The sequence below is a fragment of the Tachyglossus aculeatus genome, chromosome X3 (assembly GCF_015852505.1).
Source record: "Tachyglossus aculeatus isolate mTacAcu1 chromosome X3, mTacAcu1.pri, whole genome shotgun sequence".
Lineage (NCBI taxonomy): Eukaryota > Metazoa > Chordata > Mammalia > Monotremata > Tachyglossidae > Tachyglossus > Tachyglossus aculeatus.
In genome coordinates this window covers 5218917-5289331 of record NC_052099.1, presented here as the reverse complement: position 1 = coordinate 5289331, position 70415 = coordinate 5218917, and the positions used below count along the sequence as shown (strand labels likewise).

Genomic DNA, 70415 nt, shown 5'->3' with positions numbered 1-70415 from the left:
GTGGGTGACTGATGCAGCTAGGATGTTTGCAGAGACTATGTTTCCAATTCCACTTTGATTTTTGGGAAAGTGCCTGAGGGAGCAGAAGGAGGAGAGGGGAAGAGGAAAAGGAAAAGAAGAGGAGAGGAACAGAAGGTGGTGAGGGAGAGAAAGAAGAGTAAAGGAAGTAAAGTAAAGGAAGAGGAGACTGCCAAAAAACCCTAGGAGAGCTAGAAGCACAAGCTGGAAAGAGTAGGATTCAAGCTTTGAGTGGATTCCTAGATGCTTGTGGAAAGTTTTAATTACACTGTAGCTTTTCAATCTTTTTTTAAATTTTTATGGCACTTAAGGACCTACTGTGTGCCAAACACTGAACTAAACTCTGGGGTAGACACGTCCCTGCCCATATCCGGTTCACCGTCTAAGTAGGAGGGAGAACAGATTTTGAATCCCCATTTTACAGATGAGGAAACTGAGGTCCGCAGAAGTGAAGTGATTTGCCCAAGCTCACCCAGCAGACAAATGGCAGAGCTGGGATTAGAACTCCACAAGGTCACACTGCTTCCCAATTCTCTTTTTCATTTGCAGGGCTGAAGTGGGTATGGGATATTTTGACTTTAGGAAGGAGTCAGTTGTTAAACTCTTAGTACTTAATTACAAGGCAACCAAGAAAACATTTGTGTGGAAAAACAGAACTGTATCCTCTCATAACATTGTACTAAAATCATCGCGAACAAACACCTTGGTTTACTCTCTGGACTGTAAATTCATTATGGGCAGGGAATGTCTGCTAATTCAGCGGCATCGTACTCTCCCAAGAGTTTAGGACAGTGCTCTGAACTTAGTAAGCAACCTATAAGTTGATGAGCGATTGATTAATTTAGGACGAATTAATACTGAGCAATGGGAACCTCGTCCCTTCTCTGGGCTGTAAGTTGGTTGTAGGCAGAGAATGTGCCTGTTTTTTTGTTGTACTGTTCTCTCCCAAGTACTTAGTACTGTAATCGGCCTTCAGTAAAGCGCTCAATAAATATAATTGATCGACTGACTCAACCAGGCCAAGGTCCGCCCATCCCCACCTTCCAGTAAGAAAATTAGGATGGAATCCAACTCCACTTCTGCTATAAACAGTGGTCACTGTTGAAACTAGGGAAGCATGACCCCTCTACCCCCAATTATTCTCTAAAACGTTCTGGAGAGGAAATGATGCAGGGGTAGATGGCCATTACCTGGAACAGAGTTTAAAGTTATGCATTCTGTTGTACTTTCCCTAGCACTCAGTACAGTGCTGCGCACACAGTAAGTGCTCAGGAAATACTATGGATCCATTGATGTATGTATGTGTTAACGGGGTGAATACCCACTTGCTTAGGGGAAAGAAAAGGGTTGAAGTAGCGGTAGGGGAGACGGGGTAGCGGGGATGAGGGTTTAATCACAGAGGATCCTGTCACTGAAGCCGAGGCTAGGCATGTTTTGGAACCAATTTGATAATGGTCTGCAGACAGAACCACCAGATTACACCGTTCAGGAAGAACTTCTGGACTGTAAACCCGGTGTGGGCAGGGATTGTCTCTCTTTATTGCTGAACTGTACTTTCCAAGTGCTTAGTAAAGTGCTCTGCACACATAAGTGCTCAATAAATTTGATTGGATGAATGAATCGACAGGAATTAGGAGCTGTACCCCAAAACAGGCTGAATTGGGCCGAGTTAAGCTACGCCTTGGGGTGCAGAGAGGTCAATGATGGGAAAGAAGACAAAGCACAAAGTCCCACGTGTCACTGTAACATTCAGGCCACATAAGGAGCATGAGAAGCAGTGTTGCCTAGTGGATAGAGCACTGGCCTGGAGACCGAAGAACCTGGGTTCTAATCCCAGCTCCTCCACTTCTCTGCTGTGTGACCTTGCCGGGTCACTTCACTTCTCGGTGCCTTGGTTACCTCATTTATAAAATGAGGATTAAGACTGTCAGCCCTCGGTGGGATATGGACTGTGTCAAACCTGATTAGCTTGTATCTATTCCAGCTCTTAGGAGCCATTCCCAGGGACTCACTCCTTTGGAGTGAAGGAGGCTATCTCCTCCCCGGGGTGGGCATTGAAGGTTAGTTTTGCCCCCAGCCGTCTCTTTCTGCCCCAACCGTCGGAGCCAGAGGAGGAGTCAAGATGGTGGCACTTCCTTTGCCCTTGCTGACCTGGGAAGGAAAAAGAGGATGCCACTTCCATCTTCACTTCTTAGGACAGTGCTCTGCACATAGTAAGCGCTGAATAAATACGATTGATGATGACTTCCTAGCAGTAGGGCATGGAAGGGTGCCCCCATACCATCCCAGGGCACCAGGGCAGCTCAGAGTGTCGGAGTGGCACAACTGGGCAGCCCCAGCTGCAGACCAGAGCCCTGGCCCAGAGTTAGCATGGCCAAACTGTGCCCGCGTAATCCGGTGGGGAGCACACGACTGAGGACAGCCGAACGTGGCCCTCGGCCCCTTGGATTTCTGCGTTGTCTGAGGAATGGGAGAGGTTAGTGCCCGGACTCTTCCTGTGGGAATCTGAGGTGAAGGTACTTTTTAGCCATGTCCACTGACCACGGCTTATAGGGTATTCTGTGGTGCACTGTTAGCACCACCCTCTGCCCCTTTTCTGAGGCAAATGAGCCCCCCGCCGGGTGTGAGGAGAGCCCCAGATGCCGTGGAGAGGGCTCAACTTCTCCCGTGCTGCCCTCCTCCACTTCCCGATCTTCTTCCTCCCCATCCCTCCTTTCCCATTTTCTCCCCCATCTTTTCCTCCCGTTCCCCTCCTTTGTGTCATCATCATCATCATCATCAATCGTATTTATTGAGCGCTTACTATGTGCAGAGCGCTGTACTAAGCGCTTGGGAAGTACAAATTGGCAACATATAGAGACAGTCCCTACCCGACAGTGGGCTCACAGTCTAAAAGGGGGAGACAGAGAACAAAACCAAACATACTAACAAAATAAAATAAATAGGATAGATATGTACAAGTAAAATAAATAAATAAATAAATAAATAGAGTAATAAATATGTACAACCATATATACATATATACAGGTGCTGTGGGGAAGGGAAGGAGGTAAGATGGGGGGATGGAGAGGGGGACGAGGGGGAGAGGAAGGAAGGGGCTCAGTCTGGGAAGGCCTCCTGGAGGAGGTGAGCTCTCAGCAGGGCCTTCTCAAAGCCCTATCCCCTATCAATCAATCAATCAATCAATGGAGTGCTCTCTGTGTCCACAGCATTGAACTAAGTGCAAAGGAGAATACAATATAATAATAATAATAATAATGGCATTTATTAAGTGCTTACTATGTGCAAAGCACTGTTCTAAGCACTGGGGAGGTTACAAAGTGATCAGGTTGTCCCTCGTGGGGCTCACAGTCTTAATCCCCATTTTACAGATGAGGTAACTGAGGCCCAGAGAAGCGAAGTGACTTGCCCAAAGTCACCCAGCTGACAATTGGCGGAGCCGGGATTTGAACCCATGACCTCTGACTCCAAAGCCCGGGCTCTTTCCACTGAGCCACGCTGCTTCTCTGTTGCTTCTCACTTCTCAGTTCTGCTTCTCAGTTCTCAAGTCTACCCAGTTGATAGACTTGCTTCCTGCCCACAGGGAGCTTACAGTCTAAAGAAATTAGTCAATGGATCAATGGTATCGATGGATCAAATGGTTAGCACAGTACTTTGCACAGTAGCGGTAAGCCCTCAGTAAATACGATTGAATGAGCATGTTCCCTGCCCACAAGGAACTTACAGTCTAAAGGGAAACTAATGCCCAATCCCCTCAACACACCTCCCCCATCACCTCCTCAAGATGGCTCCTTGAATACTGTATCATCCACCTTGCTGACCTCCCTCCCTTCTGTCTCTCCCCGCTCCAGTCCGTGTTTCATCAATCGTATTTATTGAGCACTTACTATGTGCAGAGCACTGTACTAAGCGCTGGGGAAGTACAAATTGGCAACATATAGAGACAGTCCCTACCCAACAGTGGGCTCACAGTCGAAAAGGGGGAGACAGAGAACAAAACCAAACATACTAATAAAATAAATAGAATAGATATGTACAAATAAAATAAATAGAGTAATAAATATGTACAAACATATATGCATATATACAGGTGCTGTGGGGAAGGGAAGGAGGTAAGATGGGGGGGATGGAGAGGGGGATGAGGGGGAGAGGAAGGAAGGGGCTCAGTCTGGGAAGGCCTCCTGGAGGAGGTGAGCTCTCAGCAGGGCCTTGAAGGGAGGAAGAGAGCTAGCTTGGCGGATGGGCAGAGGGAGGGCATTCCAGGCCCGGGGGATGACGTGGGCCGGGGGTCGATGGCGGGACAGGTGAGAGCGAGGTACGGTGAGGAGATTAGCGGCGGAGGAGCGGAGGGTGCGGGCTGGGCTGGAGGAGAGAAGGGAGGTGAGGTAGGAGGGGGCGAGGGGATGGACAGCCTTGAAGCCCAGGGTGAGGAGTTTCTGCCTGATGCGCAGATTGATTGGTAGCCACTGGAGATTTTTGAGGAGGGGAGTAATATGCCCAGAGCGTTTCTGGACAAAGATAATCCGGGCAGCAGCGTGAAGTATGGATTGAAGTGGAGAGAGACACGAGGATGGGAGGTCAGAGAGAAGGCTTCACTCTACTGCCCGTGTCATTCTTCTACAAAAACGTTCAGGCCATGTTTCTCCACTCCTCAAGAAACTCCAGTGGTTGCCCAGGCACCTCCGCATCAAACAGAAACTCCTTGCCATCAGCTTTTAGAACTCAATCACCTTGCCCCCGCCTATCTCACCTCACTGCTTTCCTACTACCTCCTATTCTTACCTCCTACCTCCTACCTCCTTCCCTTCCCCACAGCACCTGTATATATGTATATATGGTTGTACATATTTATTACTCTATTTATTTATTTATTTATTTATTTTACTTGTACATTTCTATCCTACTTATTTTATTTTGTTGGTATGTTTGGTTCTGTTCTCTGTCTCCCCCTTTTAGACTGTGAGCCCACTGTTGGGTAGGGACTGTCTCTATGTGATGCCAATTTGTACTTCCCAAGCGCTTAGTACAGTGCTCTGCACATAGTAAGCACTCAATAAATACGATTGATTGATTGATTGATTGATTACTACAATCCAGCCCTCACACTTCACTCCTCTAATTCCAACCTCCTTGCCGTACCTCGATCTCATCTCTCATACTGGCGACGCCTCCGGTCTGGAATGCCCTTCCTCCTCATATCCTAGAGACAATTATTCTCCCCACTTTAGAAGTGGGAAGCAGCGTAGCTCAGGGAAAAGAGCCGGGGCTTGGGAGTCAGAGGTCATGGGTTCTAATCCTGGCTCCGCCACTCGTCAGCTGCGTGACTTTGGGCAAGTCACTTAACTTCTCTGGGCCCCATCATCATCAATCGTATTTATTGAGCGCTTACTGTGTGCAGAGCACTGTACTAAGCGCTTGGGAAGTACAAGTTGGCTACATATAGAGACAGTCCCTACCCAACAGTGGGCTCCCAGTCTAAAAGGGGGAGTCAGAGAACAAAACCAAACATACTAACAAAATAAAATAAATAGAATAGATATGTACAAGTAAAATAAATAGAGTAATAAATATGTACAAACATATATACATATATACAGGTGCTGTGGGGAAGGGAAGGAGGTAAGATGGGGGGGGTTGGAGAGGGGGCCTCAGTTACCTCATCTGTAAAATGGGGATTAAGACCGTGAGCTCCACGTGGGACAACCTGATCACCTTGTAGTCCCCAGCGCTTAGAACGGTGCTTTGCACATAGGAAGCACTTATTATTATCATTATTATTATTTATTGAAGGCACATCTCCTCCAAGAGGCCTTCCCTGACTAAACCCTAATTTCCTCTTTTCCTACTCCCTTCTTTGTCACCCTTGTGCTTGGATTTGTTCCTTCTCTTTACCCCTCCCTCAGCCCCACAGCACTTGTGCACGTACCCATAATTTATTTATACTGATGTCTGTCTCCCCCTCTAGACTATAAGCTCATTGTGGGCAGGGGACGTGACTACCAACTCTTTTATATTATATTGCACTCTCCCGGCGCTTTGAACAGTGCTTTGCACATAATAAGCACTTAATAAATGCCATCATTACTATTATTATTAATTAATTCAGTAAGCACTCAAGCAATTGATTGATTGACCCAATTCTCATAAGGTCCAATTCACTTCCCATATTGAAATTAGCACCAGGCTCAGGCCCCCCAGTTTTCAGTGACAACTCTGATATGATTATTCCCCTGTTACACATTCTCTCTCATCCCACTCAGATTCTCTGGGAAGTGACTGACCTCTGGGGGAAAATGCAGCTCTCTTCCCCTTTGACCAAGGTGGGATCCTGGATAAAACAGATCACCTCCGCTGTGTCACTGCCCTTGACCGTGAGAGATATTTCTGTCCGGAACAGGCCGTCCTCATCTTTCTTGATCGACTCCGGGGGAGACGGTAACTTGTTTCCACTGGAGTTTCTCCCTTCCACCTTGGGCTCTGGGTACCATCCAGATGACCGGCAAATCTGCTCCGTCTGGTCCTCTGCCTGCTCTTCCCGGGCAATGAGGGGCTCCGAGCTCAGAGCTGTGGACGTGGAAAAACTGCTTGAATCCTCAGTTCAGCACGAGGTTTCACCCTGTTACGTTAAGCTCAAGAAACTGGGGATCTCCTGACGCCCAAAAATGTCCGGGAATATCTGCCTTCATACCCACCCCCCGCAATTTCCTGAATGGTACATTTGGAAACCGAAAACATCCCTGTCCCAAGTGAGCCTAGATCACAGGGAAGTAGTGTGGCCTAATGGATAGAGCGTTGGCTTGGAAGTCAGAAGGACTTGGGTCCTAGTACTGGCTGTGCAAATTGTCTGCTGGGTGACCCTGGGAAAGCCACTTAAATTATCCGTGCCTCATCTATGAAATGGGGATTAAATCCTACTCCCTCCTACTTGGACTGTGAGCCCCATGTGGGATTGGGACTGTGTCCAACCTGTTATATTGTATCTACCCCAGCACTATACAGTGCTTAGCTCATAGTAGTAAGTGCTTAGCAACTACAAGAGGCTGGGAGTCAGAGGACCTGGGTTCTAATCCTGACCACCGATTGCTTGCTGTGTGACCTTCAGCAACTCAGTGCCTCGATTGCCTCAGCTGTAAAATGGGGATTGCATATCTGCTCTCCCTCCTACTTGGGCTGTGAGCCCCATGTGGGACAGGGACCGTGTCCCCTCTGACTGACTTGTATCTTGCCCCAGTGCTAAAATCAATCAATCAATCAATCAATCGTATTTATTGAGCGCTTACTGTGTGCAGAGCACTGTACTAAGCGCTTGGGAAGTCCAAGTTGGCAACATATAGAGACAGTCCCTACCCAACAGTGGGCTCACAGTCTAAAAGGGGGAGACAGAGAACAAAACCAAACATACTAACAAAATAAAATAAATGGAACAGATATGCACAAGTAAAATAGAGTAATAAATATGCACAAACATACACACATACATAAACGAGTGCTTGACACATAATAGGCACTGAAAAGATGGCATAAAAAGCTAGCAATAGTAATAATCATAAGATTTTTATACTGGGATGTAGGAATCTAGACCTGTCCAAAGATAGCTGGGGGCCACGTAGGTCAATTCCAAGGAAGCAAACTCAAGTCCTAAAATTAATTGGATTTTATGCAAGTGTACAAATTGCAATTAGAACACTCGGGATGGGGCTGGCACTGAATTTGTAAAGCCTACTGAGGCTTAGGGATATTAACTGTCACTTCCCTCCGGAGGAAAGTGAATCAGGATTCACCAAATAATGTATTATCATTAGTATTATTAATCATTATCCTCATTATTATTATTATCATTATATGAGCATCTGTGTCGCCCTCCAGCTCACTGTGGGCAGGGAACATGTCTACCATCCCTGTACTGTTCCAAGTGCTTCGCACAGTGCTCCGTACACAGGAGCCACTCAATAAATATTGATTATTGTTATTCTTGTAATTACTATTATTATTGTATTTGTTAAGCTCTTCCTATGTGCCAAACACTATTCTAAGCAAAGGAGTAGATAAAAAGTAATCAGGTGGGACAGTGTCCCTAACCCACAGGGGCCTCACAGTCTACACGGAAGGGGATACAGATATTTATATGATCTAACTACCTGCAAATGAACCTGTGATGTGCTCAATTCCATGTTTTATTCCCTGCTCCCTGCCCACGGCTACAATCCCTCCTGGATCCTTCCGGATTCTGCCCTCTCTCAAAGGATCCCCTCTCAACAGTTCTGACGCCAACACTTCTGAGAAATGTTCTGAAATTCCATTCAACTTTCTTCATAATAATAATAATAATAATAATTGTATTAACTGCTTATGCTGTGCTAAGCCCCACAAGGAGCTTACAGCGTAGAGAAATTAGTCAATCAGTCAGTTGTATTTATTCATCATCATCATCATCATCAATCGTATTTATTGAGCGCTTACTGTGTGCAGAGCACTGTACTAAGCACTTGGGAAGTCCAAGTTGGCAACATATAGAGACAGTCCCTACCCAACAGTGGGCTCACAGCCTAAAAGGGGGAGACAGAGAACAAAACCAAACATGCTAACAAAATAAAATAAATAGAATAGATATGTACAAGTAAAATAAATAAATAAATAAATAGAGTAACAAATATGTACAAACGTGGGGAAGGGAAGGAGGTAAGATGGGGGGATGGAGAGGGGGACGAGGGGGAGCGTCTACTGTGTGAAGAGCACTGTACTAAGTGCGTGGGAAAGTACAACACAACAAATTTGGTAGGCGTGTTCCCTGCCCACAAGGAGCTTCTACTGTAGGGGAATTAGTCAATTGATCAGTGGTATTTTTTGAGCGCTTACGGTGTGCAGAGCACTGTATTAAGTGCTTAGGGAAACCCGATACAACAAATTCCCTGCCCCTAGGGATCTTATAGTCTAGAGAGTCAAACAGACCCTGAAAGGTATGTAACATGGAAGGGCATAAACACAAAGAGATGCTACAGCTCAATAGTTAAGATAAGCACTTAGTGCAGTGCTCTGCACACCGTAAGCGCTCAATAAATACGATTGAATGAAGGAATAATGGATATAGCAGGGACCCGGGGGTCAGAAAGAACTTGGTTCTAATCCTGGCTCTGCCACCTGTCTGCTGTGTGACCTTGGCTAAGTCACTTGACTTCTCTGGTCCTCAATTCCCTCATCTGTAAAATGGGGTTTGACAATGAGCCCCATATGGGGTATGGACTGTGTCCAACTCAATTAGCTTGTATTTCCTAGCTTGTAATACAATGTGAACAGTATGTTTGGTTTTGTTCTCTGTCTCCCCCTTTTAGACTGTGAGCCCACTGTTGGGTAGGGACCGTCTCTATATGTTGCCAACTTGGACTTCCCAAGCGCTTAGTACAGTGCTCTGCACACAGTAAGCGCTCAATAAATACGATTGATGATGATGACAGGGAATGAATCTGCTCAATAATAGTAATAATAATAATGGTATTTGTTAAGTACTTACTATGTGCGAAGCACTGTTCTGAGCACTGGGGGACACGAGGGGATCAGGTTGCCCCACATGGGGCTCACAGTCTTAACCCCCATTTTCCAGATGAGGGAACTGAGGCCCAGAGAAGTGAAGTGACTTGCCCAGAGTCACACAACCGACGAGTGGCGGAGCCGGGATTAGAACCCACGACCTCCGACTCCCAAGGCCGGGCTCTTTCCACTGAGCCACCCTGCTGTTGTGTTGTAGTCTTCCAAGCGCTTAGTGGTGATGATGATAGCATTTGTTAAGCGCTTACTATGTGCAAAGCACTGTTCTAAGCGCTGGGGGGATCCAAGGTGATCAGGTGGGGCTCACAGTCTCAGTCCCCGTGCTGTGCACACAGTTAGCGCTCCATAAATACGACTGAATGAGTGGAATGAATGCCTGCCACGTAGCACTCAGAAAAAGGACATTAATTTAAAAATAAAAATAAAAACTAAGGCTCAGAGGGTGTTTGTGGGAAGAGGCGGCCCTCTAGCGCCCGAACCCTGTACTGCACTCTCCCCGTTTTAATAATAATAATGTTGGTATTTGTTAAGCGCTTACTATAATAATAATAATGATGGCATTTGTTAAGCGCTTACTATGATAATAATAATGATGGCATTTGTTAAGCGCTTACTATGATAATAATAATGATGGCATTTGTTAAGCACTTACTGTGATAATAATAATGATGGCATTTGTGAAGCGCTTACTATGATAATAATAATGATGGCATTTGTTAAGCGCTTACTATGATAATAATATTGATGGCATTTGTTAAGCGCTTACTATGATAATAATAATGATGGCATTTGTGAAGCGCTTACTATGATAATAATAATGATGGCATTTGTTAAGCGCTTACTATAATAATAATAACGATGGCATTTGTGAAGCGCTTACTATGATAATAATAATGATGGCATTTGTTAAGCGCTTACTATAGTAATAATAATGATGGCATTTGCTAAGCGCTTACTATGATAATAATGATGGCATTTGTTAAGCGCTTACTATTATAATAATAATGATGGCATTTGTTAAGCGCTTACTATAATAATAATAATGATGGCATTTGTGAAGCGCTTACTATAATAATAATAATGATGGCATTTGTGAAGCGCTTACTATGATAATAATAATGATGGCATTTGTTAAGCGCTTACTATAGTAATAATAATGATGGCATTTGCTAAGCGCTTACTATGATAATAATGATGGCATTTGTTAAGCGCTTACTATGATAATAATAATGATGGCATTTGTTAAGCGCATACTATGATAATAATAATGATGGCATTTGTTAAGCGCTTACTATGATAATAATAATGATGGCATTTGTTAAGCGCTTACTATGATAATAATAATGATGGCGTTTGTTAAGCGCTTACTATAATAATAATAATGATGGCGTTTGTTAAGCGCTTACTATAATAATAATAATGATGGCATTTGTTAAGCGCTTACTATGATAATAATAATGATGGCATTTGTTAAGCGCTTACTATGATAATAATAATGATGGCGTTTGTTAAGCGCTTACTATGATCATAATAATGATGGCATTTGTTAAGCGCTTACTATAATAATAATAATGATGGCATTTGTTAAGCGCTTACTATAATTGTAATAATGATGGCATTTGTTAAGTGCTTACTATAATAATAATAATGATGGTATTTGTTAAGCGTTTACTATCATAATAATAATGATGGCATTTGTTAAGCGCTTACTATGTGCAAAGCACTGTTCTAAGCGCTTGGGGGGACAAAATGTGATCAAGTTGTCCCACTTGGGGCTCACCGTCTTCATCCCCATTTTTACAGATGAGGTAACTGGGGCTCAGAGAAGTGAAGTGGCTTGCCCAAGGTCACACAGCAGACTTGGGGTGGAGTTGGGATTCGAACCCATGACCTCTGACTCCAAAGCCCGTGCCCTTTCCACTGAGCCATGCTGCTTCTCTGTGCGAAGCACTGTTCTAAGCGCCGGGGGAGATACCAGGTGATCAGGTTGGCCCTCGTGGGGCTCACAGTCTTCATCCTCGTTTTCCAGATGAGGGAACTGAGGCCCAGAGAAGTGAAGTGGCTTGCCCAGAGTCACACAACTGACAAGTGGCGGAGTGGAATTCGAACCCATGACCTCTGACTCCCAAGCCCTGGCTCTTTCCACTGAGCCATGCTGTTTTCATTCATTCATTCATTCAATTGTATCTATTGAGCGCTTACTGTGTGAAGAGCACTGTACTAAGCGCTAGGGAAGTACAAATTGGCAACATATAGAGACGGTCCCTACCCAACAGCAGGCTCACGGTCTAGGAAAGTCTTCCCACATTAATCTATCAATCAGTGGTATTTATTGAACCCTTACTTTAGGCAGAGCTCCTTACTCAGCATATGACAGTGTAACAGACACATTCCCTGCCCACAAAGAGCTTATAGTCTGGAGAGGGAGAAGCAGTGTGGCCCAGTGGGTAGAGCACGGCTTGGGAGTCAGAAGGACCCGTGTTCTAATCCCGACTCCACCACTTGTCTTCTGGCGAGCTTGGGCAAGACACTTCACTTCTCTTTGCCTCAGTTACCTCATCTGTAAAATGGGGATTAAGAATATGAGCCCCATGAGGGACAGGAACTGTTCATTTCTCCCAGTCCAGAGGGGCTGAGACAGAGAGGAAATCAGGGGAGGGGGAAGAAAGGAGGATGAGGGGGACTTGGAGCCATTGGGTCTGACATGAGAGAGGAGTAAGGAGGATACATCTCCTCTCCCCCTCGTCCCCCTCTCCATCCCCCCATCTTATCTCCCTCCCTTCCCCACAGCACCTGTATATATGTATATATGTTTGTACATATTTTTTACTCTATTTATTTATTTAATTTATTTGTACATATCTATTCTATTTATTTTATTTTGTTAGTATGTTTGGTTTTGTTCTCTGTCTCCCCCTTTTAGACTGTGAGCCCACTGTTGGGTAGGGACTGTCTCTATATGTTGCCAATTTGTACTTCCCAAGCGCTTAGTACAGTGCTCTGCACATAGTAAGTGCTCAATAAATACGATTGATGATGATGATGATACAGGTAGGAGCCATTGCCTGGGGTGGCCGGGTGACAGTTCTTGGAAGAGAGGGAGAGGATCTGAGAAATGATCCACAAAATGAGGAGGGGAAGCTACAGTGACATCAGTAGAGACAGTGTGAAGATGAGGTCACAGGGTCAGAATAGGCAGGACTTCAGGGTTTAGTCCTGGGTTTGGGTCACTAAGTTGTTGAGAAGTCTGCATTTCTGTGCCTTAAATGGTCATAGCAGCCGTTCATGAACAGATTCAGGAAAAGACTGCTTTCAGTTTCTGTCCTCAGACAATGAACAACTGATCTCACTCCCCAACCCTTCCTGCCCACTCCTGCTGCTGAGGGGGGAAAGGGTGTGGAACCGGTTTGGAAAACAAACTCTTTCTGAAGACGGATTTCCTACAGATTTCCCCTTCATTTCTTGTTGATAGGATAAATAGATAATTTCTTAGGCGTAGATCTCCCACTTGCTTAATAAATCTATCTTCTGCTTGCACCTCCAACACACACCCCCCACCCCCAACCCTCTTCTTTATGGTATTCAAGTCCTTACTATGTGCCAGGCAGTGTTCTAAGCACTGGGATAAACATACACTAGGCAGGTTGGATACAGTCCCTGTCCCACGTGGGACTCCCAGTCTAAGTAAAAGGAAGAAGGATTGAATCCCCATTTTACAGCTGAGGAACTGAGACACGGAATAAAATGAGGTGACGGGTGTGAAAGGTTTTGGAAAATTAATTGTGCTTCGCAAATCCAGTATTACCCCACCAGGGTCCCTCCAGCAGCAGGTAATTGGAAATATCAGAGAAGCAGACACTAAGAATCTTGGTGCAGGCAGCAGTGAACTAGCCCCGAGGACCCTTCCCTTTCACTCCCATCCCCGGCTGCCCTCTCCTCAGTTTTCTAGGATTTGTTGCTTTACGCAGAGGGAACCTGAAGCCACAGGCTCCCAACAGCTACTCTGTGGCGAGTGGCACCGACTGCAATACAAACTAGGGCTTTTATTTATTCATTCATTCATTCAATCGTATTTATTGAGCGCTTACTGTGTGCAGAGCACTGGACTAAGCGCTTGCAAAGTACAACTGGACAACAGAGACAGTCCCTACCCAGCAATGGGCTCACAGTCTAGAAGGGGGAGACAGACAACAGAACAAAACAAATAGGTGCCAGTACCATTGGTGGGGTTGGGAGAAGGAGAGAGGGGTCACAGAAGCCCCAGGGGTCATGGGGTGAAAATGTTTTCTCCCCATATTCATTCATTCATTCAATCATATTTATTGAGCCCTTACTGTGTGCAGAGCACTGTACTAAGCGCTTGGGAAGTACAAGTTGGCAACATATAGAGACGGTCCCTACCCAACAACAGGCACCAGGGTTCACCTCTTCATCTCCCTTCCCCTCCTCCCCCAGAGCAGTAGAGGCATAAAGTTGTGTCATAAATCCTAGATTGCTGGCCTGAAGCCGAAAGTCTACTTTCACTTTCAGTCTTCTAAAATAGCAATGACAGGGAGGAGGAAGAAAAGACATCCCGCTTAGACCACTCAGTGTAGTTTATCGGAGCTTCATGGGGTCTCCCCACAGGACACCGCTGAGCCGCCCTGCAGTCCCACCCCGCTTCTCAGCCCTCCAGGACCAAGGTGGGTGACCCCCGGACGGGCCGGTGGAAGGGGCCATGGCTGCAGCAGGAAGAGGACAGGTCTAAACGGGTGGCGGAGAGGGGATCCAGAGGAAAAGAAAGCTCACGGAGGGGCCTGAACACAGGGGTGCAGTGTGAATGGAGCAGATCTATTTCTGGGGGAACCTTAGACCACCTAGATCCCAGAGTGAGGTCCTGGGCCAGAGAGTGATCGAGACAACGGGTGTTTGTGGAGTGACCCCGGTCTCACAGCCCTGAGCAGCCACGTTAGAGAACAAATACAGCCCTGAGCATTAGAGAAGAGATGCAGCCCCCAGCTGTTTTCAGGCCGAGGGATGGGGACCACCACCACAGGGGAGGGGGCAAGCAGGATGTTTCTAGAAAGATTCCAGTTCATGTCTCCAAGTCCAAAGGGGCTGAGCCAGAGAGGAAATTAAGGAAGGGAGGGTAAACACCCTGTGGAGAAGGAATGTTTCTACCAACTCTGCTATATCGTGCTCTTCTGAGAGATTAGTATAGTGCTCTGCACCCAGTGAGTTTTCAAAAAATACAATTGATTGACTATGCTCGAGCCCGCCTTCTAGACTGTGAGCCTACTGTTGGGTAGGGACCGTCTCTCTATGTCTTAGTCTCTCTAAGCGCTTAGTACAGTGCTCTGCACACAGTAAGCACTCAAAAAATACGATTGACTGATTGATGTTGCCAACTTGCACTTCCCAAGTGCTTACTACAGTGCTCTACACACAGTAAGCGCTCAGTAAATGCGATTGAATGAATGATTAATTGATTGAAAGGAAGGAGGGTGATTGTGTGAGGGGACTGTGATCAGATGACCCTTAAATGAGAGGAGAAGTCAGGCAGAGGACTAGGAGGAAGAAGCAATCAGAAGAGGGGGAGGGAAAGAGAGATCGTAAAGTGGTGTTTTAAACTGGAGGAATCGGAAAAACATGAAATGACTGGAAAACTTTTTTTTTTCAGGTTTCCTCACTTTCCAAGCTGCCCCTTTGCCATGATCCTGAAGAGGTAGGAGGATGAGGGGCACTGTGAGCTGCTGGACCTGCAATGAGAGAAGTCAGAGGGAGGAATAAGGAGGATAAAGACTGGAAGGGTTACTTGGGGTGGCCAGGTGAAGGGTCTTGAAACAGAGGGAGAGGATCTAGGTTCTGATCCACAGCAGGGGGAGAAGCCACTGTGAAATATTTAGAGACAGGGGGAAAAGAGTTCACAGGGTCAGAGTAGGCAGGCCTCCAGGGTGTAGTCCTGGGTTTGGCTCACTAAGCTGGGGGGAAATCTGAATTTCTGGGCCTCCATTTTTCCTTAGGTGGAGTCATAGCTGCCTTTCTCAAACAGATGCAGGAAGAGGCTGCTTTCAGTTTCTGTCCTAGAGCAGTGAATGACTGATCTCATTCACTCATTCATTCATTCAATCATATTGAATGCTCTGTGCAGAGCACTGTACTAAGTGCTTGGAAAGTACAGTTCAGCAATAAAGAGAGACAGTCCTTGCCCACACCAGGCTTACAGTCTAGAAGCAGGGAGATAGACTTCAAAACAAGTAAACAGGCATCAGTATAAATAAACAGAATTATAGATATGTACACGTATAACACAAGTGCTGTGGAGCCGGGAGAGGTGGGTAGATCTCACTTCCAAACCCTCCCTGTCCACTCCTGCTGCTGAGGGGGAAAGGGTGGGGAACTGGTTTGAAAAACACACTCTTCCCGAAAGTGGATTTCCCACACATTTTCCCTTCACTTGTTGTTGATGGGAGAAAAAGATAATTCCTCAGGCGTCGATCTCCCACTAACTCAATAAATGTAACTTCTACCTGCACCCTCCCTCCCCCACCCAGCCCATCTCTGGTATTTGTTAAGCACTTACTATGTGACAGGCATTGTTTTAAGTGCTGAAGGAGACACAAGTTAATCAGGTTGGACACTGTTCCTGTCCCACATGGGGCTCACAGTCTAAGAAGGAGGGAGTAGGATTGAATCCCGATTTTTTTAGTTGAGAAAACTGAGGCACAGAGAAGTTAAGTAACTTGGCCAAGGTCACCCAGCAAGCAATTGGCAGAGCTGTGATTAGAATCCAGGTCTTCTGACTCAGGCCCGTGCTCTTTCCGCTAGGCCTTGCTACCTCCATTCTCCCCTATTCTAAATAAAGCCTTCTACAGCTCCCACAGCTCCTTCCAGCTAGCACCTCATCTCTCTGCTCCCATTCCTGTCCAAACTCCTTGAATCCGATCTCTACGCCTGAGTTTTCCCTTCTTCTCCGAAAACTCTCTTCTTGCTCTTATTCTCTCAGCTGGACTGGGGAGGCAAAATTGTAAGTCATGTATGTTTTCATCTTCCCTATTAGTATTTTAATCTCCTTATATCCAGTAAATGTGTGTTTTCATTTTGCTGTACTTTACCACGCACTTGGAAGCACTCGGTCGGTGCTTCTTATATTCCATGGACTGATTGATTGATCGGTTGTAAATTAAGGCAGGTCTGTGGAGCTGGGATGATCTTCAGTGAAATGGGAAGGTTTGGGGCCTCTTTACTGCCCTTGAGTTCCTATCTGTCTTCTCATTTTGTCTCCTTATGTTAGTTTTCTTAGTGGTAATGGCTGTCTCACCATCCTCTCTGGTCTTGTGGGCCCTGCCCCTCCTCATCCTCTTCCAGATGTCCTCTAGGAGCTCAGGTAAGGAATCTGACCTCTCATCTGCCCCCCAAAACCACCTCCTCCAGGAGGCCTTCCCAGACTGAGCCCCTTCCTTCCTCTCCCCCACGTCCCCCTCTCCCTCCCCACATCTTACCTCCTTCCCTTCCTCACAGCACCTGTATATATGTTTGTACATATTTATTACTCTATTTATTTATTTATTTATTTTACTTGTACATATCTATTCTATTTTATTTTGTTAGTATGTTTGGTTTTGTTCTCTGTCTCCCCCTTTTAGACTGTGAGCCCACTGTTGAGTAGGGACTGTCTCTATATGTTACCAATTTGTACTACCCAAGCGCTTAGTACAGTGCTCTGCACATAGTAAGTGCTCAATAAATATGATTGATGATGATGATGATGGATGATGGGGACCTGAAGTCTGATTAGCCTGCACTGCATTTGCAATGAACCTTGCATTTGGTTTCGGTGATGCAACGTATTCGTAACGTGAGAGAATTGAGACAGAATGGTCATCTCCTCTATACTCAGTATAGCCCATATCTCCCCACTCCTTGAAAATCTCCAAAGGTTGTCTGTCCCCTTCCACATCAAATAGAAACTCTTTTCCGTTGGCTTTAAGACACTCGTTCAGCTCTCCGCCTCCTATCTTACCTCACTTCCCTTCTACTGCAAACCAACCCACACGTTCTGCTCTTCCAACACCAGCCTGCTCCCTGTACTTGGATCTCTTCTAGCTCCCCATCGACCCCTTGGCCACGTTCTCCCTCTGGCCTGCAACTCCCTCCCCCTTCATATGCAACACACCACCAATCACCCCAATTTCAAAGCCCTCTTAAAATCACCTCCTCCAAGAGACCTTCTCCAACGAAACCCTCATTTGCCCAACTTCTTCTCCTTTCTGCATCCTCCGTGCACTTGATATTCGCCCCATCCTCAGCCGCACAGCATTTACGTATATTATAATAATAATAATGGCATTTATTAAGCGCTTACTATGTGCAAAGCACTGTTCTAAGCGCTGGGGAGGTTACAAGGTGATCAAGTTGTCCCACGGGGGGGCTCACAGTCTTAATCCCCATTTTACAGATGAGGTAACTGAGGCCCAGAGAAGTGAAGTGGCTTGCCCAAAGTCACACAGCTGACAAATGGTGGAGCCGGGCTTTGAACTCATGACCTCTGACTCCAAAGCCCGTGCTCTTTCCACTGAGCCATGCTGCTTCTCATATACATATACATATGTATGTACATAACCTTATATCCTGCCATTTCCCTTATCTGTGTTTGTGTCGATGTCTGTCTTTCCCTGTAAACTGCTTGCTCCTGAGAGTGGGGAATCATGTCTGTTAACTCTAATTAATTGTACTTTCCCAAGTGCTTAGTACAGTGCTCTTCATACAGCAAATAGTAGATATCATTGATTGATTGATTGATTGAAGCAGATTGGGCTGGAGGATAGGGCTCGTCCTTCAACTAGGTAAGTAGGCATCACTGATAGTCTGCCATGATCCATCGTGTATTGTGCAGCTCATTTCACTGTGAAAGGACCGGATGAGCCCATGGTTGTCATGGTCGGGGAAGATGTTGAGTTACCCTGTCACCTGGACCCCCAGATGAAGGCCGAACACATGGAAGTGAGATGGTTCAGGAACATCATCTCCAACGTGGTTCATCTCTACCGTGATGGAAAGGATCTGGATGAGGACCAAATGCCACAGTATTGGGGAAGAACAGAACTACTGACAGATGACATAAACGTCGGACGGGTGGTTTTAAGACTGTATAAAGTCAGAATCTCAGACGATGGAGAATTCCGGTGTTATTTTCATGATGGTGGCTTCTATGAGGAAGCTGTGATTCTCCTGAGGGTAACAGGTGAGCCTGTAGGCCAGATACACTGGCATTTTCTCGGAGCGGTGCTTAAGGGCTAATTCCTCAGGACATCATTCAACACTGTTCATTAGCCAGCATTCCTTGCGTTCACTCACTGCCCACCCTGCAATCCAATAATAATGATTGTGATTGTTAGCTGAAGCAACAACTCCTCCTGTTCCCAATTGGCATGTGACCCCGGTGGTTTTTCAACACCGGTGCATTTTGCGTTATGACACGTCAGTCAGACGAAACCCTTCAACACGAGTGGGGGGACGTAGGACTTTCTATGGCCACCCCCCCTCCACCTCAGCCCCTCTCTCAGAGGCCTCTCTGTCCCCCTCTCAGGCGGGACAGCCAAGGAACAGATAGGGCGCGTGTCCGTTTTCCTCCCTGCTTCTTTGTCTCTTACCCAAGCAGGGAAGTGCCAATTTCTGAGCCTTTGAGGTACTTACTGAGCTAGAAGAAAAATTCCCATGCAGTAGGGAGCTTTACAGTAGTAAATTCCCATGCAGCAGTAGCATCTATCACACCGCTGACCCCTTGCCCACGTCCTGGAATTCCCTCTCCCTTCATATCTAACAGACCACCACTTTCCATTCCTTCGAAACCCTCCTACATCTCCTCTACGAGGCCTTCCCCGACTTAGCTTTTATTTCCCCTCCTCACTCTCCCCTCTGCACTTTGCACTTGGCTGTGAACGCTTTAAGTACTTTGATCCACAGCACTGCTGTAAATACCCTTATACTCTACCATTTCCCTTATCTGTAATCTCTTGGAATATCTCCCTCTCCCTGTAGATCCTTGTGGGCAAGGATCACCTCTGCCAATTTTGTCACGTGGCATTTTTTTTTAGTACTTACTATTTGCCGGGCGTTGTACTAAATGCTAGGGTAGATACAAGGTAATCAGGTTGGACGCAGTCCATATCCCCGATGAGGCTTAGACTCTTAGTCCCCGTTTTACAGATGAGGTAACTGAGGCACAGAGAAGTGAAGTGACTTGCCCAAGGTCACACAGAAGACAAGTGGGTTTAGAACCCGGTTCCTTATGACTCCGAGGCCCGTGCTCTTTCTACTAGCCATGCTGCTGTAGACTCAATACAGTGATCTGCATACAGTAAGCACTTAATAAATACCATCGAGTCACTGATTGATAAATGGCATAACGGCAGCTATTAAGGAATTACGATGTGCCAAGCACTGAGATAGATAAAGATAATCAAATCTGACAAAGTCCCTCTCCCTCATAAGTTTCACAGTCTCGGGGAGAGGGAGAATGGGTATGGAATTCCCATTGGAATTCAGGCAGAAACTCCTCACCCTGGGCTTCAAGGCTGTCCATCCATCACCTCGCCCCCTCCTACCTCACCTCCCTTCTCTCCTTCTACTGCCCAGCCCGCACCCTCCGCTCCTCCACCGCTAATCTCCTCACTGTACCTCATTCTCGCCTGTCCCGCCGTCGACCCCCGGCCCACGTCATCCCCCGGGCCTGGAATGCCCTCCCTCTGCCCCTCCGCCGAGCTAGCTCTCTTCCTCCCTTCAAGGCCCTGCTGAGAGCTCACCTCCTCCAGGAGGCCTTCCCAGACTGAGCCCCTTCCTTCCTCTCCCCCTCGTCCCCCTCTCCATCCCCCCATCTTACCGCCTTCCCTTCCCCACAGCACCTGTATATATGTATATATGGTTGTACATATTTATTACTCTATTTATTTATTTATTTATTTATTGTACTTGTACATTTCTATCCTATTTATTTTATTTTGTTGGTATGTTTGGTTCTGTTCTCTGTCTCCCCCTTTTAGACTGTGAGCCCACTGTTGGGTAGGGACTGTCTCTATGTGTTGCCAATTTGTACTTCCCAAGCGCTTAGTACAGTGCTCTGCACATAGTAAGCGCTCAATAAATACGATTGATTGATTGATTGATTGATTTTACAGATAAGGCAACTGAGGCACAGAGAAGTTAAGTGACTAACTAAAGCAACACAGCAGGAAAGTTCTCCATCTAAACCCACTCCCTTGGGTTTCTTGTGTTTGTGCAGCCGTGGGCTCTCAGCCTCAGATCCGCATGGCCGGGCAGGAAGGCGGCGGGATCCGGCTCGTGTGCAGCTCCTCTGGTTGGTTCCCCAAGCCCCGGCTGCGGTGGACGGACCCCCGGGGTCAGGAGCGTCCCCTGATGACGGAGTCACAGTCTCAGGATGGAGCCGGCCTGTTCCGAACAGAAGGGTCTCTGGTGGTCGCGGACAGCTCAACCTCAGCCGTTTCCTGTTCTGTCCGGGACCCCATCTTTGGCCGGGAGAAGGCGACAGAAGTTTCCATAGCAGGTTAGTTGGCCTTTAACCCCACAGTGAGAGCCTTAACTGATTGGGCCAAATCCTATCTTGACTCGTATTGAGTATTTATGATCTTTGGGGAGCAGTCAGGCTGTGGGGACAGATGGGGCTGATTGATTCTCTGAAGGCAGCCACTGACAATCTCTTCGGAAAGTGAAGAACAGTTGGGGTGTTAGTGGGTTGGGGGGGAGAATTTCTCCCCATTTCTGATCCCCATCTCCCCCTCGTCCCCCTCTCCATCCCCCTCATCTTACCTCCTTCCCTTCCCCACAGCACCTGTATATATGTTTGTACATATTTATTACTCTATTTTACTTGTACAGATCTATTCTATTTATTTAATTTTGTTAGTCTGTTTGGTTTTGTTCTCTGTCTCCCCCTTTTAGACTGTGAGCCCACTGTTGGGTAGGGACTGTCTCTCTATGTTGCCAACTTGTACTTCCCAAGCGCTTAGTACAGTGCTCTGCACACAGTAAGCGCTCAATAAATACGATTGATTGATTGATTGATTGATCCCCTAACCAAAGCCTGAACCGCAGCCCAGCTTTGGGTGAAGAATGGATTTCTCCCCCTTGGTCCGGCTCTTGGGCCCTAACTGCACCTGCCCGTTTCAGAGTCCTTTTTCCCGAGGGTTTCTCCTGTGCTGGTGGCTCTGGCTGTGATCCTTCCCCTTCTGGTCCTTCTCCTCATTGGAACTGCCTGCGTCATCTGGGCCCAACGTCGGGAAAAAGGTAAGAAATGAAGGGAAATGTGTGGGCCAGCATTGAGACCGCACAAAGTTGGGGATTGTGATTGCTGCAACACAAAGGGCCTGGTGATATCTCTGCAAGTAACTGGGGTGAGGAGGGAGCGTGGCCCCCTCCTTGGAAGGCCAAAGACCACAGTGTCTGCCATTTTGTTGTCACCTTTTATGAGTCTGAAACTTCATTCTACTATAATATTTATCATATTTATTGACCGCTTACTGTGTGCAGAGCAGTGTACTAAGCGCTTGGAAAGTACAGTTCGGCAACAGAGACAGTCCCTACCCAACAATGGGCTCACAGTTATTCATTCATTCATTGTCATATTTATTGAGCGCTTACTGTATGCAGAGCACTGTACGAAGCGCTTGGGAAGTACAAGTTGGCAACAAGTTTTCAAAGTTAATGAGGAAGTAGTTGAAGTGGGTACAATGTAATGAACCAGACTTGTTCATTCCATGGAGAGAAAGTGTTTTGTGTTTATTCCTCTAGACTGTAAACTCACTGTGTAAGCTCACCATGGGTAATGTGTCTGTCAATCCCATTGTATTCTGCTCTCCCAAGCGCTTAGTACACTGCTCTGAGATAATCAGGTTGCATGAAGTCCGTTTCCCACGTGGGATTCACGGTCGTTCTTATTTCATTCCACTAATATCCATATCCCTTTCCAACAACCTCTGGACAAATGAAAGTCGTGCTTGATAAAGAGGGCGTGCACTTCCTATTTCTTCAACATTCCTTGGTGATTGATATGTAAGAACAGATGTCTATTGCAGGGCCAGGCTTTGATGGCTGTTAAAATTCCCTGATCAGGGCATCCCAGGACCCAGGGGCTAACATCAACAGAGCCCTCCCCTATGGCTAAAACTTCTCCTAATTTACTCCCAAAATTCCCAGCGAGGTCACTGATAATCTGACAGGTGAAAAAGGAACAATTATGACTGATGGTCATATTTTTTAACCCATGTGGAGAAGCAGTGAGGTCCTGTGGAAAGAGCACAGGCTTGGGAGTCAGAGGACCTGCTGTGTGACCTTGGGCAAGCCACCCAACTTCTCTGCGCCTCAGTTCCCTACCCTGCAGAATGGGGACTCAATACGTGTTTGTCCTTCTACTTAGATTGTGAGCCCTATGCAGGACCTGATTATCTTGTATCTATCCCAGTGTCTAGTATAATGCTTGAAACATAGTAAACACTTAAGAAATAGTACGGTTATTACCTTTATTATCATTATTATTATGTTCACAACAATTTGAGAACTACGAACAGGCCAAGCTCTCCCTCTCCCTTCTTCCCTCTCTCATGAGAATAAAATGTCATTTCTCATTTTAAAGACTCAGTCAGTATTACAGGGTGAGGCTCAATGATCTACAGAGTTCAACTTGTTGGAACAAATTCCTAGCTAGATTCCTAGCTAACATTTGAACCTTCATCAAAAAGAGACTAGGATTGGAGTTTTGGAGTCCTTCAGAAGAGGGGGTAGAGAGGTCAAGTGTGGGATGTGCTCTCTTCTGGTTCACTAATCATCATCATCATCATAATAATAACAATAGTGTCATTTGTTAGGCACTTACTATGTGCGATGTAGAGATTGAAATAGTTGATAATTTTTCTCTCCAGTCCCCACACTCAATTCTGCATTTGTTTCTGTTTGTGTTGTAGCTAAACTGAAGAGGATGAATGGTAAGTGCTGTTTTTCCTCCTACCCCCGGCTTGGGCTCCTAGTAGACAAGAACCACATGTGTCATAGTGAGGGCTCCATTCATTCATTCAATTGTATTTTGCCATTCTTTCATTCATTCAATCATATTTATTGACCGCTTACTGTGTGCAGAGCACTGTACTAAGCGCTTGGAAAGTACAATTCGGCAACAGAGACAGTCCCTACCGAACAGTGGGCTCACAGTTATTGAGTGCGTACTGGGTGCAGAGCTCTGTACTAAGCACTTAGAGAGTGCAATTCAGTTCCAGTGCCCCTATGGCCCCCTCTCCAGGAGACACTTCCTTCCGAAATCCTTCCGCATTGCCCCCACCCTGTACAGAGAACCCCCAAATTTGGCCAGTTGGGGGACAGGTTAATGCTGTATTGGGAATTGCCATAAAGAGGGACCGTCTGAAGGTTCCTGACCTGAGCTGGGTGTTCCCCATCAGAGACCCCACACTCAATTCTGCCTTTGTTTCTGTTTCTTTTGTAGAGACACTGAAAGGGGAGAATAGTAAGTGCTGTCTTTGCTCAAACTCTTTTAGAGGTAAAGCTGTCCTCTCCCCTCACTGACTCACATCTCCTGGCCCTGTCTCGGGACCCTGGTGAAGAACAGCAGGTGTCAAAATGAGGGCTCCCCTGCTCCCACGGTTCCCCTCTCCAGGAGACATTTTCTGTCCTTCAGAAACCCTTCCACAATGCCCTCACCCCAGAACATCGAAACCCAGTCTCTGACCAGCTGGGGGACAGGTTAATATTGGACTGGGAAACCCCGGGGATTGGGGCTGGTCTAGAGGGTCCTTACCTGAGCTGGGTGTTCCCCATTAGCGGCCCCATACTCAATTCTGCCTTTGTTTCTGTTTCTCTTGTAGTGGAACTCGAGAGCACCTGTAGTAAGTGCTGTTTTTTGCTCAAACTCTTGGATGTAACTGTGTCCCCTGTCCACGCTGACTCACATCTCCTGTCCCTCTCTCGACCTCCTGTTGGAGAAGAGCCCCAGGTGTCACAGCGAGGGCTGCACTGTTCCCATGGTTCTCCTAGACAGGAGACAATTCCTGTCCTTCAGAAACCCTTGCCCGCTGTCCCAACCCTCCCCCATTGCCCCCACTCTGGAAACTAACCCCATCTGTGACTAGTTGGGGGACAGGGTTAATACTGGACTGGGAAACCCGAAGGACTGGGACTGGTCTGGAGGGTCCTGACTTGGGCTGAGTGTTCTCCATCAGAGACCCACACTCAATTTTACGTTTGTTTCTGTTTTTGCTTTAGGTACCCTGAACAAGGAGAATAGTAAGTGCTGTTTTTTGCTCAAACCTCTGGCTGTAACTGTTTTCCCTGCCCACACTGACTCACATCTCCCGTCCCTGTCTTGGGCTCCTAATGGAGAATAATTGCTGTGGTATTTGTTAAGTGCTTACTCCGTACCAAGCACCGTTCTAAGTACTGGGGTTGATACAAGGTAATCAGGTTGGACACAGTCCCTGTCCCACATGGGGCTCACAATCTTGATCCCCATTTTACAGATGAGGTAACTGAGGCACAGAGCAGTATGTAAATTGATCTGGTCCCACAGCAGACATGTGGCAGAACTGGGATTAGAACCCACCTCCTCCGACACCCGAGCCCGTGCTCTTCCCACTGGGCCGTGCTGCAGTCAGAGTGAGGAGCTGGTCTGGAGGCCCCTGATCTGGGCTGGGTGTTCCCTATCAGAGACCCCACACTCAATTCTGCCTTTGTTTCGGTTTGTTTTGTACTTCAAGTGAAGAGGGAGAATCGTAAGTGCTGTGTTTGACTCAAACCATTGTATGTCACTGTGTCCCCCGCCCAAGCTGACACGCATCTCCTGTCCTCTTCTCGGGCTCTTGTTGGAGAAGAGCCCCAGGTGTCACAGCAAGGGCTCCACTGCTCCCCTGTTCCACCTCTCCAGGAGACATTTCCTGTCCTTCAGAAGCCCTTCCGCAGTGCCCCCACCCAAAACACAGAAACCCTATCTCTGACCAGCTGGGGGGACAGGGTTAATACTGGACTAGGGAAACCCCTAGTCTTGAGGGCCCCAAACTTGGCTGGGTGTTCCCCATCAGAGGCCCTCACTCAATTCTGCCTTTGTTTCTGTTTTTGTTGTAGATATACTGAGGAGTAGTTATAGTAAGTGCCGTGTTTTGCTCAAACCCTTGGTTGTATCTGTTTTCCCTGTCAGCAGTAACTCACATCTCCCGTCCCTGTCTCGGGCTCCTAATGGAGAATAATTGCTGTGGTATTTGTTAAGTGCTCACCATGTGCCAAGCACTGTTCTAAGTCCTGGGGTAGATACAAGGTAATCAGGTTGGACACAGTCCCTGTCCCATATGGGGCTCACGGTCTTGATCCCCATTTTACAGATGAAGTAACCGAGGCAAAGAGAAGCTATGGGACTTTCTCAAGCTCCCACAGCAGACTTGTGGCAGAGGTGGGATTAGAACCCACTTCCTCTGACACCCAGGGCCATGCTCTTCCCACTAGGCCATGCTGCAGTCGTAGTGAGGGCTCCGTGCTCTCGTGGTCCCCCTCTCCAGGAGACGCTTCCTGTCCTCCTGTGAAGCCCTTCCACAATGCCCCCACCCAGAACACAGAAACCCTGACTGTGACCTGCGGGGGAACAGGTTTATATTGGACTGGGAGTGTCCTGACCTGGGCTGGACGTTCCCCATCCGAGACCCCATACTCAATTCCGCCTTTCTTTCTTTTTCTTTTGTAGAGAAACTGGAAAGAAACTTGGGTAAGTACTGTGATTGATTGTAACTGCGTCCCCTGCACACACTGACTCACATCTCCTGTTCCTGTCTCGGGCTCCAGATGGAGAAGAGCCCCAGGTGTCATAGCAGGGCTCCCCTGTTCCCGTGGTTCCCCTCTCCAGGAGACACTTCGTGTCCTTCTGAAGCCCTTCCACGGTGCCCCCACCCTGAACACGGAAACCCTGTCTCTGACCAGCCGGAGGACAGGTTAATATTGGAATAGGGAACCCCAGTTTCTTGGAAACTGGAACTGATCTGAAGGGTCCTGAGCGTTCCCCATCAGAGACCCCCATACTCAATTGTGCATTCGTTTCTGTTTGTGTTGTTGATGAACTGCGGAGGGAGATTAGTAAGGGCAGTGTTTTGCTCAAACCCTTAGAGGTAACTGTGTCCCCTGCCCACACCAACATCGCATCTCTTTCCCTGTCTCAAACTCCTGGTGGAGAAGAGCCCCAGGTGTCATAGTGAGGGCTCTACTGTTCCCGTGGTCCCCTTCTCCAGGAGACATTTCCTGTCCTTAAGAAACTCTCCCCTACTTCTCCCACCCTGGACACAGAATGCCCGTCTCTAGCCAGTTGGGGGATAGGTTAATTTTGGACTGGGAAACCGTAGGGCCTGGGGCTCGTCTGGAGGGTCCTGACCTGGGCTGGGTGTTCCCCGTCAGAGACCCCACACTAAAATCTGCCTTTGTTTCTCTTTTTGTTGTAGGGACACTGAGAACTGAGAATAGTAAGTGCTATGTGTTGCTCAAAACCTTGAATGTAACTCTATCCCCTGCCCACACTGACTCAAATCTCCTGTCACTATCTTGGGCTCCTGGTGGAGAAACGCCCCGGGTGCCATAGCGAGTGAGGGCTCCGCTGTGCCCATGGTCCCCCTTTCCAGGAGACACTTCCTGACCTTCAGAAACCCTCCTGCACTGCACTGTACCCTGTACCCTGTGTGCACCCTGTACACAGAACCCCTGTCCCTGACCAGTTTGGGTCAGGTTAATTTTGGACTGGGAAACCCCAGGGATTGGGGCTGGTCTGGAGGGTCTTCACCTGGTCTGGGTGTTCCCCATACTCAATTCTGCCTTCGTTTCTGTTGGTATCGCCAATGGGAAGTGCGTGTTTTGCTCAAACCCTTGAGTGTAACTGTGTACGTGCCCACACTGACTCATGTCTCCTGTCCCTGTCTTGGGCTCCTGGTGGAGAAGTATCCCGGGTGTCCTAGCAAGGGCCCCATTCATTCATTCATTCATTCATTCATTCATTCATTCATTCAATCGTATTTATCGAGCGCTTACTGTGTGCAGAGCACTGTACTAAGCGCTTGGGAAGTACAAGTTGGCAACATCTAGAGACGGTCCCCACCCAACAGTGGGCTCACAGCCTAGAAGGGGGCGACAGAGAACAAAACATATTAACAAAATAAAATAAATAGAATAAATATGTACAAATAAAATAAATATTTATTTTATTTCCTCCCTTCAAGGCCCTGCTGAGAGCTCACCTCCTCCAGGAGGCCTTCCCAGACTGAGCCCCTTCCTTCCTCTCCCCCTCGTCCCCCTCTCCATCCCCCCATCTTACCTCCTTCCCTTCCCCACAGCACCTGTATATATGTATATATGGTTGTACATATTTATTACTCTATTTATTTATTTATTTATTGTACTTGTACATTTCTATCCTATTTATTTTATTTTGTTGGTATGTTTGGTTCCGTTCTCTGTCTCCCCCTTTTAGACTGTGAGCCCACTGTTGGGTAGGGACTGTCTCTATGTGTTGCCAATTTGTACTTTCCAAGCGCTTGGTGCAGTGCTCTGCACATAGTAAGCGCTCAATAAATACGATTGATTGATTGATTGATTGATTCTGATCTGGGCTGGGTACTCCTCATCAGAGACCCCACACTCAATTCTGCCTCTGTTTCTGTTTTCGTTGTAGATGCACTGATCAGGAACAACAGTAAGTATTTTGTTTTGCTCAAACGTTTGACTGTAACCGTATCCCCTTGCCCACACTGACTCACGTCTTCTGATGGAGAAGAGCCCCCGATGTCGTAGCGAGGACAGAACCCCTGTCTCTGACCAGTTTGGGTCAGGTTAATTTTGGACTGGAAAACCCCAGGGATTGGGGCTGGTCTGGAGGGTCTCTACCTGGTCTGGGTGTTCCCCATACTCAATTCTGCCTTTGCTTCTGTTCGTATCTCCAATGGGAAGTGCGTGTTTTGCTCAAACCCTTGAGTGTAACTGTGTGACACTGACTCATGTCTCCTGTCCCCATCTTGGGCTCCTGGTGGAGAAGTATCCCGGGTGTCCTAGCAAGGGCTCCACTGCTCCCATAGTTCCCGCCTCCAGGAGACACTTCCTGTCCTTCAGAAAACTTCTTTCCCTGCTTCCACTGTAGACACAGGACCCCTCCTCTGACCAACTGGACTGGGGAACCCCAGGAACTGGGGCTGGTATGATGGCTTCTGATCTGGGCTGGGTACTCCTCATCAGAGACCCCACACTCAATTCTGCCTCTGTTTCTGTTTTTGTTGTAGGTGCACTGATCTGGAAGAATAGTACGTATTTTGTTTTGCTCAAAAGTTTGACTGTAACTGTAGCCCCTTGCCCACACTGACTCACGTCTTCTGTTGGAGAAGAGCCCCAGATGCTCCATTTTTCCCATGGTCCCCGTCTCCTGGAGTCCTTCAGAAACCCTCTCCCACTCTCCCCGCCCTCGTAACAGAACCCCTGTCTCTGACTAGTTGAGGGACAGGTTAATGCTGGTTGTGACCCACGAATGGTTTTGCTGGTGATTGATTGAGGGACACCTTATATATCCGCCCCAGAATCCAGGTGGGGCCACAGCAGTTGATCACAGAAAAAATGAGACTCTCTTCAGTGTTTGTCATCAACTCTCCCATCCCTGGAGCCTACCGTCAACCCCCGAACATAGCCTGATAGCTCTCCTTGTTCTTACAGAGGCAATGTAGAAGTCACAAGGCCGATTACAAATGGGAATGTTTCCCCTGCCCCAAGTGCACCGCCCTGTCCAGCTCTCTTTGTACCTTCCCCTGTACTCCTACTGCTGGTTGTGTCTCAGGCAGCCTCAGAGGAGGGACTTGATGTCCCCCTTTCCTGGACCCTCCTGTCTCTGATCTCCCCCTTCCATGCTCCAAAAAACTCTTGGGTGAGCTCCCATTTCCCAAGGGGGCTGATGTTGTCCAAGGACGGAATCTGTCCTGAGCCCTGGTTTGTCTGGGAAAGGGGAGGCATGGGAAGAGTTGTCTGGGGGCTGAGGCTCTCCTGATTGTATCGAGGCAGCAGGTGTGATAGGAGCTGCTATATGTGACTGTGATGGGCTTCACAAACGTGTGTGAGATTTTGGGGGTGAGGAGACTGGGGAAAATGTGGGGGTAACTGGTGCCAGGTTATAGGTATGAGGCAAACTGCGTCCCGTCCGATCATCAGGGAGCTTCTGTGTCGGAGGTGTCAACGGTGGGCCCTGACTAATTCCTGTTGTCTTCCCCAGGTGATCAATCAGAGAGGGGCAGGTGGGAGGCTGGTTGGTCAGCCATGTCCCCTGGCACTGACCCTGTGTCTCTCTCTGCAGGAGATGCGACTCGGGATCCAGACAAGACCTATCCCAGAATGAACGGGGCGAAGGGCAGCAGAATCATGGATGATCGGTCACCTGGGGAAGACAACAGGAATTAGGGCCCACCGTTGACACCTGCCGATCCCAGGCAGATGGAGAATGGACGAGGCTGTAGCTGGGATCGGCCGGACTGGGTCAGCGGAACTAAGGGAAATGGCATTATTATTGTTAAGCACTTAGTACAGTGCTCTGCACTCGGGAAGCCCTCAGTAAATACGATTGAATGAATGGCTACTGTGATCACCTGGAGTCATTCGTTCATTGCCGTATTTACTGAGCGCTTCTGTGTGCGGGGCGGGTGCACCTACTCCAGGTGCACAATGTAGAAACTTTACTCTTTGCCGGGACCCTTAGGTCAATGAGAGGCAGCATGGTTTTGGAAAAAGAGTATGTCTTCAAGTAAGGGTCGTAAGACCCTGGGTTACTTGGATTCTGAAGTACCGTACGTGTGAGATGAGATGTTAGGAGCGTAATACACACAACATGGTTATGCAAGCATCTGGGATGCAAGAGTGATTTGTTAGAATAATTATAGTCAGTCCATATGCATATAATTAGGAGAAGGGGTCACAGAGAACCAGGAATAAAGGAGGAATAATACCACTGTGGTGTCCTTCTGCCCTGAAGGGTCCGTGGGATCTCAAGCGGACTTTCTGCTTTCACCCTGCTAAGTGCTTCTGTGTAAGGCCACAGAATCGAAGTGTTCTGTAAACTGGGTGTTGGGCCTCTTAAGATGTGTAGTCAGTATTTAGGCGCAACCCTAAGGGTTAAGGGTTACACTTAACCCTATATTTTCCTCCTTGAGTACAATGTTCATTCATTCATTCAATCAATCGTATTTATGGAGCGCTTACTGTGTGCAGAGCATGGTACTAAGAGATTGGAAGACTATAAATAACAATAAACAGACACATTCCCTGCTCAGAACGAGCTTACAGTCGATCTTCTTGCGGGAGGCTACATACAGAACACTGGATTGGGAGTCTGAAGACCTGGATTCTAATCCCGGCTCCACCTGCTCGCTGAACTTGGGCAAATCACTTATCTTCTCTGTGCCTCAGTTCCTCATCTGTAAAATGGGGATACGATACCTTTCTCTCTCCCTCTTAGATTGCGAGCCCCATGTGGGACAGAGACTGTGTCCAATCTGATTTGTCACATCTACCCCAACACTTAATACAATGCTTAGCACATAACGGGCACAAAATAAACGCCTTCGTTGCCTTGTCTTCTGCTGTCGAGTCACTTAATAATAATAATAATGATGGCATTTATTAAGCGCTTAATAGTGCAAAGCACTGTTCTAAGCGCTGGGGAGGTTACAAGGTGATCGGGTTGTCCCACGGGGGGGCTCACAGTCTTAATCCCCATTTTACAGATGAGGTAACTAAGGCCCAGAGAACTGAAGTGACTTGCCCAAAGTCACACAGTTGGCAATTGGCGGAGCCGGGATTTGAATCAATCAATCAATCAATCAATCGTATTTATTGAGCGCTTACTATGTGCAGAGCACTGTACTAAGCGCTTGGGAAGTACAAACTGGCAACACATAGAGACAGTCCCTACCCAACAGTGGGCTCACAGTCTAAAAGGGGGAGACAGAGAACAAAACCAAACATACCAACAAAATAAAATAAATAGGATAGAAATGTACAAGTAAAATAAATAAATAAATAAATAGAGTAATAAATATGTGCAACCATATATACATATATACAGGTGCTGTGGGGAAGGGAAGGAGGTAAGATGGGGGGAAAACTAACGCTGCCCGGGCCTGTTGAGAAAAGGAAGCCCCTCTGCAGCTAATAGGCCGGGCTAAGTGCTTACTATATGCCGAGCGCTGTTCTAAAATAATCAGGTCAGACAGGGTTCCTGTCCCACTTGGGGCTTACGGTCTAAGTAGGTGGGCATCAAATCCCCGTTTTACAGGTGAGTAGACCGAAGCCCAGAGACATCGACAGACTTGAACCCATGACCTCTGACTCCAAAGCCCGGGCTCTTTCCACTGAGCCACGAGACCCATAACAACTTCATGGACACATCTCTCCCAGAAAGCCCCATCTCCATCTGCAGTCGTTCTGGTAGTGTATCCAAAGAGTTTTCTTGGTAAAAATATGGAAGTGGTTTATCATTGTCTTCTTCCACATAGATAGGTTGAGTCTCCACCCTCAACCCTCTTCCTTGCCGCTGCGGCCCGCACAGGTGAGTTTTGACTTGTAGCAGATTGCTTTCCACTCACTAGCCACTGTCCAAGCTGGGAACGGAATGGTTATGCTTCTGCTTGACTCTCCCTCCCATAGCCAAGACTGGCAGAGTACTGGAAACTCTCCAGGTGTGATCCTGAGAGGGGAATTCTGCATTAAAAAGAATAAAATGTAAGGTCCATGAGTCTTTTCCTCCTGTGGCTCTGGTGTGGGACAGGGGAGAGGGCAGAGTGCATTGTCAGGGAGGGGCTGGGAGGAGCTTTAGCGTGGGCACTGCGGGCGCTCAGTTTGGGAAGGCCTCCTCCCAATCAATCAATCAATCAATCAATTATATTTATTGAGCGCTTACTGTGTGCAGAGCACTGTACTAAGCGCTTGGGAAGTACAAGTCGGCAACACATAGAGACAGTCCCTACCCAACAGCGGGCTCACAATCTAGAAGGGGGAAGGATCAGACTTTCAGTCTCTCCAGCCATGATAAGGCCTTGTCCTGCACTTACTGGGAATTCCTCCTTTTATGACCTGCACTTAAGGGATTGATTGATTGGAGTTCTCTCCTCCCAACCACCTTACAGGGTTAAGGGGGAGAGAGACATTAACATAGATAAATTACAAATGTATACATAAGTGCCGTGGGGCTGAGGGAAGGGTGAGTAAAGGATGCAAATCCAAATTCAAAGATACCACAAAAGGGAGTGAGAGAAGAGGAAATGAGGGCTTAGTCGGTGAAGGCCTCTCGGAGGAGATTTATTTATTATTTATCTATTTACTTATTTATTTATTTATTCTATTTATTTATTTATTTTATTTGTACATATCTATTCTATTTATTTTATTTTGTTAGTATGTTTGGTTTTGTTCTCTGTCTCCCCCCTTTTAGACTGTGAGCCCACTGTTGGGTAGGGACTGTCTCTATATGTTGCCAATTTGTACTTCCCAAGCGCTTAGTACAGTGCTCTGCACATAGTAAGCGCTCAATAAATACGATTGATGATGATGATGATGATGTACTTTTAAAGGTCTGGTGGCTAAGAAGAGGGAGGGGATTCCAGGCCAGCGACGGGACATGGTCAAGAAGTTGGAGGCGAGAGAGGAGAGATGGAGATTCAGTGAGCGGATTGGGATTAGAGATGCCAAGTGAGCGGGTTGCGTTGTTGTAGGAGCGGACAAGGAGATTGAATGCTTTAAAACTGATGGTAAGGAGTTTCTGTTTGATGCGGAGATGGATGGGCAGCCACTGGAGGTTATTGAGGAGTGGGGAAGCATGCACTGAACGGTTTTGTAGAAAACTACTTCTGGGCAGCAGAGTGAAGTAATAATAATAATAATAATTGGCATTTGTTAAGCGCTTACTATGTGCAAAGCACTGTTCTAAGTGCTGGGGGGGTGTACAAGGTGATCAAGTTGTCCCACGGGGGAGCTCACAGTCTTAATCCCCATTTTACAGATGAGGTAACAGGCCCAGAGAAGTTAAGTGACTTGCCCAAGATCACACAGCAGACATGTGGTGGAGTCAGGATTCGAACCCATGACCTCTGACTCCAAAGCCCGGGCTCTTTCCACTGAGCCACGCTGCTTCTCTATGGGCTGGAGTGGAGAGAGACAAGAGGCAGGGAGGTCAGCAAGGAGGCTGATGCTGTCATCAAGGTGGAATAGGATAAGTGCTTGGGTTAATGTGGTAGCAGTTTGGATGGAGAGGAAACCATAGATTTTAGGGTGATTGCACATTCCCTGCCCACAACAAAATACTCCTGACCACTGGCTTCCAGGTTCATTCCCAGATCCCTTTTCCCTTAGAAGTTGGAGGGAAATGGGAGAGTCCAGGCTCAGTTTTCCAACCTTGATGTGCATTAATGCACTTGTGGACTTGGATTTGTCTCCTTTCTCCTCTGGTGCCACCAGACCCTGGACCTCAGTCCAAGGAGCCCATACTTGAGCCTCTCCTGTCCCCATCCCTACAGCGCTCCATGCACCACGAGGCCCTCCCACTCCAGGGCCGCGGGAAAAATATAAAGGGCACGACTCGTACCTCACGACTCACGATTCATTGGTTTTACATTTTACACCTTCCAATGAAGACGTTTATTTATTGCCAGTTATGTGAAAGCAGCATGACCTAGCGGGTCCCCTATGAAGCAGCGTGGCTCAGTGGAAAGAGCGTGGGCTTTGGAATCAGAAGTCATGGGTTCAAATCCCAGCTCTGCCAATTGTCAGCTATGTGACTTTGGGTAAGTCACTTCACTTCTCTGGGCCTCAGTTCCCTCATCTGTATAATGGGGATTAAGACTGTGAGCCCCCCCGTGATACAACCGGATCACTTTGTAACCTCCCCAGCACTTAAAACAGTGCTTTGCACATAGTAAGCACTTAATAAATGCCATTATTATTATTCTTCCACTACATCCCAGCTTACACTCCCTGCTTCCTCTCATACTCACCTTATTACCACCACATCTTGTTCTTAACTCTCCCGTCCCCAGCTTCCTCCTCACACCCCTTGATTTGCCTGAAACTCTTCCCCTCCTTGAATCCAGGAGGCTGCCCCTCTCCCATCTTCCAATCCATCCCACCTTTCCCCAGATGAATTCCCTGATTCACGTCTGCCTCCCCAGATTATGTCATCACAAGAATTAACCTTTTGCAATTCTGTATATAACAATTTTCAACCTCCATGTATTTATTTACATATTCATATTTTCGTGGATCATCTTACCTATGGCATCTATGCTCTTCTTCTTGTACCTCATATTCGTAGATTATTGGTGTGTGTGCCTGTTTCTCCAATTCGTAAGATCCTCGGGAGCAGAGAATACCATTTGGGTCTTTAATTCTGTGTACTCTCATGTGTTTAATGTTCTGCATACATAGCAAGCACTCACTAAGTAGTATAGATTCCTTAATTGAGGAGAGTCCTGTGTGAGGGGAGGGAGCAGTTTGGGAGGGAAGTGGAAGCTGTTCCGGGCTGGAAGAAGATTGATCAGAGGATGGGAATGTAGAGACCTTGGGAGTCTAGAATCCTTTCTCCATAGCACACAGCTCTGACTGTCCCCACCCCTGCTTCCACCCCACACCTCTAATCTCCTCCCCATCCTCTGCTCCTCCTCTTCCTTCAGGAATCTGGAGGTTTTGTTTATTGCTTCCCCATCCTCTGCTCCTCCTCTTCCTTCAGGAATCTGGAGGGTTTGTTTATTGTTTCTCCTGCGAGTCAGCAGGAGACCCGAAGAAGGATGTTTCCATCCTGGATGAGGAAGAAGTTGGAGGGAAATGGGAGAGTCCAGGCTCAGTTTTCCAACCTCGTTGTGCATTAATGCACTTGTGGTCTTGGGTTTGTCTCCTTTCTCCTCTGGTGCCTCCAGACCTTGGGCCTCAGTCCAAGGAGCCCATACTCGAACCTCTCCCGTCCCCATCCCTACAGCGCTCCATGCACCTCCAAGCCCTCCCACTCCAGGGCCGCAGGAAAAGTAAAAAGGACATGACTCATTGGTTTTACACTTTACACCTTCCAATGAAGACTTTTATTTATTGCCAGTTATGTGGAAGCAGCATGACCTAGTGAATAGGTCAGAAAGACCTGGGTTCCAATCTCGGCTCTGCCATTTGCCTGCTGTGTGACCTTGGGCAAGTCACTTAACTTCTCTGTGCCTCAGTTACCTCATCTGTAAAATGGGGATCAAGACTGTCAGCCCCATGTGGGAAAGGGCTGTGTCCAGCCTGTTTAGCTTGTATCTACCCCAGCACTTAGGACAGTGCTTGAGAAATGTCATTATTGTTATTATTCTTGTTATTATTACAGTAAGCACTGGGGTAGGTGTGACATAATCAGATAATGCACAGTCCCTGTCCCACATGGGACTCACAGTCTAAGAGGGAGGGAGGCAGGTATTGAATCCCCATTTTAGACATGAGCAAACTGAGGCATACGGAGGTGACTAGCCCAAGGTCACACTGCGGGCAAATGGCAGAGCCAGAATTAGAACTCCTCTCTCCTGGCTCATGATCCAGTGCTCTTTCCACCAAGACGGTGCTACCTTTCATTGATCATAAAGCCCTGGGAAAGATCAAAGAAGCGGATCAGAGAAGCAGCGTGGCTCGGTGGAAAGAGTACGGGCTTGGGAGTCTGAGGTCACGGGTTCGAATCCTGTCTCCGCCACTTGTCTGCCCTGTGACGGCGCTTAGAACAGTGCTTTGCACATAGTAAGTGCTGAACCAATACCATCATTAGGATTGGTATTATCAAAGCTTCTGCACTGTGCTACTTGAGTGTGTGTTTCCCCCTTCCAACTCCGCAGCACCCCATCCCATCCAGGGCCTGGCACCCAAGCAGTAGTTGGATCGTCTTGACTCCGCGGGCTGACCTCACTGGGGTCTGGACAGGTCTCTGGCAGAACTCCAGGTGATCACGGCAGCCGTTACCCTTAACTCCGTGGAGACCGGTCCAGCCCCACTGACCCTAGGCAGGAGGAGAAGGGATGAGGCCGGATGTGATCCCATGTGACGAGGGCGAAGGGGATGCCGACCCTGCTCCTCTTCGCCCGGTGCGTTGTGTGATGGGTCTTGTCCGAATCCAGAGTTGCATCTTCTGTAGGGAGAGATACAGGACAGTCCCAGGATGGGTACAAGGGGCTATGGCTGGTCATCCAGCCTCCACCTGCCACTCTCTGGTTGGTCACATAAGGACAACAACGGGAATTAGTCAGGGCCCACTGTTGACACCTCTACCCCAGGAAGGCAGGTCTGCAAAAGTTCCCAACTGATTGGTGACTTGGTACCAGTCACTCCCATGTTTCCCCGAGTCTTCCCTCCCCCAAATCTCATGCACATTTAAGAAGCCCTCACAGCCATAGACAGCAGCCCCCATGATCAATCGATCAATCAATAGTATTTATTGAGCGCTTACTGTGTGCAGAGCACTGCACTAAGCGCTTGGGAAGTACAAGTCGGCAACATATAGAGACAGTCCCTACCCAACAGCGGGCTCACAGTCTAGAAGGGGGAGACTGCTGCTTCGATGCAATCAGGAGAGCCTCAGCCCCCAGCCAACTCTGCCCACTTCCCCCCCTCTCCCAGGTGAACCAGGGCCCAGGACAGATTCCCCTGGACATCAGCCCCCTTGGGAAATCGGAGTTCACCGGAGAGATCTTCAGGGCATGGAAGCGGGCGAACAGGGTTTCAGAGCTTAAGTCTTTTTAGACTGTGAGCCCACTGTTGGGTAGGGACTGTCTCTATGTGTTGCCAATTTGTACTTCCCAAGCGCTTAGTACAGTGCTCTGCACATAGTAAGCGCTCAATAAATACGATTGATTGATTGATTGATTGATTGATTAAGTCAGGAGGGTCCAGGAAAGGGGGATTTCAGGTCCTTCCCCTGGGGTCGCCTGGGACACAACCAACAATGGGAGAAAAGGGGAGATAGGAACATGGCTGGACACGGGCACTTGGAACTGGGGAAACTCACCCATTTATAATCAGTATGACAGGTAAAAGCGATCTGCAATGACAAGGAACAAGGAAAGGTATTAGGCTCTGGGCCTTGGGTGGTAGAGGGCCGGCTCAGTATGTCAGATACAGAAGAAATTCTTATTTGGGATGGATGAACTGCCCTTCAGCCAATCATTAGCAATAACAATTGTTCATCCCATCCAGTCTTCAATCGTATTTATTGAGCGCTTACTATGTGCAGAGCACTGTACTAAGCACTTGGCCAGTGCGCAGAGCACTCACTCCTCACGTGGAATAAACTCTGAGGAGAGATTTCACCAGGACAATCTGTTCTCTAAAGAAGGATGGAACTTACCGAGCCTTCCTTTTAGGTAATCTGAAACACAAACAGACACAAAGGCAGAAGTGAATGTGGGGCATATCCTCGGGGCTCACCCGGTCCAGCCTGTCTCCAACCCCAGAGCCATATCCCCCCTTTTAGACTGTGAGCCCACTGTTGGGTAGGGACTGTCTCTATGTGTTGCCAATTTGTACTTCCCAAGCGCTTAGTACAGTGCTCTGCACATAGTAAGCGCTCAATAAATACGATTGATTGATTGATTGATTGATCCTCTGCCAGAGATCAGGGTGAGCCAAAGCTGGGGCTCATGTTTCTCTGAGAGTGGCACAATGAAGCTGCCCAGTATCCCAGGCTCTCCAGTGACATCATCCTGGCCCCGAGCATCATCAATCGTATTTATTGAGCGCTTACTGTGTGCAGAGCACTGTACTAAGTGCTTAGCACTAGCTGAGCTCTTTCCCATCTCAGGGTAGCCAGGGATGCAGCTGCTGGGGGTAACGGGGAGATATTCTGAAGGAAAAGGACTATTACTAGCACGCACATCCCCATTTCCCTGCCCCACCACCCCTGAGAGTTACCTGTTTGTTCTCTGTGTTCTGAAACTAGTTTATCTAGAAGAGAAATTAAGAACTCTTGTTCATTTCTATCCTAATCCACAAGGGCAACATGAACAACACACATAGTAGGTACATTCCCATTGCTCTCTGCTGAATAAATAACAGAACTCCAAACATTTCTCTTCCCGGCCTGACCATTGTTTGACCTTTCTTTCTCTGCAAGGGGTTTGCCAAAAGGAAGAGATTCCAGCCTGTCAGATGTGATCCAGTCTCCGTGTGAGTGTTTGCAAGTGATTGGTGGGACTCACGTTGGAAAATTGGAAAACTTCCTGCGGGCCCTGCCTAAACCACCTCCCTGATGCACCTAGCAGAAATGATTAACGTTCTCCATCTTCTGCCCCACAAAGCCTTTCTCTCAAATCAATTCTCCCATTAATTTACAAGGACATAGGAGTTCAGATCCTCAGGACTGCAGGGAACAAGGCTCATTCTTTAGAATACAGTGGAGATGTGGAGATGTGTGTGCATGTGCATGTATGTTTGGGGGGTTACTTCCAGTCTCCTTGTCCACCAATATTCTTGCAGAGTTGAAATCACCTGCCTTTCTCTGTAGGGAAATAATGAGTTCATTATCTAGATTGTGAGCCCCATACATGACGGGGACTATGTCCAAACTGATTATCTTGTATCTACTTAGGCAGTTTAGAACGGTGCTTGGCTCGTAGTAAGCTCTTAACAAATACCATAATAATAATAGCCGTTATTATTGTTATGATTAATATTATTTTCTACCGAAAGCAGTTCTGAAGACAAGGTAAAGGGGAGAAGCAGTTAACAGTTCAGCCTCATCTCTGCAGCCTCATGGTTCTTCTCCGTGTGGATGTGTCTGTGGAGCTTTGATACAGGGAAGACTAAGAACGGGGTGTGGTACATTCTCGTTTTTCGGAGAAGGGATGGGTTTTCTTTTACTCTGTGAACTTCTAACGGATCTCCTTGACGTGTGAGGTTGATCTAGAGTGGAAGCTGCCTCGCCTTTAACTAGAAGGAAGTTTCAATCTTATAAAAGGTGAAAACACAATGGCTGATACTGTGACCTTTGAACCTTCTGAGGATGGGCGGTCATGCTCCCTCTTCACCCCAAACAGGCCTTTTGTGTTGCAGCAATCACAATCCCCACCCTTGCGTGGCCTCAATACTCGCCTACCCATTTCCCTTAATTTCTTACTTTTTTCCCGGCGTTGGACCCAGATGATGTAGGTGGTTCCAATGAGAAGAAGGCCCAGAAGAGAAAGGATCACAGCCAGAGCCACCAGCACCGGAGAAACCCTCGGGAAAAAGGACTCTGAAATGGGCAGGTGCGGTTAGGGATCCAGAGCTGAACCATCGAGAAGGAATCCATTCTCCATCTAAAGCTGAGCTGGGGTTCAGGCTAAGGTTAGGGGACCAGCATTGGGAGAAACATCTTTTCCCCTCATTCCCACATCTTTCTCCCTCATTCCCACATCTTTCCCCCTCATTCCCACCCCAACCTGTCCTTCATTCTCTGAGGAGACTCTCAGCGGCTGTCTTCAGAAAGTCATTCATTCATTCAGTCGTATTTATTGGGCGCTTACTGTGTGCAGAGCACTGTACTAAGCTCTTGGGAAGTACAAGTTGGCAACCTATAGAGACGGTCCCTACCCAACAGCGGGCTCACAGTCTAGAAGGGGGAGACAGACAGCAAAACAAAACATATAAACCAAATAAAATAAATAGAATAAGCATGTACAAGTAAAATAAATAGAGTAATAAATATGTACAAACATATATACATATATACAGGTGCTGTGGGGAGCGGAAGGAGGTAAGGCGGTGGGGGATGGGGAGGAAGGGGAGAGGAAGGAGGGGGTTCAATCTGGGAAGGCCTCCTGGAGGAGGTGAGCTCTCAGTAGGGCTTTGAAGGGAGGAAGAGAGCTAGCTTGGCAGATGTGCGGAGGGAGGGCATTCCAGGCCGGGGGAGGATGTGGGCCGGGGGTCGATGGCGGGACGGGCGAGAACGAGGCACGGGGAGGAGATTAGCGGCAGAGGAGTGGAGGATGCGGGCTGGGCTGGAGAAGGAGAGAAGGGAGGTGAGGTAGGAGGGGGCGAGGGGATCGGAGGGGGCGAGGTGAAGCTACTCAGCCATCATTGACACTGTCCCCATGGAGGATGGTGGGTGAGAGGTGTGGGGGCGGGGGGGGGGGGCACTCTGCACTGACTGTTCCCCCCCCACCTTATCTCCTTCCCCTCCCCACAGCACTTGTATATATTTGTACAGATTTAGTACTCTATTTATTTTACTTGTACATAATTACTATTCTATTCATTTTGTTAATTGTGTACATATAGCTATAATTCTATCTGTTCTGACGATTTTGACACCTGTCTCCTTGTACAGTGCTCTGCACATAGTAAGTGTTCTAGAAATACCACTGATTGAATTGATTGACTGATCAATTAAAGGACAACTAACCTGCTATGGAAACCTCTGTCACCTTCCCCTGGTCAAGGACGGGATTCCAGACAGAGCAGAAGACGGTGGATGTGGATCTGTCTGTGACCAGCAGAGACCCTTCCGTTCGGAACAGGCCGGCTCGGTCCCGAGACTGTGACTCCGCCATCAAGGGACGCTCCTGTCCTCGGTGGTCCGTCCACCGCAGCCGGGGCTCGGGGAACCAACCAGAGGAGCTGCACACCAGCCGGATCCCGTCGCCCTCCTGCCCGGCCATGCGGATCTGAAGTTGAGAGCCCAGGGCTGCAAAACAGTGAGAAAACAATCTGAGTACTTGGTTTGGCCTGGGGTCAAATCCTTCACACGACCTAGGTCAGAGAGAGTGGTTGTTGAGATAATGACGTTAATATTTTTAATTACTATGTAGCAGATTCTAGGTCACCAGTGACCGCCTTTTTGCCAAATCCAACATCCTCTGCTCCTTCCTAATCCTTCTAGACCACTCAGCTGCCTGCAGCACTATGGACCACCTCCTTACGCTGGAAACATTATGCAACCTTGGCTTCACTAACATGGTCCTCTCCTGGTTCTCCTTCTGTCTCTCTGGCCACTCCTTCTCAGTCTCTTTCACCGGATCCTCCTCTGCCTCCCACCCTCTAAGTGTGGGAGACCCTCACGGCTCAGTTCTGGGTCCCAGTCTATTCTCCATCTGCAACGGCTCTCTTGGAGAACTCATTGGCTCCCACTGTTTCAACTACCATATCTATGTGGATGATTCCCAAATCTACCCCTCCAGCCCTGACCTCTCTCCTTCCCTGCAATCTTGCATTTGTTCCTGCCTTCAAGAACATCTTTACCTGGATGTCCTATTGATACTTCACTCGTGTCCACAACAGAACTCGGTGTCTTCCCACCCGAGCTCCCTCCACCCCGTAACTATCCCAACATTGCAAAATTGTAGCAACAGCTCACACTTATCATATTCAAAACAGACCTCCTCATCTCCCCACCCAAACCCTGTCCTCCCTGACTTTCCTATCGCTGTAGACAGCGTACCATCCTCCCTATATCACAAGCCTGTAACCTTGGTATTTTCCTTGACTTATCAATCTCATTCAACCCACACATTCAAGCTATCACAGAATCCTGCCAGTCCCACCTTCACAGCATCCCTAGAACTGGCCCATTCCTCTCTAGCCAAACTGCTACTATGCTGACTCACACACTTATCACTGCCCACGTTGATTACTGCATCGGCCTCCTCGCTGACCTCGCGGCCTCCTGTCTTCCCCCCTTGCCAGCCTATACTTTACTCTGCTGCCCAGATCTTTTTGCTGAAAACTGTTCAGTCCCTATTTCCCCAGTCCTCAAGAACCTCCAGTGGATGCCATCCGCCTCTTTATCAAACAGAAACTCCTTACAGTAGGCTTTAAATCACTCAGTCAGCTCCTCACCTTCTATCTTTACCTCACTGATCGCCTATTAAAACCCAGCCTGCAAGCTTTGCTCCTCTAATGGCAACCTGCCATACTTCAATCTCATCTATCCCACCACCAACCCCTTGCCCACATTTTCTCTTGGGCCTGGAATTCCTTCTCCCTTCATATTCAACAGACTACCATTCTCCCCATTTTCAAAATGCTACTAAAATCATATCTTCTCCAAGAAGCCTTCCCTGACTAACCCCTCATTTCTCCACCCTATTCATTGCCCGCTTCTGTATCACCTTTGCAGTCGGAGCCATGACCCCATAAGCACTTTGAAACTCACTTCTCCCCTCCCCCCGCAGCTCCACGGCACTTAATGTCCATGTCCTGTTATATCCTGCTGTCTGTAACTTATCTCCATGTCTGTTTCCCCCCACCTTGACTCAAAGATCCTTGAGGGCAAGGATCATGTCTACCAATTCTGGTGTATTGTACCCTCCCAAATGTTTAGTACAGTGCCCTGAAAACAGTTTGCACTCAAAAATGCAATTGATTGATGTACCAAGAACTATGTTAGGTATAAGTTAATTACACCAATAATCGTAGTCCCTGTTCCACAGGGTGGCACAGTCCAAGAGGGACAGAGTACAGATGTCTTAACTCCATTTTACAGAAGAGGAAACAGAGGCTCAGAGTGGTTAAATTACTGGCCCAATTTCATAAAGCAGACCAGTGGCAGAGCTGGGACTAGAAGCCTGGTCTCCTAACTCTCATCCGATGCTCTTTCCAGGAGTCCAAGCTGCCCTTTGACAGGGAGGACGTGGCCTGAGAAGCAGAGATGACTCCAGGCTCCAGAGGATTTGGAAGACCCTGGTCATCCTGAAAATGTCAAGGGTGAGAATCTCCTTAAGGGATCAGGTCTGTGAACACTGCCCCAACCCATTTGGGACTTTCAGCACGGACCAGTCCTGAAGGCCGGCTGAAAGCAACATGGATGCCCCAAAGTAGCCCCGGGTAGTCCGGATAGTTGGATTTAGTGACCAGGGATCTGCGAGGGAGTGGACGAGTGACCTGATACCCTCCAGGCTTGCTGCTTGTTACCTCTTGTCATGTCCCAGAGGTAAAGAGCTCTGGCAAAGATGCTATGACCTAGCCTGCCTTACAGGGAGCTGATGGAATAAAGGGGGCAGAGGTAGCCAGGGGAACAGCAAGCCCTTGAGGGAAAGAGGCTGGCTGATGGAGAAGGACAGGGATGTAAGAATAAGACCAAGGGCCTAGAGAGAGTCTGTGGCTGGGTGAGAGGCTGGGTGGGGTGGGGAATTTTCCCTGCATGTCGGACCAACTCAAGAATAGGACTGAGGATCCAATTAAATCTAGGACCAAAACCTCATTCGACTGAATTGACTGGAACCAACAAATGTCAGGATGGGCAGTGCTGGGTAACGTGCAGTGTTGAATGATCTCTTGAGACGCCCAACCTCAAGCCTTGCCCTGAGAAAATGCCAAAATATCTGACGAGTACCTCACCTGTTACACTTAGGTGAATTATAGCTTGTTCATAGAATTCACCATCTTGAACGTAACAAACATAATTCCCGTCATCCAAGATCAAGACGTTATGGAGTCTTAAAGTCACCGTTCCATCGGTTAGGCCCTCTTTCAGTAGCTCTGTTCTTCCTGCATATTCCGGAATTTGTTCCTCATCCAGATCCTTCCCCTCCCGATAGAGATGAACCACGTTGGAGACATCATCCCGGTACCATCTCACTTCCATGTGCTCAGCCTTCATCTGGGGGTCCAGGTGACAGGGTAACTCAACTTCCGCCCCCAGCATAGCAACCACAGGCTCATCCGGTCCTTTCACGGTGAACTTTGCTGCACAATACACAACAAAAAATTACAGACCATCAGTGATGCCCACCTACCCAGCTGAAGAACAAGTCCCGCTAGTCATTCCAGCCTGCCTCAGTGCCTGGGGAAGGCCACGAGCTCTTCAGGGTTCAGATGAGAAGACTGTTCGGTCTCCCTTCTCTCAGGTTGCAGGTGAGTTCTGTCATCTAAGCCAATAAACTAAATGGAAGGTTCAGTACAGATCCAGTAAACCTGATGTTCTCACTTCAGAGAAGTAGCATTGTCTAGTGGGTAGAGCACAGCCCTGGGAGTTATAAGGACCTGGGTTCTAGTCCAGGCTCTGCCATGTCTCTGCTGTGCCACCTTTGGCAAGTCTCTTCACTTCTCCGTGCCTCAGTTTTTTCATCTGTAAAACGGGGATTAAGACTCTGACCCCTATATGGGACAGGTACTGCATCCAACCTGATTAGCTTGTATCTACCCATTGCTGTATCTATCTATCATTGCTTGTATCTACCCAGTGCCTGGAACCTAGTAAGTGCTTAACAAATACCATGAAAAAAAAATCCCCATCATCAAGGGTTTTGGGGAGCAACGAGGGGTCAGATTCCTTACCTGAGCCCTGAGAGGGCATCTGGAAGAGGATGAGGAGGGACAAGGCCCATATTGGCAGAGAAGATGGTGAGACAGCCATCACCGCCTGGAGAGCTAGCCTAAGCAGATAAAATTGGGATAACAGACTGAAGTCCAGTAAAGAGGCGCCATGGGACACAGCCTCACCCCCAAACCCTCCCATTTCATCAAAGATCAGCCTGGCCCTAACGATATGCCTTAATTTGCAATCAATCAGTCAACCCATGGTATATATGAAGCACCTACTGTGTGCTGAGCATTGAACTAAGCATTTGGTAAAGCACAGTGGAATGAAAACACACATTTCCTTTCCATAAGGAGCTTACAGTTTAAAGAGGGGAGCCCAAAACATAAACGAGTGACAATCCTCCGTCCCCAATCCATCTGTTGAATGGAAATGGAGAAAGGGAAGAGGTTGGAGAGGAAGTTAAAGCTCAGGTGTAGAAATCTGATTCAAGGAATTTGGACAGGAATGGGAGCAGACAGATGAGGGAGGAAGCTTAGTTTGAATAGGGGAGACTGGAGTGCATTTGAACATGGATGGGAAGAAGTTATCCAAGCGGGAGAGATTGGAGACAGTGGTAGACCTTAAGCTCATTATGTGCAGAGAGCATTTCTGCTAATTCTGTTGTATTGTACATGTAAGCGCTCAATAAATACCATTGACTGATAAAGGAGGGGAGAGGGTGGTAGTAAGTGCTTAAAAGGAGAGAAAGGGGATAAGGTCGGAGGTGCAGGTGGAGGGTACAATTATTGAGCAGGTGGGAAATCTACTCCTGAGAAATCAGCATTTCCCCCATCCACTGGCAGTAAGGAAGAAATTCATGGGAAATACGGGTTCAGAAAGACTTTGTTTCCTAAACCAGCTCTTCACCCATTCACCCTAAACAGCAGGAGTGGGCAGGGAGGGTTGGGGAGTGAGATCTGTTGTTCGCTAAGGACAGAAACTGAGAGCGATCTCTCGCTACTAACTCCTGAATCCGAAGGGTTAAGATGGCTGTGACTCCATATCAAGGGAATGGAGGTACAGAAATGCAGAATTCCCAACAACTTAGCGACCCAGACAAGTGGCAGAGCAGGATTAGAACCCAGGTCCGTGCTCTTTCTATTGTGCCATGCTGCTTCTTTTTCCCCTTTAATCCACTGGAAGTCTTAATCAGCTGCTGATCTGTTGGCTGTGTTGCCGATTTGTACTTCCCAAGCGCTTAGTACGGTGCTCTGCACACGGTAAGTGCTCAGTAAATATGATTGAATGAACGAATGAGGGCTAAACCCCGAAGTCCTGCATACTCTGACCCTGTGACCTCATATTCCAACTCTCTCTAAAGATCTCACAGTCGCATCCCCCAGCGCGGCGGATCAATACTTAGATGGTCTCTCTTCCAAGAACCTCCACCCAGCCAGCCCAGGCAATGCCTCCTATCTTTATCCTCCTTACTCCCCTCTCATGCCGGACCCAGTGTCTCACAGTCCCCCTCATCCTCCCTCATTTCCCCCTCCCCAGATTTCCTCTCCGGCTCAGCCCCTCTGGACTGGCAGAAAGGAATTGGAATCTTTCCAAAATCATCCTGCTGGTCCCCTCCCCTGTGGTGTCGGTCCCCGTCCCTCAGCTAAAAACAGCCGGGGGCCACATCTGTCTTCTAAGACGGCTGCTCAGGGTCATATCTGTCTTCTAACGAGGGTGCTGAGGGCCACATCTGTCTTCTAACATGGCTGCTGAGGGCTCTAACCCCAGGTTCACCCCATAAACACCCACTGACTCACTCACAGTCTGGTCCAGGACTTCACTCTGGGTTGCAGGCGGTTTAAGGCTCCCCCAGAACTGGATCTGCTCCATTCACACTGCATTCAGACCCCCGCGAGCTTTCGGCTCCCACTGGTTCCCCCTCCTCATCCCGCTCAGGCCTGCCTTCCTTCTGTCATCCCCACGGCCTCTTCCACCAGCCCCTCTGCTTGTCACCCACCTCGGTCCTGGAGGGTTGAGAAGAGGGGTAGAGCTCCAGGGCAGCTCAGGGGTGGACCCCAGGATGGGATGGACCTCCAGATAAACCACACTGAGTCATCTAAACAGGCCGTCTTTTCTTCCTCCTTCCTCTCGTCACCATTTTAGAAGAATGAAAGTGAAAGTATAGGCTTCCAGCTTCAGTCCAGTAATCTGTAGTTCATGACACAACTGTAAACGTCTACTGATCCGTGGGAGGAGGGAAAGGGAGTTGAAGAGGTGAACCCTGGTGCAAGAATGTAGGGAGTAAATATTTTCACCCCTCTCCCCTTCTCCCCCCAACCCCATTCATCTAATGGTAAAGCAAGTGAAAGACCAAGTTTGTACTGCAGTTGGTGCCGCACACTACAGAGTAGCAGTTTAGAGCCTGTGGTTTCAGGCTCCCTCTGGGTAAAGCAAGAAATCCTAGAAAACTGAGGTGGGGGCGGTGGGGGTGGGAGTGAAAGGGAGAGGTCCTCAGGGCTAGTTCACTGCTGCCTGCACCAAAAGTGCCTCCATTTTGCAGGTGAGGAAACTGAGGCAAAATGGACGCAAAAAGTGCCTTCTGTTGGGTGTGAACTCCGAGCCCCCCTATCTCACTTCACCCCACTCCCAGGCCTCATAAAGATTTTCAACATAAGTAGGAAGGGGTATTGGGGGAAGGAGGAGCAGGGGATAGGGGGAAACAGGATTTAGAGAGCTAATAAGACAATTCCCAAGGGAAGAAAAGCAATGCCATGGCTCAGTCAAGCAACAATCAAAGATATTTATCAGAGCTTTTCATGTGGCACTGTACTACTAGACTGTGAGCTCCTCCTCCACACTGTAAGCTCCTCTTCTAGACTCTAAGCTCATTTTGGTTGGGGAACATGTCTACCAATTCCTCTGTTCTATTGTACTTTCCCAAGCACTTAATACAGTGCTCCACATCCAGTAAGCGCTCAATAAATATGATTGATTGATTGTACTAAGCCCTTGGGAGAACACAATATTATAGATACAATAATATGATGCATTCCATATACATGCCTAAGTGCTGTGGCTCCCAACTATTTCAGAGGGAATTGTAAATGGACTAAATTTGGTGCTGGAATTAGGGAAGGAGAGGCTCTTCTCAAGTCAGCCCTATGGGAGAAGATTTTTTTTTTCCCACTTTTCCACCGAATCTCTTCTTTTGGAACGTTCAGCTAGCAACACCCAAAATTCAAATTAATTGAAGTCTTGGGAGAGGAGTCCCCTGGCCCCCTCCCATGAGGGTTTCCCAATGATGTAATTTCTCAGCTCGATTCCCCTGATGGGTATCTATTTCCCATGACGCTGGAGAATCTCAGGGACCGTGAGTCCAGACTGGAAACAACTGCGATGTGGGGGTTGAGAAGACAGTCAAGAAACTGAGACAGAAACGGGGTGAGAGAAGACACTGACAGGCAAAGAAAGAAGTGTGCTGGAAACAGTGAATCCAAGAGGCAGGGAACTCGAGTTGAGTAAGTTGACAAAGTGGCTCTCTGATCAGGCAATAAAGGCCAAAGAGTATCTATCAAACAATCAATGGTATTTATTGAGCATTTACTGTGTGGTTAGCACTGTACTGAGCACTTGGGAGAGTACAGTACAACAGAATTAGCAGACACATTCCATGTCCATAATGAGCTTGCAGTCTGGAGGGGGAGAAAAAAATTAATTTGTATAAATAAGTTGTGTATAGTAAATATGTGTGTCTACGTGTGGGATTTCTGGAATTCCAGTAAGCTCAATTCTCCTCTATTTCGAGTCAGAAGGACCTGCGTTCTAATGCCAACTGCACCATTTAGGTGAGTGACTTAACTTCTCTGTACCTCGGTCACCTCATCCGTAAAATGAGGATTAAGATTGTGCGCACCATGTGGGACATGGACTGTGTCCAACCTGATTAGCTTCTATCTACCCCAGCGCTTAGTACGGTGCCTGGCACATAGTAAGCGCTTAACAAATACCGTATAAACAAAAATGCCTTGTGAGAAAAGTGTGGGTTTGGTCAGTGCCATGCGAGAGTGTGGGAGGCAAAGATAATAATAATAATAATAATGGCATTTGTTAAGCTCTTACTATGTGCAAAGCACTGATGGGTGTGTATGTCCAAGATTTCTTTCCAATTCAGTCCTTCAGATAAGAAAGTAGCCGTCCTCCCTTTCAGGGGAAATTAATCAATTAATGATATTTATCTAACACTCACTGTGTGCAGAGCAAAGCTTGGGAGTAATAACAATAATAATAAGAATGTATTTGTTAAGCGCTTACTATGCATCAAGCACTGTTCTAAGCACTGAGTACAATGCAGCTGAGTTGATAGACACATTTGTTGCAAGAAGCCTAAAGCCTAGAGGGGGAGACAGATATTAATATAAATAAATTATGGATCAATCAATCGATGGTATTTATTGAGCACTTACCATGTGCAGAGCACTGTACTAAACACTTGGCAGAGCACAATGCAACAGAGTTGGTAGGCATGTTCCCTGCCCACTAGTAGCATACAGTCTAGAGGGGAGGCAGATATCAATATAAATAAGTAAATTTTGAAAATGTACATAAGTGCTGTGGGGCTGAAGGTGGGGTGACTATCAAGAGCTTAGAAGATACAGAACCAAGTACAGTTGATTACTAGTTTTAATATTTGCATTGTGATTATTGTTGCTAGAATCTGTATTTGTCCTTGTTGAAAGGTTAATCACATAGCCAGGAGATTTTGTTTTTGGAAAACCTCATCTCATTCACACACCTGATTAATCCTTGTAACCGTTACGATATGAAACCTCAGACTTATCTGAGAAATACTTATGGAATAATAATGGAAATCACGGCTGGACTGCTAAGATTCAATCAATCGTTAGTATTTACTGAGAACTTATTCTGGGCAGAGCAGAGCAATAAATCAATCAGTGGCATTTATTGAGCTCTTTCTGTGTGGGGAGCTGTATGTACTAAGAAGTCAATCAAGCAATAGTTTTTATTCAGTTGGAGAGCACTGTACTAAGCACTTGGGAGAGTACAGCAGAATTGGTAACCATGTTCCCTACCCAAAATGAGCCCAAGTCTAGGGGGAGAGACTTGGATATAATAATGATGGTATTTGTTAAGCGCTTACTATGTGCCAAGCACTGTTCTAAGCGCTGGGGGGGATACAAGGTAATCAGGTTGTCCTACGTGGGGCTCGCAGTCTTAATCGCCATTTTACAGATAATAATAATAATAACAATGGTATTTGTTAAGCGCTTACTATGTGCAAAGCATTGTTCTAAGCCCTGGGGGGATACAAGGTAATCAAGTTGTACTACGTGGGGCTCACCGTCTTAATCGCCATTTTACAGATGAGGGAACTGAGGCACAGAGAAGTGAAGTGACTCGTCCGAAGTCACCCAGCTGACAAGTGGCGGAGCAGGGATTAGAACCCACCACCTCTGACTCCCAAGACTCTTGCCATTGAGCCACCCTGCTTCTCCTGTATTTATGTATGTATGTTGAGTGTTGTGGGGCTGAGGGAGGGGTGGATATCAATTGCTCAAAGAGGATAGATCCGAGTGCCTCGACATTGCAGAAAGGAGGAGTAGGGGAAGGGAGAGGGAATAAGGGAAGGAAGAGGGAGGAGGGAAGCATTATTCTAAGCACTTAAGAAAGTTCACGAGACAGCAGGCATGACCCTGCTGTCACAGAGTGCAATGCACTGTCCCAGCCGCAGTGTTTTCCTTAACCTGCAATCAAGTGAATTTATATTAGTTTCGGGGGGGCTGTGAACAAACAGGCTGACTGTAGTCATACGAAAATGCAATTATTGCTGCAATCAGATGGATTCTCCCTTGGGTCTTCTGTTTCTTGGGCTTCTCTTCCGCTTCCCCCACCCATTAACTATGGGACTCTCTCAAGGCCCTGTTCTGGGTCTCTTTCTATTCTCCGGTTACACCAAACTTCTTCGGAGAACTCATCCTCTCCCATGGCTTCAATTACCATCTCTATACAGATGAATCCCAAATCAACCTCTCCAGCCTTGATCTCTCTCCTTATCTGCAGTCTTGCATTTCCGTAATTTAATCTATTTATTTATAATAATGTCTTTTAATGTCTGTCCCTCCCTACAGACTGTAGGCTCATTGTGGACAGGGAACGTGTCTAACAACTCTGTTATATTGCACTCTTTCAAGTGCTTAGTGCACAGTAAGCACTCAATAAATGCCATTGATTGATTGATTGATTGAGGGGACAATGCCACTGGACGCTGAGCTATCTTCAATAGTTTCTCAGAGTCAGGGGCCACCAGTTAGCAACAAAGATCTGGAAGAAATTCATCAGGTTTCACATTCTGGCTGCTTCGTCCTTCACTAGCCTTCAGCTGCACTGGCTCCACTGACCTATGGAGAGGGAGAATGAGACGACAGTCACCGATTTCATCCTCCTGGGACTCTTCCCTGAGTTTCGACATCCCAACGTCATCATCTCCTTCATCCTCCTGGTCTACACCACCGCATTCGCCGGAAACGCGGTCCTGATCCTCCTTATCTGGGCGGACGTCCGGCTCCACACCCCCATGTACTTCCTGCTCAGCCAGCTCTCCCTCGTCGACCTGGCCTTCATCTCCACCACCGTCCCCAAGATGGAGGTTGACTTCTTCTCTGGAAAGCGAAACATCTCAGTCATCGCGTGTGGAACCCAGATTTTCTTCTACTTCACCCTGGGGGGAGCCGAATGCCTCCTCCTGACCTTCATGTCCTATGACCGTTACGCGGCAGTCTGCCACCCCCTGCGTTACCCGGTCCTCGTGAACCCCAGAGTCTGCGTGCAGATGGCGGTTGGATCGTGGGTTGGGGGGGCCTTAAGCTCCCTAGTCCAAACTGTCTACACCATGAATCTTCCCTTCTGTGGCTCCAGGGAGATCCACCATTTCTTCTGCGAAGTTCCGGCCGTCTTGAAGCTGTCCTGCGAGGACACCTCGGCCTACGAGATGTCAGTATTTGTGACGTGCGTCGTGTTCCTGCTCATCCCCTTCTCCCTCATCGTGGCATCCTACGCCCTCATCTTCCTCTCCGTCCTGCGCATGGACTCCAGGGAGGGACGAAAGAAAGCCCTGACCACCTGCTCCTCCCATCTCACCGTGGTCACCCTCTACTTTGGTCCGAACATCTTCATCTACATGACACCGGGCTCTTCCCATAGCCCCGATCAGGACCAGGCCATGTCTGTTTTCTGCACCATCCTCACTCCGCTGCTGAACCCCCTCATCTACAGCCTGAGGAACAAGGAGGTTGGGGGAGCCCTCAAGAAGGTACTGGGGCAGCATCCAGTCTCCAAATAGAAGGGAATCTGCATCATCATCATCATCAACAGTGACATTTATTGAGCTCTTAGCTTTGCAGAGCACTATATATATTATATATATTATAACCCCTCCTTCTTTTGGGCTCTTTTTCTGTGACCCAGGTGCCTGCAGGTAAATCCAGACCCCATAAATGCCTTCTGCCACTCCAGCCCATCCCAAATTTGCCCAACATCCAGACTCCCAAGCAGGCCCAGGGTTTTGCATTCCCACTGGGTTTCCACTGCTTGTCCACTGCAAGACTGCCTCCTCTCAATCACCAACCTGCCGTCCTGAAGAGCCTTTCACAGGACTCCAACCATGGGACAGATATTCTCTGCTCTCATTCTGTGGTATTTATTGAGCGCTTATTGTGTGCAGAGCACTGTACTAAACACTTGGGAGAGTTCAGTAAAACAGAGTCGGTAGATACGTTCCCTGTCCACGAGAAGCTGACAGTCTAGAGAGGAAGATAGACATTAATCAATCAGTAGTATTTATTGAGCACTTACTACTAATACTAAAACACCTACTGCTATGACAATTATTACTACTACTATTATTGCTCCCCTCTCAGGGTCATTCATTCATTCATTCAATCGTATTGATTGAGCGCTTACTGTGTGCAGAGCACTGTACTAAGCACTTGGGAAGTACAAGTTGGCAACATATAGAGACGGTCCCTACCCAACAGTGGGCTCACAGTCTAGAAGGGGGAGGTAGAGAACAAAACAAAACATATTAACAAAAAAATAAATAGAATAAATATGTACAAATAAAATAAATAAATAATAAATAGAGTAATACACCTGGAGAGTTTCCAGTCCTCTACCAGTCTCGGCTACAGGAGGGAGAGTCGAGCAGACGTCTACCCATTCCATTCCTAGCTTGGCCAGTGGCTAGCGAGTGGAAGGCCATCTGCTACAAATCAAAACTCGCCCATGCTGGGCAGCAGCGACGTGGGAGAGAGTCGAGGGCGGAGACTCGAGTTTACCGCATGGAAAAACTTCCATATTTTTCCAAGAAAACTCTATGGACACACTACCAGAACGATTGCAGATGGCGAGCGGGGCGTTCTGGGAGAGTCGAGTCCGTGGTGTCTCTGTGGGTGGGAAACGACTCGACGGCATAAAACAAGATTATTAATGCTACTTCTACTATCACTATTACTGTCATTACTAATATTGCTGCTACTATTACTACTGCTACTATTCACTATTACTGCTCCTACCATTTCTGCTGCTGCAACTGCTACTACTATTAGTACTGTTACTACTAGCAGGTATGCGTCTTCCGTTTCTTGCTTACTAATTTTCCTTTTAGACTGTAAGCCCACTGTTGGGTAGGGACTGTCTCTATATGTTGCCAACTTGTACTTCCCAAGCGCTTAGTACAGTGCTCTGCACACAGTAAGCGCTCAATAAATACGATTGATTGATAGTAGTAGGAGTGATGCTGAAAGAGCCTGGGCTTGGGAATCAGAGGACGTGGGTTCAAATCCCAGCTCTGCCGCTTGTCCTCTGTGTGACTCTGGGCAAGTCACTTCACTTCTCCGGGCCTCAGTTCCCTCATCTGTAAAATGGGGGTGAAGACTGTGAACCCCGTGTGGGACAACCTGATTACCTTGTATCTACCCCAGCACTTAGAACAGTGCTTGGCACATAGTAAGTGCTTAACAAATGCCCTTATATTTTTTTGAGAAGCAGCATGGCTCAATGGAAAAGAGCGTGGGCTTGGGAGTCAGAGGTCATGGGTTCAAATCCTGACTCCACCGCTTGTCAGCTGTGTGACTTTGGGCAAGTCACTTCACTTCTCTGGGCCTCAGTTACCTCATCTGTAAAATGAGGATTAAGATTGTGAGCCCCACTTGGGACAACCTGATCACCTTTTATCCTCCCCAGCTCTTGCTTTGCACATAGTAAGCGCTTAACAAATACCAAAATTATTATTATTATTATTATTATTATTATTACTATCACTGCTGTTGGTACTATGTGGTGATCAGAGGCAGCAGATCCCAAGCAGCTGGCTATTTCCAAGATGCCTCTCAGATCCCAAAGCCCCGCTCACCAGTGACGATGAGAACTGTCGTTGAAGGCGGCTGTGAAAGAGGCCTGTCCGACATGGGACCTTCCAACTCCCTCCAAGCCCCATCTTTTCCCAAGCCCCCAGAATGCCTTCCCTCTCAACTCCATCCTATCTAGAATGGGAAGAGAAATCCACTATATATTTTCCCCCATTTTAAGCTCTTTTGAGCGCTATGAAGTGGTATTTATTGAGCACTTGCTGTGTGCAGAGCTCTTTATTAAGCACTTGGGATTGTATAATACAACAGAGTTGGTAGACACAGTCTCTGCATATGGTCCAGAAGAGGAGAGAGCACTAATATAAATTAATGTCTGCCCAATGAGAACTCTTCGCAAGCCATCGTGCATTGCCTCTTTCTTGTCAGTTACCTTCAGGTCCCACCCCCAAGAGCCTTCTGAAACAATCATTGCCTACCCTCAATGATCCATTTAAGAATTATCCTAGCACTTTCGTCTAGTTCGGTCACATTTGTGTGAATCAAACTGGCTTCAGGATCTAATCCCAGTGAATAATAATAATAATAATAATGGTATTTGTTAAGTGATTACTATGCGCCAAGCACTGGGGTAGATACAAAGTGATCAGGTTGTCCCACGTGGGGCTCACAGTCTTAATCCCCATTTTACAGATAACTGAGGCACAGAGAATTTAAGTGACTCGCCTGAAGTCACACAGCTGACAAATGGCTAAACCGGGATTCGAACCCATGACCTCTGACTCCAAAGCCAGTGCTCTTTCCACTAAGCCATGCTGCTTCCCAGAGAAAGCGTGTGTTCCAAGACCACTGTAGAAGGAGAAGAGGGCATAAATGATATTTTTCCTTTAATACCTCGGCTTGAAAAGTCCAATAGAGAAATCCAAAGTTTAACTGGACTTTTCTTTAGAGAGTTTCCTCTTTTGAAATCCCAGCTCTGATGCTCGAAGTGGGGGTTAATTAAAGTTCTGACACAGAATTCTTCCAGGGCAATCTCATGAGAGCTCACAGGCCCCAGAGGAAAAACAAGCAAGGACTCCCGCTTGCAAATTTCAGCTTGAATCACCCTCCTGGATTTTATCCCCATGGTACTCGAGACCTATAAACACACCAAACTCTGTTACCAAGGATGACCACCGACTCCAAAATCAGATTCCCAGGTTAAAGTTTCTTAGAGGAAGAAAAACTGCTTACCTTTGATTCAAAAGAGAAAACGTAAAAGAAAAAATGCAGAAATTTCCCCCGTTTCCAAGAAACAGAGATGATCTGATCTGAGGAAGGTGAGAAGATAGTCGTTGGATCATAGACATGGCATGAGGTAGCTTGGTTGATGGTAATGCCTGAATCTGATTGTAATGGTAACTGTGATATTTGTTGGATGTTTACTATGTGGCAAGCACTGTACAAAGCACAGAGGTAAGTACAATTTATTAACTTGTATCTACCCCAGTGCTTTGAACCATTCGTGGCACATATTATGGCATTTGTTAAATGCTTACTATGTGCCAATCACCGTACAAAGCACCAAGGTAGACAGAAAATAATTATATTGGACACAGTCCCTGTCCCACATGGGGCTCACAGTCTAGGTAGGAGGGAGTAGAATTAAATTCCTATTTTACAGATGAGGAACCGAGGCACAGAGAAGCTAGATGACTTGCCCAAGATCACGCAGCAGAGAAGTGGAAAAGCCAGGATTAGAACCCAGATCCTCTGGTTCCCAGGCCCGTGCTCTTTCCGATAGACCATGCTGCTTCTCATGGTTATCAATTATTATGAATTAATCAATCAATCAGTGGTATTTATTGAGCACTTACAGTTTGCAGAGCACTGTATTAAATGCTTGGGAGGGTACAATTCAACAGACCAGAAGGACCTCACAGTTTAGAGAGGAAGACAGGCATTAATATAAAAAAATAAATTATGGATATGTTCATAAGTACTGTGGGCTGAGGATGAAGTGAATAGTTTTTTAATGGGTACAGATCCAAGTGCAGATGAGAAAAGTGCAGGTCAAGAGCTTAGTACAGTGCTCTGCACACAGTAAGCGCTCAATAAATACAATTGATGACTGAAAAAATGCAGGAAGGACGAGTCAGGGGAAAGAGGGCTTATTCAGGGAAGGCCTCGTATTATTACGATCCAACCACTTAGACTGTGAACCCCATATGGGACAGGGAATGTATCCGATCTGATTGTATTGTATCTACACCAGTGCTTAGAACAGTGTGTAACACATAGCACTTGACAAATACCATAATTACAATCAAATCTTGAATCTCCTCTATTCTTGGTGACACCTGAGTTCAACCATCTGGGATTTCCTGGGGCTAAAGAAATCCCACACTCAAAAATCCTGTGATATTCTGGTGGACTACATTTTTGTGTCCTATAGCTCCTCTGACCTGGCCTCCTGAATCCTTCAAAATGAGGATGAGCTGAGAGGAATACTAAGTTGTGAAATTCTCCAAAACATATTTCTGCCTCCTCCTCTCCCTTTTATCATGCATGTTCCAGAGAGGGTGGGAAATCCTGAGGTCTTTGACACTCTAGGCAGCGTATCGAGTAAAATGTCAGCCTTTATCCAGAGAATCACTGAATTAATCGATCCATAAATCAGTTGTATTTATCGAGTGCTTACTGTGTGCAGAGCACTCACCATCCCCCCATCTTACCTCCTTCCCTTCCCCACAGCACCGGTATATATGTATATATGTTTGTACATATTTATTACTCTATTTATTTTACTTGTACATACCTATTCTATTTATTTTATTTTGTTAATATGTTTGGTTTTGTTCTCTGCCTCCCCCTTCTAGACTGTGAGCCCACTGTTGGGTAGGGACTGTCTCTATATGTTGCCAACTTGTACTTCCCAAGCACTTAGTACAGTGCTCTGCACACAGTAAGCTCTCAATCGTACTCTCAATAAATACGATTGATTGATTGATTGACTGATTGATTACAGTACAACAGAGTCGGTAAATACACTTCCTGGCCACAGCAAACTGACAATCTAGAGGGGGAGACAGACTTTAATATAAATCAGTAAATTATAGATACATACATAAGTGCTCTGGGGCTGAGAGAGGGGCTAATAAAGGCATAGCAATGGGAAAAGAAGCAATGAGGACTTAGGGAAGGCCCCTTGGAGGAGTTATGCCTTCAATAAGACTTTGAAAGTGGGGAGAGTAATTGTCTGTCGGATCGGAAGAGGGAGGATGTCCCAGGCCAAAGCAGGATGTGGGCGAGAGGTCAGTGGTAAGATAGATAAAATCGAGTTTCAGTGAGTGGATTGGCATTAGGAGATCAAACTGTGTGGGATGGATTATAATAGGGAAGTAAGGTAGGAGAGGGCAAGGCGATTGAGGGCTTTAAAGCCGACGGTAAAAAGTTTCTGTTGGGAGGTGGATGGACTGAAGGGTCTTGAGGAGTGAGGAAACACGGACTGAACGTTTTTGTAGAAAAATGATCCTGGCACGGACTGGAGTGGGGAGAGACGGGAGACTGGGAGGTCAGCAAGAAGAGTGATACAGTATTCAAGACAGGATAGGATAAGTACCAGGATTAATAATAGTAATAATAACTTTGGTATTTGTTAAGTGCTTACTATGTGCCAAGCACTGTTATAAGCACTGGGGGATATACAGGGTAATTAGGTTGTCCCATAAGGGGCTCACAATCTTAATCCCCTTTTTCCAGATGAGGTAACTGAGGCACAGAGAAGTTAAGTGACTCGCCCAAAGTCACACAGCTGAAGTGGCAGAGCCGGTATTAGAACCTATGATCTCTGGCTCCCAAGCCCGGCCTCTTTCCACTGAATAATATTTATTTATTTATTCATTTTACTTGTACCTATCTATTCCATTTATTTTATTTTGTTAGTATGTTTGGTTTTGTTCTCTGTCTCCCCCTTCTAGACTGTGAGCCCACTGTTGGGTAGGGACTGTCTCTATATGTTGCCAGCTTGTACTTCCCAAGTGCTTAGTACAGTGCTCTGCACACAGTAAGCACTCAATAAATACGATTGATTGGTTGATTGATTGAGCCACGCTGCTTTTCTAATGAATATGGTAGCAGTCTGAATGGAAGGGAAAGGGTGGATTTTAGCGACGTTTTGAAGGTTGAGCTGACAGCATTTAGTAATCGATTGAATATGTCGGTTGAGTGAGAGAGATGAATCGATCATAATGCCAAGGTTATAGGCTCGTGAGACAGGAAGGATGGTACGCATGAATACTGATGATGATGATGATGATGATGATGAAGATGATGAAGGGCGGAACTTTAAAGTGTCAGGGCAGCGTCCGAAGCATCAAGCAAAACTCTTCACAGTCAGCTTCCAGATCTCTTACTCGCACATTCCCCTTTGGTAATGCCGGACTGTGCGTGTTTGGTTGGACTTTTTCTAGCTGATGTATCAAACTGTCCGTAATAGTCGTGTGGGGAAAGGAAGGGCAACAGATGGACGACAGTTGTTCAGTACAAGACGGATGATTTGATTAAAAGGTCAAAGCATGTAAGGTTGGTATAGGCAGTTTAGGAGCTTTAATGAGCCCCCACTAAATAGGTGACTTACTACTCAGAATGGACTTAGGAATTGGTAAGAATAGACTCCAATGTTTTCTTCTAGCTACTTACTTGTTTGAAATAATCCCTTCACCATTAATGATAATAACAATAATAATGTTGGTATTTGTTAAGCGCTTACTACGTGCAAAGCGCTGTTCTAAGCACCGGTGGAGAAGCAGCGTGGCTCAATGGAAAGATCACGGGCTTTGGAATCAGAGGTCATGGGTTCAAAGCCCCGCTCCGCCAACTGTCAGCTGTGTGACTTTGGGCAAGTCACTTCGCTTCTCTGTGCCTCAGTTCCCTCATCTGGAAAATGGGGATTAAAACTGGGAGCCCCCCGTGGGACAACCTGATCACCTTGTAACCTCCCCAGCGCTTAGCACATAGTAAGTGCTTAACAAACACCATTATTATTACAAGGTTGCCGGGTTGTCCCATGGGGGCCTCACAGCCTTAATCCCCATTTTCCAGATGAGGTACCAGAGGCCCAGAGAAGTGAAGTGACTCACCCAAAGTCACACAGCTAAGTGGCAGAATTCGAACTCATGACCTCTGACTCCAAAGCCCGTGCTCTTGCCACTAAGCCGCGCTGTGAAGTTTACCCTATGGTACTTTCTCTACTCAGCACTCTTCGCTGGAAACCACTGAGGCTGCATCATGGAGAGAGGAAATGAAACATCAGCGGATGAATTCATTCTCCTGGGGCTTTTCCCTGAGTTCAGACACCGAACCTTTCTCATCTCCGTTACCCTCCTGATCTACATCATGGCCCTCGGGGGAAACGCGGTCCTGATCCTCCTGATCTGGGCGGACCTCAGGCTCCACACCCCCATGTACTTCCTCCTCAGCCAGCTGTCCCTCATGGACTTGGCCTACATCTCCACCACCGTCCCCAAGATGGCTGAGGACTTCTTCTCGGGGAAGAGGAACATCTCGTTCGTCAGCTGCGGAGCCCAAATCTTTTTCTTCTTCACCCTCGCGGGCACGGAGTGTCTCCTCCTGACGCTCATGTCCTATGACCGCTACGTGGCTGTCTGTCACCCGCTGCGTTACCCGGTCCTCATGAACCACGGGGTCTGTCTGCAGATGGCTGCTGGGACCTGGCTGGGGTGTGTGGTGAACTCCCTAGCCCACACTACCTACACCATGGTTGTCCCCTTGTGCGGCCCCAGGGAGATCCACCATTTCTTCTGCGAGATCTCGGCCGTCCTGAAGCTGTCCTGCGAGGACACCTCGGCCTACGAGTTAGCGGTGTTTTCCATGGGAGTCGTGTTTCTGCTCGTCCCCTTTGGCCTCATCCTAGTCTCCTACGCCCTCATCTTCCTCTCCGTTCTGCGGATGGACTCCCGGGAGGGCCGGAAGAAAGCTCTGGCCACCTGCTCCTCCCACCTCACCGTGGTGGCCCTCTACTTTGCTCCAAACATTTTCATCTACATGACACCCGGCGACTCCCATAGCCCCGAACAGGACCAGGCCGTGTCCGTTTTCTGCACCATCCTCACCCCGCTGCTGAACCCCCTCATCTACAGCCTTAGGAACAAAGAGGTGTTGGGAGCCCTGAGGAGGGTCCTAATCAGGGGTCTTTTCTCCCAGTGGAACAGGAGGACAAAGGGCCTTCGTCTTCTGAACTCCCGTGAATGGCTGCGCTGAGATTCACTAGGGTAGAGGTGTTGGGGTATTTGTTAAACGCTTAGCATGTGTCAAGCATTCATTCATTCATTCAATTGTATTTATTGAGCGCTTACTATGTGCAGAGCACTGTACTAAGCGCTTGGGAAGTCCAAGTCGGCAACATATAGAGACGGTCCCTACCCGACAACGGGCTCATGGTCTAGAAGGGGGGGGACAGACGACAAAACAAAACATGTAGACAGGTGTCAAAGTCGTCAGAACAAATAGAATTAAAGCTATATGCACGTCATTAACAAAGTAAATAGACTAGTAAATATTGTGAGACAGGAAGGAAGGTGGTGCTGTCTACACTGGGGGGAACAAGTTTTGGGTGGGAAGATAAGGATTTCTGTTTTGGACATGTGAAGTGTCAGTTTATTTATATTAATGTCTGTCTCCCTCTCTAGACTGTAGGCTCCTTGTGGGAAGGGAATGTGTTTGTTCTTTGTTATACCGTACTCACCCAAATGCTTAGTACAGCGCTCTGCACACAGTAAGCACTCAATAAATACGATTGACTGACTGACTGACATCCAAGTAGAGATGTCCTGAAGGCAGGAGAAAATGTGAAACTACGGGAGAGGGAGAGAGATCAGGCACTGCTATAAGCACTGGGGTTGATTCAGTGTCATCAGGTAGGACACAGTCCCTATCCCACACGTGGTGCTCACAGTCAAAGCAGGAGGGAGGGTTGAGGAAACTGAGGCACAGAGAAGTGAAATGACTTATCCAAGGTCATACAGCTGGCACGTGGAGGAAAAGGGATTAGAACCCAGGTCCTCTGACTCCCGGGCCCGGACTACACTGCTTCTCTACTAAACTCTACTAAAGAGTTTGGTGGAAAGAGCCCGGGCTTTGGAGTCAGAGGTCATGGGTTCAAATCCCGGCTCCACCAATTGTCAGCTGTGTGACTTTGGGCAAGTCACTTCACTTCTCTGGGCCTCAGTGACCTCATCTGCCAAATGGGGATGAAGACTGTGAGCCCCCCGTGGGGCAACCTGATCACCTTGTAACCACCCCCAGCGCTTAGAACAGTGCTTTGCACATAGTAAGTGCTTAATAAATGCCATTCTTATTATTATTATTAAGAATTCTACTAAAATAATCACTTGCTTCCTGTGTGACTCATTTACCTTCCCAGAGTTTCATGATCTCCATGTGTACAGGGAAGAGATCGTACAAAAATAGATCCTGTCCCCCCGGGATCTTGTATCACTCTGTTTTAAGTGTGAGCTGTAAGTTTTAACTTCCCATTCTAGACTGTAAGCTCACCATGGGCAGAGAAGGTGATGATCAACTCTGTTGTACTGGACTCTCCCGAGCGCTTAGTACAGAGCTCTGAACATAATAAGTGCTCAATAAATACCACTGATTGATTGATCGATTGATAGACGGTATACTTGTTGTGGGCAAGGACTGTGTCTATCAACTTTCTAGTATTGTACTCACCCAAACACATAGTACAATGGTCTGTTCAATGGTAAGTCTTCAATATATGCATTGATTGTTTAATTAATGTTTCTCTCCCCATCTAGAATACAAGCTCATTATGGCCAGGGATCGTGTCTTTCCACTCTGTTGTATTGTACTCTCCCAATCTCTAAGTACAGTGCTCTGCATACCGTAAGTGCTCAGTAAATATGATTGATCGATCTTAAATAAATAGAGCACAGGCCTGGGAATCAGAAGGAGCTGGATTCCAAGTCTAGCTCCGCCACTTGTCAGCTGTGTGACCTTGGGCAAGCTGTTTCACATCTCTGTGCCTCGGTTCAGTTCCCTCATCTGTAAAATGGGGATTAAGACTGTGAGTCCCGCGTGGGATATGGACTGCGTCCAATCTGATGAGCTTGTGTCGATCGCGACGTAGTAAGTGCTAAACAAATACCATTCAGAACATTTGTTTGGGAATGCTTGAAACCTCAAGGACACTGATTGAAGCTTCTGTTACCTCACAACCCTTCTAGACCTCATATGTGGTAGCGTTTAAGAGGGGAGAATGCTGATCGTCTTTGCTTTGCCTCATAAAGTACGAATTCCTACAGCTCTGAGCAAGAGGTTTTTCAGATGAATGGAAAGAGTCCTCTACAAGTTGATCTCCAATATGTTTTAGCCCCCTCTCCACCCCCAAAACCGTGGTGGCCAACTTCTCCATCTTTCTCCCAACAGGATAGATTTGACTGAATCCCCTCATCCTCCCAACTCCAACACATACACACATGCACAATCCATCCCAAACTCGTTCTGAAACTTCTCATTCTTCTCTTCTTGCAATGATAGAACCACACAGAAGGTAAAGATGAACACATAGGAAAGCAGTGTGGCCCAGTGGAAAGAGCGGGGGCTTGAATCAGAGGACCTCTAGATTACAATCTCATTGTGGGCAGGAAACGTGTCTACAAACCTGATTACATGGTACTCACCCAACCGCTTAGTGCAGTGCTCTGCACACAGTAAGCACTCAATAAGTGTGATTGAAATATGATTGATTGGTAGATTGATTAACCTGGGTTCTAATTCCACCTCCACCACTCGTTGGCTGTGTGACCCGTACTGAACACTTCACTAAACATTTGGGAGAGTTCAGTACAACAGAGTTGGTAAACATGTTCCCTGGTCACAGCGAGCTTCCAGACTAGAACCCAAATCTCCTGACTTCAGGTCCCATGCTCTTTCTCTGAGGCCATAGCTGAAATTCAAATAGATTCTCCTCTAGGGATTGTTTCTGTAAGGATTTCCCGTTTAGTCCCTCAGCTCTGGGATAGCTGAAATTCAGGCTAATTAAAGTCTAGGGACGGAATTCCTCCAGGGCTCAGAACAGGCACAGATTCAGAGATTCAACAGAGATTATACGAATCGCAGGGGTAGCTCTAGGAGCTCGATAAATATCATTACCACGGACTACTGCTATCTGTAATTTATGCTACTGTCTGTCTCCTCCTGTAAGCTCCTTGTGAGCAGGGACTGAGTCTATCAGTTCTATTGTGCTCTCCTAAGCACTTAGTACAGTGTTCTGTAAACAGTGAGTGCTCAAGAAATACAAGGGAAGCATTGAGTTCAAGGCTGAACCAGTTAGCTTGTGGAGACTGTGAATCCAGAGTCTGAATTCAACTCCTGAGAGGCAGAACAAGCAAAGGAGGAAAGGCAAAGGAGAATGTCAAGTTAAGAGGTTACGATGACTGATGACACAGGGATGGAGCAATAAAGCCGGTGTTTGCGGAGGACCATCACAGTGAGTGCTTTCATTCCTCACTAGAAGGATTTTTAAGTTGACACGATTTTATAGTAAAAACTGTGGCACTTGTTGAATGCTTACTATGTGTCAAGCACTGTTCTAAGCGCTGGGGAAGATAGGAGATCATCAGGTCAAATACCATCCCTGTGCCACTCAGGGCTCACAATCTAAGTAGGAAAGAGGACAAGTATTGAAACCCCATTTTACTCATGAGGTCACTGAGGCACAGAGAAGTTAAGTGACTGGCTCAAAGTCACACAGCTGACCAGTGGCAAAGCTGAGATCTGGACCCAGATCTTCTAACTTTCAGACCTGTGTTTTTCCAGGGGGCAAAGCTACTCTTCTGTCTGAAAAAAGTCTGCAAAAGACCTACACCCTTGGAAAACCTCCAAACTTTGAAAATTGCCTCAGAGCTAAGTTAGGATAGGAGTCAGGGTCAAGGGTGAATGGGGATTTGGGTGATGACTGAGGTTAGGATTAAAGGGACGTATCAATGATTGGCTTCATCCGTGACTGGGAGGTTCACGATTAAATGCTAGTCAACATCTTAACAATTAATAAGAGGCCTTCCCGAATTAAGCTCTCTTTTCCCCTGCTCCCTCATCCTCTCTTTTATCTATGCACTTGGATCAGTGACCTTTGGGCAGTTGGTATTCGCCCCATCCTCGGCCCCATATCTGTAACGTATTGATTTATATTTATGTCTTTCTCCCCCTCTTGACTGGAAACTCCTCGTGGAAAAGGAACGTGTCTACCAACTCTGTTGAAATATATTCTCCCAACCTCTTAGTCCTCAATAAATACCACTGAGTGATCGATTGATGATTTTAAGGCCTTGAGAAGTGGCAGCAGATTTTTCAAGATTCCCATGTCTACCTTCTTTTCTTTTTTTATGGTATTAGTTAAGCACTTACTACGTGTATTTTCCTTAAACAATCCAATATACTCCCCTTTATTCATCCCCCCATCCCAGTACCATAGCACTTAGATGCATACTTGTAATTGGTTTGTTTATATTAATGTCTGTCTCCCCCTCCAGACAGTAAGCTCACTGTGGGCAGGGAATGTGTCTGTTTATTGTTGTATTTTACTCTCCCAAGAATTTAGTACAGTACTCTGCATCATCATCATCATCAATCGTATTTATTGAGCGCTTACTATGTGCAGAGCACTGTACTAAGCGCTTGGGAAGTACAAATTGGCAACATATAGAGACAGTCCCTACCCAACACTGGGCTCACAGTCTAAAAGTCTCTGCAAATAGTAAGCGTTCAGTAAATGTGATTTACTGTCTGCCTGGTAATGTACGCTTTCTAAGATAGAAATATTGAATTGGGGAGACAGATTCATATACTCATATACTGCATCGGCCTTCTCTTACTGTATCAGCCTTCTCTTACTGCATCAGCCTTCTCTTACTGCATCAGCCTTCTCTCTGATCTCCCATCCTCGTGTCTCTCCCCACTTCAGTCCATACTTCATTCTGCTGCCCGGATTGTCTTTGTCCAGAAACGCTCTGGGCATGTTACTCCCCTCCTCAAAAATCTCCAGTGGCTTCCAATCAATCTGCGCATCAGGCAGAAACTCCTCACCCTGGGCTTCAAGGCTGTCCATCACCTCGCCCCCTCCTACCTCACTGCCCTTCTCTCCTTCTCCAGCCCAGCCCGCACCCTCCGCTCCTCTGCCGCTAATCTCTTCACCGTACCTCGTTCTCGCCTGTCCCGCCATCGACCCCCGGCCCACGTCATCCCCCGGGCCTGGAATGCCCCCAATCCCTCTGCCCATCCGCCAAGCTCGCTCTCTTCCTCCCTTCAAGGCCCTACTGAGAGCTCACCTCCTCCAGGAGGCCTTCCCAGACTGAGCCCCTTCCTTCCTCTCCCCCTCGTCCCCCTCTTCATCCCCCCATCTTACCTCCTTCCCTTCCCCACTGCACCTGTATATATGTACATATGTTTGTACATTTTGTTACTCTATTTATTTATTTTACTTGTACATATCTATTCTATTTATTTTATTTTGTTGGTATGTTTGGTTTTGTTCTCCGTCTCCCTCTTTTAGACTGTGAGCCCACTGTTGGGTAGGGACTGTCTCTAGATGTTGCCAACTTGTACTTCCCAAGCGCTTAGTACAGTGCTTTGCACACAGTAAGCACTCAGTAAATATGATTGATGATGATGATGATGATGATATTAACAAGGGGAAATAAGGTGGGGAGATGAGGTTAGTCAGAGAAGTGGTTTGAGAAGGGCTTTGAAGATGTGGAGGGGGTTCTGAGAGAGGGGTCAGTGGGCTCCACTCAGTCTAGACGAGGAGCCCTTAGGGAGCCCCCTAAATGGAGGACCACCTGTGGGGGGCTAGACCACCACCTAGCAGGGAATCAGTCAATCAGGGACTTTTGATGGAACCCTTACTCTGTGCAGGACAGTATACCAACGCTCGTTCACAACGAGTTTACAGTCTCACCCCTAACATGGACTGCTGGCAGGTTATCAGCCTTGTTGGAAGAGTTCACAGAAGGTCAGAACTACTGACTGAGCCCGCTCCGCCCCCTCCCCATCCCCCCTGCCTTACCTCCTTCCCCTCCCCACAGCACCTGTATATATGTTTGTACATATTTATTACTCTATTTATTTATTTATTTTATTTGTACATATTTATTCCATTTATTTTATTTGGTTTACATGTTTTGTTTTGTAGTCTGTCTCCCCCTTCTAGACTGTGAGCCCGCTGTTGGGTTGGGACCATCTCTATCTGTTGCCAACTTGTACTTCCCAAGCGCTTAGTACAGTGCTCTGAGTTCATTCATTCAATCATATTTATTGAGCGCTTACTGTGTGCAGAGCACTGTTCTAAGCGCTTGGGAAGTACAAGTTGGCAACATATAGAGACGGTCCCTACCCAACAGCGGTTCACAGTCTAGAAGAAGCGCTCAATAAATACAATTGAATGAACTGAACGAATACCTGGACTCCCGGGCCTGCAGTAGTTCCAGAGGAAAGAGCAATAACAAGATTCTATAGCTGCTAATAAAATAACGATAATAATAATGACGTAATGCTCCAAGCGCTGGTCTAAACACTGGGGTAAATACAAGATAATCAGATTGGACGCAGTCCCTTCCCACTCACAGTCAGTCTAAGTGACGAGGCGGTACGAGGTACTGAATCCCCATTTTACAGATGAGGAAACTGTGGCACGGAGAAGTGAGTTGACTTGCCCGAAGTCAACCACCAGGTAAATGGCAGTCGGGAATGGAGCCGTCCTTTTAGTAATCAGTCAATCAATCAATCAATCAATCATATTTATTGAGCGCTTACTGTGTGCAGAGCACTGTACTAAGTAGTAGTCAAGTTTCTGGCCAAAGAACCACCTAGGGTCTTTTATGACCACTAGTGAGAGTTATAATAGTACTTTCACAAAAAGCAACTTGGCCTAGGAGAAAGACCGTGGGCCTTGGAGTCAAAGGACCTGAGTTCTGATCCTGTATATACCACTTGCCTGATGTTTGACCTTGGACAAGTCACTTCGTTTCTAGTCCCTCAGTCTCCACAGCTGTAAAGTAGGGATTTGATACCTGTTCTCCCTCATACTTAGGCTGCAAGGCCCATGTAGCCCAGGGATTGATTGTGTCTGATCGGATTATCTTGTTTCTACCACAGTGCTTAGAACAGTACTTGGCACATAGTGAGCGGTTAACGAATATCATCTTTTAAAAAATGAAATTCCTGAAGGTTCACAGTCTGGCTTCTTTCCCCATCTCTGTGTTTTAGTTGAAACTGATAAAGAAAAGACATGGGGAGAAGTAATGCTACCTCAACAGTGACAGATTTCATTCTACTGGGACTCTTTCCAGAGTTTGGATATCCGGGCTTACTTCTCTCCATCGCCCTGCTGACCTACATCGTCGCCCTCGTCGGAAACTCGGTCCTGATTCTCCTGATCTGGGCGGACGTCCGGCTCCACACCCCCATGTACTTCCTGCTCAGCCAGCTCTCCCTCATGGACGTCACCTTGATATCCACCACCGTCCCCAAGTTGGCCGCCAACTTTTCCTCGGGGACAAAGGCCATCTCAGGAGCGGGCTGTGGAGCGCAGATCTTCTTCTCCCTGACCGTGGGAGGAGCCGAGTGCCTCCTCCTGACCCTCATGTCCTACGACCGCTACGTGGCCGTCTGTCACCCCCTGCGTTACCAGGTCCTCATGAGCAATCGTGTCTGCCTGCGGATGATCCTCGTATCCTGGACGGGGGGCATTATGAATGCCCTGGTCCTAACCGTTTCCGCTATGCAAGTCCCACTGTGTCAGCCCAGGGTTCTCCACCATTTTTTCTGCGAGATCCCCGTCATCCTGAAGCTCTCCTGCAAAAATACGGCAGCCTACGAGCTGGCTCTCTTCGTCCTGGGCATCGTGTTTATGCTCATCCCTTTCTCGCTCATCGTGGCCTCCTATACCCTCATCTTCCTCTCCATTCTGCGCATGGACTCCCGGGAGGGGCGGAAGAAAGCCCTGGCCACCTGTTCCTCTCACCTCACCGTGGTCACCCTCTACTTAGGTCCCACCATGTTCATCTACATGAGGCCGAATGCCTTCCACAGACCCGAGCAGAACCAGGCTCCCGCCGTGTTCCCCACGATCTTCACCCCAGCTCTGAACCCCCTCATCTACAGCCTGAGGAACAAGGAGGTTTGGGGGGCTATGACCAAAGTATTTTTAAGATGGTCTGAATCAGGGTAAAATAGAAATATTTTGCGGTTATCACAGAGTTGGCCTAGGGACCAGGGACCCTCATACTGTGATCACGTGCCGGAACCTTCTTGGACCGGTCGCGTTTTCTAGCTATCAATGCCAATGTCTTCACGGCCTCGTTTGAGACTTAAATCCGTAAGGCTCTCGTGAAACAAAGCTGAAAGTATGAAGTGCCGTGGAGAAATGCCAGTTATTTTTCCTGAGTTGGAATGCCAAGTCAACACTGCCGTCCCTTCAGCCATCCTCACCGCGGATGGATGTACGTACACCCTCCTTAGCACACCCAGAACCGTGAATACACTTGTATGCAGTAAGCATTCAATAAATACCATTGATTGATAAGTATATCTGTCCAGTCGATGATTTGACCGTTCAATTTGCGATTTTTTTAATGTTTGCCCACCGTCCATTAGAGCATACCTCCTTGTAGGTAGGATGATCAGTGAGCTAATGGATTCGATAGCCCGGCCGTGATATGAATCGATATCCAGGAAGGTGGAACCCAGCAAGGGAAGGTGAGGCCCCTGTCAGAGATGCCTACCAATTCTGTGTGAACCCCCCGTGGGACAACCTGATCACCTTGTAACCTCCCCAGCGCTTAGAACAGTGCTTTGCACATAGTAAGCACATAACAAATATCATTATTATTATTATTATTATTATTATTATTATTACAATATACTCTCCCAAGTGCTTAGTACAGTGCTCTGCACCCAATACGTTCATTCATCCAGTCCTATTTATTGAGTGCTTACTCTGTGCAGGGCACTGTACTAAGCGCCTGGGAAGTAAACCCCACTGTTGAGTGGTTGACTGAGAAAAGCAGCAGGTAGAGAGGTGGTGGCCAGTCTACTCCAGTGATTTCCTTTATTAAGGTTGCTGGGCAGTGTGACCTAGTGGAAAGAGCTTAAATTTAGGCATCAAGGGACCTGGGTTTTAATCCCGGTTCTGCCACTTGCCTGCTGTGTAACAAATCACTTCACATGTCTGTGCCTCAGTTACCTCATCTGTAAACGGGGGGTTCAGTGCCTGTTCTCCCCGTGAGGCTCCGAGCCCCATGCATATCAGGCCCTATGTCCAACCCGATTTTTTTGGTTCTACCCTCTAGAGAAGCAGTGTGGCTCAGTGGAAAGAGCACGGGCTTTGGAGTCAGAGGTCATGGGTTCAAGTCCCGGCTCCTCCAATTGTCAGCTGTGTGACTTGGGGCAAGTCACTTCACTTCTCTGTGCCTCAGTTACCTCATCTGTAAAATGCGAATTAAGACTGTGAGCCCCCCGTGGGACAACTTCATCATCATCATCATCATCAGTCGTATTTACTGAGCGCTTACTGTGTGCAGAGCACTGTACTAAGCGCTTGGGAAGTACAAGTTGGCAACATATAGAGGCAGTCCCTACCCAACAGTGGGCTCACAGTCTAAAAGGGGGAGACAGAGAACAAAACCAAACATACTAACAAAATAAAATAAAATAAATAAAATAAATAAACAACTTGATCACCGTGTAACCTCCCCAGTGCTTAGAACAGTACTTTGCACATAGGAAGCGCTTAATAAATGCCATTATTATTATTATTAGGCTGCAAGTTCCTTGTGGACAGGGAATGCGTCTACCAACTCAGTTGCACTGTACTCTCCCAAGCGCTCAGTACAGTTCCCCGCACAAAGTAAGTTCTCGATATATGCCGCTGATCGATCTACGCCAGCTCCTGGCCTATAGTAACAGCCTAATTAACGCCATTATCATTATTAGTGTATAATTTCAGTGAAATTTTCTTTAGAGACCAGTTTGATTGCCTCAGCTCTGGTATCTAAAATGCAGGCTAATTGAAGTCTAGGGACAAAACTCTCCCAAGACCTCACGAGAGCCCGAAGACACAGGCGGTGAATCCCTCTAGTGAATTTTAGCTTGATCCACTGTCCTGCTTTTAACCCCCTTACGTCAGAAACATA

At 47.2% G+C, this 70415-nt stretch overlaps 5 protein-coding genes and 1 non-coding gene across 6 annotated transcripts; 4 read left to right on the top strand and 2 right to left on the bottom strand.

Moving 5' to 3' along the window:
* The first annotated feature begins 14123 nt into the window (after window positions 1-14123).
* Window positions 14124-31031, top strand: LOC119948758 (butyrophilin subfamily 3 member A2-like). Its single transcript, XM_038770256.1, has 15 exons — window positions 14124-14243; window positions 15221-15265; window positions 16835-16927; window positions 18437-18784; window positions 20822-21103; window positions 21727-21843; window positions 23517-23537; window positions 24429-24449; window positions 24826-24846; window positions 25681-25701; window positions 26291-26311; window positions 27036-27056; window positions 28256-28276; window positions 28857-28877; window positions 29912-31031. Exons 3-15 carry the CDS (start codon window positions 16849-16851, stop codon window positions 30013-30015), a joined length of 1098 nt encoding a protein of 365 aa, XP_038626184.1. The 5' UTR covers window positions 14124-14243; window positions 15221-15265; window positions 16835-16848; the 3' UTR covers window positions 30016-31031.
* Window positions 31032-32168: 1137 nt separating this feature from the next.
* On the bottom strand, window positions 32169-32306 carry LOC119949032. Its single transcript, XR_005457129.1, has one exon. It is a non-coding gene; the product is annotated as a small nucleolar RNA SNORA7 (small nucleolar RNA).
* A 4000-nt stretch (window positions 32307-36306) lies between these two features.
* Window positions 36307-46999, bottom strand: LOC119948843 (butyrophilin subfamily 1 member A1-like). Its single transcript, XM_038770351.1, has 9 exons — window positions 46842-46999; window positions 44860-44957; window positions 43921-44268; window positions 40988-41269; window positions 39722-39838; window positions 38518-38550; window positions 37955-37975; window positions 37616-37648; window positions 36307-36739 (listed from the first exon to the last, which is right to left on the bottom strand). The coding sequence occupies exons 2-8, from the start codon at window positions 44936-44938 to the stop codon at window positions 37626-37628; spliced, it is 903 nt and encodes a 300-aa protein (XP_038626279.1). The 5' UTR covers window positions 44939-44957; window positions 46842-46999; the 3' UTR covers window positions 36307-36739; window positions 37616-37625.
* A 4243-nt stretch (window positions 47000-51242) lies between these two features.
* On the top strand, window positions 51243-52181 carry LOC119948908 (olfactory receptor 2T4-like). Its single transcript, XM_038770460.1, has one exon. It carries the CDS (start codon window positions 51243-51245, stop codon window positions 52179-52181), a length of 939 nt encoding a protein of 312 aa, XP_038626388.1.
* A 7291-nt stretch (window positions 52182-59472) lies between these two features.
* Window positions 59473-60465, top strand: LOC119948913 (olfactory receptor 2L2-like). Its single transcript, XM_038770464.1, has one exon. It carries the CDS (start codon window positions 59473-59475, stop codon window positions 60463-60465), a length of 993 nt encoding a protein of 330 aa, XP_038626392.1.
* Window positions 60466-67510: 7045 nt separating this feature from the next.
* Window positions 67511-68497, top strand: LOC119948949 (olfactory receptor 2T27-like). Its single transcript, XM_038770514.1, has one exon. The coding sequence runs from the start codon at window positions 67511-67513 to the stop codon at window positions 68450-68452; it is 942 nt and encodes a 313-aa protein (XP_038626442.1). The 3' UTR covers window positions 68453-68497.
* Window positions 68498-70415: the final 1918 nt, after the last annotated feature.

Excerpts from the sequence above, each read along its gene's own strand:
- LOC119948758 (XM_038770256.1), top strand. The coding sequence starts at position 16,849 with ATGGCTGTCTCACCATCCTCTCTGGTCTTGTGGGCCCTGCCCCTCCTC. Across the intron at positions 21,104-21,726 it reads GACAGAAGTTTCCATAGCAG|AGTCCTTTTTCCCGAGGGTT; the intron begins GTTAGTTGGCCT and ends TGCCCGTTTCAG. Across the intron at positions 28,277-28,856 it reads TGCACTGATCAGGAACAACA|GTGCACTGATCTGGAAGAAT; the intron begins GTAAGTATTTTG and ends TTTTTGTTGTAG.
- LOC119948843 (XM_038770351.1), bottom strand. The coding sequence starts at position 44,938 with ATGGCTGTCTCACCATCTTCTCTGCCAATATGGGCCTTGTCCCTCCTC. Across the intron at positions 41,270-43,920 it reads AATTCACCTAAGTGTAACAG|CCCTGGGCTCTCAACTTCAG; the intron begins GTGAGGTACTCG and ends ACTGTTTTGCAG. Across the intron at positions 37,976-38,517 it reads AGAACACAGAGAACAAACAG|ATTACCTAAAAGGAAGGCTC; the intron begins GTAACTCTCAGG and ends TTTGTGTTTCAG.
- LOC119948908 (XM_038770460.1), top strand. The coding sequence starts at position 51,243 with ATGGAGAGGGAGAATGAGACGACAGTCACCGATTTCATCCTCCTGGGA.
- LOC119948913 (XM_038770464.1), top strand. The coding sequence starts at position 59,473 with ATGGAGAGAGGAAATGAAACATCAGCGGATGAATTCATTCTCCTGGGG.
- LOC119948949 (XM_038770514.1), top strand. The coding sequence starts at position 67,511 with ATGGGGAGAAGTAATGCTACCTCAACAGTGACAGATTTCATTCTACTG.